Consider the following 60,000-nt stretch of genomic DNA (forward strand, 5'->3'; position numbering starts at 1 on the left):
CAGTTGAGGCTAGAATACTGAATACATCGGTTATTGAACCATAATTAAATCAACAAAATTACTCAACAACTAGCTCAACAAAGTACAATATGAATAGGTTCTTACGGGAGCTAATAACAGCTCCAACTTCGTCCCATTTCGGACACAGATATTTCAACAAAAATTATGGAATAACGCAGCGGAGGCTGGCGCGGGGGTGGGGGCAGCTCTTGTGATGCGTCTCATGTTCAGCGTAGATTGAGGAACTTGGGGCGCTAATTCTTCTCCAAGCAAGATTCTGGCCAGGTTCAAAGGTGTGCAATTCTGGAAGAGAGCGTATCTGAATAGCATTCCTATATCAAAGACCTCTCACTTATCATTAATTGACTGCAAGGGATGAATCCTAGATCAAGAATATTATGTTAAGACCATGGAGGATAATTTATGCAATTTCATTAGGAAAAAATAATTGTATTTCATATATTTGACTTCATAAATGGGATATTGTTTTAATAGTTTTCCTTAGTCCCAGTGACTGTTTAGAGAAAGCTTGACATGAAACAATAGCCTCAGGACAGAAAAGACTGGGAGTAATTGTCACCTTCAGACTTACCTTGGAATAGATAATGCAGTGATCAATTGCATCAGAAGCCCTGGATCTGTTGAAATGGCAATTTCCCTGGCTGTTCAACAAGAGGGGGAGAGAACAAAGGGCTGAGGCCTTAGATTTCCATGCTTTCTATAGGGATACTATCAAGACTGTCAGCTGAGGTCAAATGGCGTGGGCGCTCCTTCAAAACTCCTCCCCAAGCCTCCTTGGCTGGGCGCAGGTAGCTACAGAAAATGACAAAAACTTAGCCAGTACAAAATGTAAATTGGGCTTAAAGGTACAATCCCAACTAGAATTGGTCATAACAAAACCTACCATATCAGATAATGCTTCTAAACTAAACTTCCTAACCACTTCAGACCAGTTGGTGCTTTAGAAAATCAACACTCTTGCTTGTTTCCCTCCTATAATACCTCCTTTGCATTTACAAAGCTCTGTTTTCTTTTTATATTTCTATTAAATCAAGGAGAAGAGAGATGAATAGAATATATACTATATATATATATATATATATACATATATATATATATATATATATATATATATATATATATATATATATATATATATATATATATATATATATATATATATATATTTATCAAGATCAGAGGCAGGAACACGAAGCAGATGACACAACCATTTATTCAAACGTTTCATGATTATAATCACATCATCAGAAGTCTACGACAATAAAATACAATATATTAATATAAATTAATTAAAGAGTTATATACAAGACTTTACTTTAAAACGTAGAAAGCAAGCTAGGAAAATTTATAAAATAGAACACAAAAAGAATCAAATTATCAGAACAGACAACATATATATATATATATATATATATATATATATATATATATATCTATATATATATATATATACACTTTTACACACACACACATATATATATATATATATATATATATATATATATATATATATATATATATATATATATATATATATACACACACACTATGGCATTCGTGTGGGAGCTTGGCCTGATGAGTTTATTACTTGATTTACGTAATTTATAAGACCATGCGTACCAGAGACACATAACCTGTCAATGAAGCTACGAATTAACCTCGAAGACAGCTGTTTAAATAATCAAGGTCCTTGATCAGAGAGAAAAATTAAGCATCAACACGAAGAATATGCAGTTGCTTAAGGAATTTACTTTAATATTTGCCCCCAACTTCGGACTGAGTCACTTCCCACTTTTAATATGGTATTGAACAAAACACAAACTTTACCTTGGACGACTAGTTGTTGCGCATACAACGGACGATCGGAAGTTCTGGGAGTGATTCACCACTTCACTAGTAATATAGACTATAGACAAAGAGACAAAGGGTTGTCCGAGCAGGAAGAGCTGACGTGCTCTACCCTCGATAGTTAAAATCTCTCTGCTTGTCCTCGTTGGGGGCGCGATGCAAGCGCTGTGCCCATGCCCTCAGGTCGGAAATCTTGTCAAAACATCCGTCCAGACAGAACAGGAAAATAAGCATGAGGCCCGCACAGCAAAAGGTTGCTTGGAAATTTTCCTATGGGGTCATCCTAATGCTACTGAGTTCTTGCTGAATTGAGCGTTAAAAGTTTGAACTGTCTGTGCGACCCATAACTTTTGGACAGGCTTTTCCTGTCTTGAGTCAGTCTAATTAATATTACTACAAATAAATGCATTAGAGAGACGAACAGCAGAAATATTTATAAGAAGTATATATAATATATATATATATATATATATATATATATATATATATATACAATATATATATATATATTGTAAAATTAGGCACTTAAAATACGCTATAGAACTTCTCCTTTCCTGCTTTGGGTTGGTTTGAACCAGTGAAGTCCGGGATATAGGGGCTCAGAAAATATAATTGTTGTTGGGGACAGCCAGTAATCTACTTTCCGTTTTCTTTAGTACAGAAAGATGCAAATACCATTTTCTATGAAATAGCAGCGTGCCTAGGTCAGAGACATCGCCCCCTCCTACCCCTGTCCAGAAACAATACAAAGGTCAGGGCAGAAGTGGCTGCTCTCACATGCGTTCGCTAGTTTTAGCCGAGAAGTCACATCTCGGCTTGATCTTACTTCCCTCTGTCCTCCTTTTCTTACCTTTCGCCCATACGTGGAGCCATCGCTGCCCTTGTGCCGTGTTCCATTCCGTGGCCTTAGAAGGCTGCAAGGGATTGCAAGTCTCCAAACGCAAGCTGATACTCAACGGCGGGCTTTCCATCATCCAGGCGCCCCTTTTCCGCCCAATCCTATGACTTGAGCAGTACGCTTGGTGAGGAGGCCCTTTGTGGCCAACCCACGTGTACCCCTCTGGCAAGACAAGGGCTGGAAGCCGACAGTGGCCCTACGCCCCTACAAATGTAGTAATGTGCCCAAAGAAGCGAGTTGCTAGTCAAGTTACTTAGCCCTTTTGCATTTATTAATTTCTGGGCCTATAACTTTGTGGTTTCCCTGATATTGTGGTTTCAAGCCAGGCCCACGTGTTCACAGCTCCTTTCCTCTGAGCCACAAGTAACGCCTCGAGTCCTTTGGTGCCTTCAATTGCACCCGAATGAATCAATCCCAAATTCAAGCGTTTAGATGTGTAGCAGGGGTCCTAATATCGTTTCAGGAAGACGCCTGCTGGGAGTATCCTTGGGTCATATTCTGGCATTCCCAAGGTCCCCCTTCGGGAGGACTTCTCGGCAGTAATTTACCGTGTTTTTCAGTTAATTTTCCTTTGACCCTTGTGTGCTATCAAATATAACTATTTTTATATCCGTGTTCACGCACTTCCTAATGAAGGCCCTCCGCTCGTATGCTTCTTTTTTTGTTTGTGTTTTATATGTCCTGGGTATCTTGCAAAGCCATTTTCGGAAGTAAAGTAATTGTGAGTCATAAGATCCACCTGCACCAGAAACATATAAAAATGGCATTTGACCAGTGATTCTCGTGTGATTGCATCCCCCTCTTCCCCTTTGTTGTTTGTATTTTGGTTTGTAAAATCAGCAATTAGCTCCAGCTAAGCTGGAGTGCAGAGACAGATTACGAACCTTTGAAAAGCCAGCACTTAACAAGGCCAAAGGGAAATTCTCGTAAGTAAACTGTATTTAGCGTGGGCCTTTGAAAACACTGACTAGTCCTAGGAATTTTTTTATAGTGGGGCGTATGTCGAGAGAAATGAAGAGAATCGCCGAAACTTAGCTTTGGAAGCCTTTGCGCAGCTTGCATGCCATTCCAAGTAGGTTATATAGGTGATAAATCATTGAGAATAGTGCGCATATTCCTCCTGTAGAAAGCGGTGATTTCGAACTGAATCATTAGATAAGCGCGAGACCTCAAACGGAAACCACGTGTTCTGGAAGTCAGACTAACATCGCTGACGCATTTTACCCTCTCTCTCTCGTTTTAGAAATAGGAGCCGAAAGCGTATTATACGCCAAGGGCGAAGGTCAACTTAACCCCGTTGTCTCTCAGTTCGGAAGTCCCGGGTGTTCATTCGTTCATTCATTTAGCGCGACTGACTGCCGACAAATCCATTCATGGCCAGTTAGGAAAACGTTTGTTTGTTTGGTTGCTTCGTTCTACCAAATTATTTGCATTATTGAAGTCTGACATTATATTCTGTATTATTTCTGTTTTTTTGTGTTGTTTATTGCTGTTACTGCGGCTCGTGTATTTGCCTATCTGTTGTGATTGTTAGGATGGCCCCCACTAGTGCCGCCAGAATAACACTTCTCCCCTTAAGTCAATCAAAACTAGCGCCCTCGCTGATCAGACGTCGTCTGTCGCGAGAAATTCCGGCCGCCTGCATTCTATTCTTGTCCCCAATAAGCCCGTGTCGTCGGTCATTGGTGAGACCAATTCATTTTCATTCAGTCCCCAAATGAGCCCGTTCGTCAGTAATTCAGGAGACCTAAATATATATCAATCTAGTCCCAAAGTAAGCCCGTTTGTCGTTACCTTGGGAGACCAATCATTGCTAATTTATTGTCCCCAATCAATAAAGCAAATCATTAAATCGGAGACCAATCATTGCTAATTTATAAATCCCCAATCAGCCGCCGCTGGTAAATCGGGAAACAATCATTTACTAAATTCATCATCCCCAATCAGCCCGCTTCGTCGGTAAATCGGGAGACCAATCATTGCTAATCCTCATCCCCAATCAGCCCGCTTCGTCGGTAAATCGGGAGACCAATCATTGCTAACTCATCGTCCCCAATCAGCCCGCTTCGTCGGTAAATCGGGAGACCAATCATTGCTAATTTATCGTCCCCAATCAGCCCGTTTTGTCAGTAAATCAGGAGACCAATCATTTACTAAATTCATCATCCCCAATCAGAGCGCTTCGTCGGTAAATCCAGGAGACCAATCATTGCTAACTCATACGTCCCCAATCAGCCGCCGTGATAAATCAGGAAGACCAATCATTTGCTAATTTATCGTCCCAATCAGCCCCCGTCCCAGTAAAATCCGGAGACCAATCATTGCTAAATTCATCGTCTAATCAGCCCGCTTCGTCAGTAAATCAGAACCAATCATTGCTATCCTCGTCCCCAATCAGCCCACTTCGTCAGTAAATCAGAGACCAATCATTGCTAATCTATCGTCCCAAATCAGCCCATTTGTCGGTAAATCAGGAGACCAATCATTGCTAAATTCATCATCAATCAGCCCGCTTCGTCAGTAAATCGGGGAAGACCAATCATTGCTAACTCATTGTACAATCAGCCCGTTTAAGTCGATGGAAATCGGAGACCATTCGTAAATCCTTTGGAAAAGGGTCCACGTTCCCACAGTTCTGGAAATTAATTCTGTGTGTTACTAACATCTCCCGCCTGCAAAATGTCGACACGGTCTCAGCCAGGCGAGTTTCAAGTTCTTCATGTCCTCCAGGAGGAACTCGGCGGCCTTTCCGGGAGAGAACTAAGGGCGGGTACAGGAGGATGGACGCCATACAGGCAGAAAGACAGGCTCAGGAGAGACAAGTAGAAGCAGAGAGACAGGAGCGGGAGGCAGAGAGACAGAGCAGGAGGCAGAGAGACTGGCTCAGGAGGCAGGAAGAAGCAGAGACAGGAACGGGAGGCAGGTGGCCAGGAGCTTGAAGCAGCAGAGACTGGCTCCAGGAGAGGCGAGTAGAGACAGAGACAGGAGGCAGGAGGCAGAAAGACAGGTCCAGGAGGCAGTGAAGCAGAGACAGGAGGCCAGGAGGCAGAAAGACAGGTAGGAGGGCCAGGGGCGCGCTTGAAAGAGAGATGGCCCAGGAGAAACGAGAAGAAGCCGAGGGAAGAAAGGGACAAGCAGCGTGCCCATGAACTCATGATGCTGCAACAGAGTGGCCATACGCCTCCACCTACCCCCAGGGAATGAGTGCCTTCCCAGCCAGGCTATCGCCTGCATGCCAAAATGACGGAGGCCAGGCCGAGGTGTGGCTCGACAGCGCGAACAGTGTTAAGGCCTGCCCCTGAGTGCCGCCGAACTCTCCTGGTGTGGGCAGAGTTCCTTGGAGAGGAAGGCCTGATTGCCTGGGGCCCTCCACCGCGGAGGCAGGGGAAAACTGGGAAGTCGTGCGCCAGACTATTGCCAAGGCGTACGAGATAACCCCTGAACGCTGGAGGAGGCACTGGCGCAGGCTAGTGAAGGAGGCCAATCAAACCTGGGCAGACTGGGCCTACCAGTCCGAGCGTGCCCGTGCCAAATGGTTCGAGTCCGTGGGGGTTACGACCCTCAGCGTTTGCCATCGAACAAATAAAAATGAAGCACTTCCTCCTCCTACACCGGCCCTCGCCACGCACATCGCCGAGAAGGCCCCCACCTTGGCTGATTGCTATACGACTAGCAGATCTGGGACACCATCACCCCAGGAGAGCTCCTGAAGAGGAAAATTCATCCCCCTCCTGGATTTAGAGCCCCTCAGCCCAGAAGTGAGCCATCTCCGAAGCCGCTGGTGTCTGCGGATATTGCAGGAAGCCAGGGCATGCCCGAGCCAATGCGGAATGCCCCAGCCTCACTCCCGGCTGCAGCGGGGCCATCCCCCTCCCAGCCGCGCCCGCGGCTTCGGCCAAACCCGGGGTAGGAGCTGGTCCCCGCCTGGTACCGTCCCCCACCTCCGGGATTGCGAGACCCCGTCAGGACACTTCTCCGCCTCTTACAAAGAGATGCCTAGAAATGTTACCAGGCCCAGGAGCGGTGAGCACGTTGGCCTGCCGGGCGACCCGCCGGGTAGTTGGAGTTGGAATCCGTCAGAGTAGCACCTCTGGATGGGTCCAGCCCCCCACGCAGCGAAATATTATTGATGCCAGGTCGGAGGTGAGTCTGATAGTCGCGCCCAGATCCCCACAGGGCCGTCATCCAAGAAGGGGAGAGGATGACGATTCTCTGGATAAATAGAATGAGAAGGACCTCCCCACCATCCCTTATAAGTCACTCTGACGACTCACGCCGGGAGAGAGAGCACCCCTCTTCGGGGTCATGGAGACCCTCACGACAGGGGAAGCCCCTCGTATGGGTCAGGACTGGTGAGTTGAGGAACCAGTACCCGTGGGTGCCTGGAGCCTCCCCAGCTGCTGCTCCTGCGTAAGGCCTCTGAAGGGGTTGCGGACCCCTGCTCCCTCGGACCTGAGCTTGGATCATCCTGGCTACAGGAACTCCCAACAACTCCAGGAGACAGGACAAGGCCCCAGCGCCAGCTACCGCCCTCCTCATCCGCGGAGGCGCTGCCTCCCCGCACCTTCCTAAGCGGGAACGGTTGATAGAGCCCCAGAAGAGGACGTCACCCTCCAGCACCTCTGTCAGAGGCCGTCACCACAGAGAACGACATGAGGAACTCGTCGAGAGCGCACCTACTGGAAGAAGATATACTGCCAAATCACCCAGGCATCCTCGCGGCCCGGCAGAGTGTCAGAATAAACGCATGGTGGTCTGCTATCGCCAGGAGGTGCCGGTCTCGCCGCCCAGCGGCATAGCGGGCGCCGGGCAGCGAGAACCACCGCTCATGGACAAGTTCTGCTGGCAGCGCCATGGAAGGATGAAAGGAATTCGTAGCCTCCTGCTCGACCTGTCAAGTAGCGGGGAATCAAGCGAGTGGTCCTAAAGCCCCCTCCGGAACATCCCCTTCGGCCGGGCGTCCTTTTCGGGACGTCGTAGTGGTGTTCTCCTCAGGTCGAATCAGGAGCAAGTCCGGGAATATGCGTGCCTCAGTCATTGACACTTCACCCGATATCCAGGGCAATCCCGGTGCAGGCGAGAGCTCAAGAATGCCGTCAAAGCCCTGGTGCAGTTCTTCTGCCGTTGGAGTTCCCCATACAATACAATGTCGGACCAGGCGACATTTCACTTCAAAGGAGTTCGGGACAGCATGGCCAGCCACGGGGTCAAACATTTCACCTCACGGCATATCTCATCCCGAGAACAGGTATCATCCGAAAGTTCACCAGTCCTAAGCGACGACCCTCAGGAAACTGGAGCACGAAGGAGGAGAGGACTTGGGAGGAAAAACCCTCCCTATGCACTGTTAAGCACGCTCGCCATGTCCTCTTGAAACCACGAGCTGCTTGGCTGAGCTCCTATATGCCCTCCCCCAGAGCCCCCTTCGACATCCTCGGCGCCTGGGCGGAGAGCGACCAGGCAAATTGATGAGACTTGCCCCAGATTCAAACAAACCTCCGGCGGCTTGGGCGTGGCCCGGCTTACTCTGAACCACTCAGGAGGCGGGTCAGAAGTTGAGTTCGACGTCACAGCCACGTTCCATTCTTTCGAACCAGGGGATCAAGTCTGGTCCTCCGGATGGAGTGCCACAGACCTTGGAGACACATTTCACGATTTGATCTTGAAGCTTACGAGTACCCTTAATTACCTCGTCGCCTGCGGAAGAGGAGGGCCAAATGGCTCATATAAATTTATTAAACCATTACCCTCCAGAGAAGCCACCCCAGGGAACCTCCAGCCGTTGGGGCGTGGTGGAGTACGCGCCCTGGCTCGGACCCCACCTTAAATTCCGGTACTGCCTTCCTGGACCTCATCACCCCAGGCCTGGAGCTCCCCCACGGGAGGACGTTCGAAACCTGTTCACGCCACCACCCTCAGGTTGTGGGATTCCTTAAGTGCCGCGGACGTCCTGCACCACTCGATCAACATCAGAGGCGCAAACCTGTTGCCCAGGGATATTACGGGGTCAACCCGGAGAAGGCTCGTAGGATCGAGGACCAAGTCAAGCTCCAACTCGACCTTGGACTCCTTGAACCGAGCTACAGCCCTTGGGCCTCCCCGGTGGTTCTAGTCCCTAAGGAGGGTGGGGGAGATCGACTGTGTGGATTTCAAGAAAGCTCAATGAGGCCCACGGAACCCGAGCCCATTCCCAGATCGAGACTTGCCTGGACAGTCTCGTGGCGCGCCTATCTGAGTAAGATAGACCTGGAGAGAAATTGTTATGCAAGTTCCTGTCGGAGGTCTAGATCATAGGACAGCATTTATCACACAAGTGGACACTACCAGTGCCGGGTCATGCCCTTGGCCTAAAGAATGCTAGCTGTTTTTGAGGCTAATGAATAAAATCTTCGCGGGTATCCCAATTGTGGTATACCTTGGCGACGCTGTCACGTACGCCCACACTTGGGAGGGAACCACCTAGCCATACTGGACAAGATATTAACGGCGGCGTTAGGTAAGGCTAATCTGGTAATCAACCTCAAGAAGTGCCAGTTTGGGGTTGGGGAGATCACGTACTTGGGTCACCAAGTAGGGAACGAGTGCTTGGCACCAAAGGCAGCTAATATTCAGGCCATCCAAGACATGGCCTGCCCATACCAGAAGGATTACTGGCGCTTTATTGGCATGGTACAATATTTTGGCGGTTCATTCCGAACCGCCCGGCGCGCTGCCTATTACCAGCCTTTTTCGTGAAGGCTGCCCTTCCGGTGCACGGATGGAGTGCAGAAGGGCGTATGACCACCTCGAGCCCGTTTGGTTGCTCCCGGTCCTCCACACCCCGACTACGACGGCGTTCTGTCTCGTGACGTTGATGCCAGTGACGTAAGGTGGGCAGTAATGTTCAAAGAAAGAGCAGCAGGCACCCATTTCGCCTATGCCCGAAAATTAAAACCCGCTGAAACCCGCTGCAGTACCGCCCAGAAAGGAGTTGCGGTGCGATTCTGCTTCATACGAGAAACACTTTGGAATCGTACCATGCGATCCTTAGATTCCGCTCACCATGTATACTGACCATAACCCCTTGAGATTACCTGACATCCTTCCGAAATCAGAACAAAAGGCTATGCGAACTGGTGCCTCGATCTTCAAGATTATAGCGGAGGTGACATCAAAGTACCGACAACAAAATTGCAGATATTCTGTCCCGACAGTATAGCGAATAAAGCCTCAAAGGAGCCATGTGGCATAAGACTACCTTCATCTTTGAACGTCTTGGCACCTTTCATCCAGGAGAGGATGTCAAGGCCTTCGCTATCTTCTTCCTTTCATCAGGAATTTCTTTCCCTCATCCTTCTCTATAGACCTTTCCTTCACTTTCCCTTACTTACCACATAGCGGCAGTTAATATATGGGATATCCTTCCTTTTGAAATGCATAAATCATTTTATTTTGAAGCAGTAAGAGAGACAGAGTGGGAAGTGGAACGCCCGCCCGCCCGTCCTTTGGCACAGGCAGGCGTGTCAACTCTTCCTGAAGGGTCGCACCCTTTGAGTTCTTTTCCCCACCCCTTGGGCTGAGGATTAGCTCATTGTGCGTCGTCTGTTGGCGAGGACGTTAGATAAGAAAGTAAATCATAAATACACTCACTCTGTTATCGCTATTTTCATTATATTATTTTACTTTTGCATTTTAATCTTTTCTCATTTTTTTAGATCTCGGTCACCAGACTCCTGCCTTACGAATTTTAGCGTTGCTTTTAATCACGCGGTGTGTACGCGCGCGGTAATCCCATTCATCGTCAGTGATCTGTTATAGCTTACCAAGTTGTGGCTGACATCTTGGCGTCGTTTAAGTTGCGAATTAAAACCATGAATAATCTCTTTTGCCTCACAGCTGTCAAGTTCTTGTCCCTTCAGATTAGCGTTCGTAGGAAATATTAGTTAGGCTCGTCGAGCTTATGAAAGACAGTGGGAAGTCGATTGAAAGAAGAATTGAATTCTATTATTACAATTTTGGTAAAGGGGATATTATTTAAAACCTATAATGTATTGTCACAAATGCCGCCTCTTCAAGGCACAACTAATAAAATGCATGTAATCTAGCATTAAGGAATCAGTGGGTTTACATTTGTTTCCCTTTAAACTCTGCCTTGTATGTTTTATTTTGTTGTTGTTTTTTGTAATTTTGAAGTATTCTTTGTTTATTTGTTCCCTTACAGGCGCCTTATTACCCAGTAAAGTAAATCGAAAAAGAATGGGTAGAATCGTATTTGTGAAATATTTGAGCAATAATTAATTTACCAAACAAGTTCACCCTTTAGGTGTATATTCTAAATTACTTTGCTCCTAGAGTAAACTTTCAGTTTGTTATTGATCAGTGTGGCATCAGAGTTTTGCAAATAAAGTAAAGTAACAGTTGTAGCAAAGCAGAAGATAGAATAAAGTCGAACGTTTTCTTCGCTCATTTTTGCTGTTGTCAATATTCGCACCCGTTTATAGGTGTGAATATTATCTTACCAGGAGCACAAAAAGATTAGGCGCCAAAAATACGCTATGAAACTGTTCTCCTTTCCTGCTTTAGTTAGTTTGAACAGTGAAAGTCCGGGGTATAGGGCTCAGAAAATATAATTGTTGGGGACCAGTAATCTGCTGCACGTTTCTTTGGTACAGAAAGATGCAAAATACCATTTCTATAAAATGGCAGCGTGCCTGGGTCGGGACTCGCCCTCTTCCCTGTCCGGCAATAAAAGGTCAGGGCGAAGACGGCCCTTTCTCTGCGGGGTCGCTGGATTGGCGAAGTCACATCTGAGCGGTCTTTCACCTCCTTTCCGCTCGCCACCACGTGGAGCCATCGCCGCCCTTTGTGCCGTGTTCCATTTCCATGGCCTTAAAGGCTGCAAGGATTGCAAGTCTCCAACGAGCTGATACTCAACGGCCTTTCCATCATCCACAGGGCGCCCCTTTTCACGCCCCAATCTGCGACTTGAAGCAGTACCTTGGTGAAGAGAGGCCCTTTGTATAACCGCGTGTACCTGGCGAAATTCAAGCTGGAAACCGACGACAGCCCTACGCTACAAATGTGGTAATTTACCCAAAACAGGTTGCTAGTCGATTACTTGGCCTTTTACGACTATTAATTTCCTGGGCCTGCTTTGTGTTCCCTGATGTTCACCCAGTTCAAGTAGGCCACGTGTTCTAGCTCCTTTCCTCCTAGTCTAGTAACCTCGAAGTCCCTTTGGCGTCTTCAGTGCACCCCAGTAATTCAATCCCCAAATTCCAGCATTAGATGTAACAGAGTCCTAATATCATTTCAGGAAAGACGCCTGTAGCAGAATTATCCTTGATCGTGTTCCTGGCATTCCCAAGCTCCCACCTTCAGGAGGACTATGCAGCAGTAATTTACTGTGTTTTCAGTTAATTTCCCTTTGACCTTGTGTGCTATCAAATGTATTTTCATCCACGTGTTTGCCACTTCCCCTAGTGAAGAGCCCTCGCTCCGTGTACTTCTTTTTGTTTGTGTTTATGTCCTGGGTATCTTATAAGGCCATTTTCGAGTAAAGTAATAATTGTGAGTCATAAGATCCACCTGCACCAAAAACTATATAAATATATATATTATATATATACCATCTCTCTCATATATCTATATAAATATATCTCCTGTATATATATATATATGTATATATGTATATATATATATATATATATATATATATATATATATATATATATATATATATATATATATATATATATATATATATATATATATATATATATATATATATATATATATATATATATATATATATATATATGTATATATATGTGTATATATATATATATATATATATATATATATATATATATATCTCTCTATATATATATATACAATTATATATATATATATATAACATACCTATATATATATATGTGTATTCTTGGATGACTTTGAAGAACTATGTACTTTGGCCTGTGACACTTCCGCTGCAGGTGCATTTGTGTCAACGTTGCTGATTTATACCTTGGCGAGATATTTAACGTGCATTTGTGCTTGCCTGCGATCAGGATTTAAATTACTGAGACAGTGTGAGTGCGTATGTGTGTTGCACTCTAAAATGGTATATTATCAGAGGAACTGATGGCTCCGCTGCGAGACTTGGTTTTGGTGGCTGGGTGTGTTTTGCCCTGTGAGTGCTTAAAACACCACCGTGGCGATGCTTTATCTCGGTGTAGGAGTAGTACTATAACTCACTTGAACACCTACATTTCTAGACGTTTTGGGAAAATGCACGGTTGTGCGCCAGTAGAAATTCATGTGTCTCATTATGCATTTTCCTGTATAGTTCTCCATTGTGCAGTTTTCTGTTTTGAATGAATATCATTTAACACCATTTCAAGTTTTAATATTTTTCTTTCAACAAAATTCTGGCTTTGTCTTGTGCGGACAGATATTTTTGGAAGTGGTGTTTATTCTTTACATACTATGGCATTTTATTTTGGTCTGAATAATTATGATTTTTTACTTTGTTTGGTGACCAGAATTAGTCACTAGTAGCTAGTCTAAATTATTAATCCTGAATATTTGTTAATCTGGGAATTTTACAGGGGTAGAATTCCTCCATTTCATGATTGTAGCTTTTGCTGAATCCTTTCATTAAATTTAGAAATAGAGTCTAGTTTGTATATCAGTGTTTTAATTTCAGTAGGCCTTTGTTTAGAAATAGATTCAGTGAGGAGTTGGCGAGGAAGGTGGCCAGGATGCCAGTGCATCGCTACCTGACATCTTAGGAAAGTAAGATGATTAGTTCTGTTCTTTAAACATACAATAAAAGATGACCTATTTGACCTGTGGATAGGGTCATTTAACAGTAATTGGCAGAAGATTGTTAGACATGAGTAGATAAATAGATGAGTTTGATTATCCTTTTGAAAGAGACATATCACCTTAATACTGGTATTTGCATCTCAAATTAGGACTTTGATGGTTCAGTGAAATGCAGCTTAAGGCTGTTGTTGAATGGTTCACCTCGAATCAGTTTCTGAGCACGAGTCTCTGTGTGTTTGTGAGTGCGTCACCGAGGCTCAGATTTTCTATACTTATAGTGATGTTATGGGCTTTAGTTCGTAGTTAGAGATGTTTGAGTACATAATATGCCCCAGTGTGGGTAATTGTAGTATATTGACCATTTGTGTGTGAGTAAAACCGCAAAGACAGCACCAAATGTTTCTTTTTCTCTCCTCTCTCTCTCTTTCTGTTTGGTGAAAGATTCTCATTAGTAAGCAGAGTGTACATAGGTGGTATCATTTGTTTTTATTATTAATTTTAATGTCAGATTGGATTGCTTTTATTGCTGCAAGCTAATGTTCGGAGTGGTGTGAGTGTCGACGTCATCCCTGAGTACGATTTAGTGATGTCATTAGTTGGGCAGAGTGTCTGTGCTTAAGATTTTCAATTTTGTATATCATTTTTATATATAACGTCAGCAGTTCATGGCATTTGAGTTTAATAAAAAATTATTTGATTATTGTATTATCTCTTAGGGCCTCTGATAGTTGGGTAGTAATTTTATTCGGCATTTGTTGAGATTACATGGTGAAATGTAAACATTTCTTATGCAAGTATATGTATGATAATATTTTAGTTGCTGATGATTAGTAGAAGAACATTTTAGAGGAGTTCTTTGGGAGGTTTTAAGAGAGCTTAGGTTAGCAGGTTTAAGAAAATGAAGTTAGCTAAGTGTAGTTTTTTTGAAAGAGGCTTAGATAGTATAACTAGGTCATGTCATTTCTAAAGGTATTGGTGAATGATGATAAACTTAGATTAGTTGTAGATTTTGCTACTCCCAGAATAAGAAGCAGATTCAGTCATTCTTAGGCATGGCTGCATTTTCCTGTAGATTTGTGAAGGGTTTCTGTTGCATCTGTGAGTGTCTGAGGATAATGTGCAGTTTGTATGGGGAGATGGACAGCAGTAGCTTTTCAGAAGATTAAGAGGTGCCTTGGCAAATCTTTAGTGTTGAAGATTCCCTGATTTGGAACGTCCTTTCACGTTGGTAACAGACGCTGGTGATGGGTATAGGGGCATGCCTTATGCAGAAGTTCGATGGAAGACTCCGCCAATTGCATTTACAGTGAAATTTAAGACGCAGGGTAGTAATGAACGGTTATGGTCAGTAGTAGACAAAGGAGCCTTTTGTCATAGTGTCTAACAGTACATTTTAAAATCTTGCTGTTGGGCAATGTATTAGAGTTCTGATGGATTATAAGCCATTTGCTGGATCTTTTAATAGAAGCTGATCTTTCCCAAGAGAGCTAGTGGTAACTGACAATCAAGAGTTGATGCTAAGCAGAGTATATAGAGAGGAGTAGACATAATGTTGTAACAGATGCCCATGTAAATTTTGATGCAGATGGGTACTCATATATTATATATCCAGTTGCAGACTGGGATATTATTTAGAAGTAGAAATGAAGCAAGATGGGAAGCTGATATTTTGTGGCAGACCTGAGAGCATATCTTAGAGGAATTAGTTAGGAAGGTTATAGCTGTCTTTTGCAGGGCTTGAATTAGAATAATTTATTTAGTAGGAAGGTGGGTACAGACTGAGGAAGAGTAAGAGATGAGGTGATACAGCGCAAATAGATTTGTTTCTAGAGTTTAATACCTACAGTGGATATTGTTCATTATGGGTCTGGCAGTCACGATGTTGGGGATTGAAAACGTATCAGGATATATAGGGACAATTCTTTTGGAAGAATATAAATCAGTGGAGAAGACTTTGTAAAGAAGTGTTCAGTTTATGTGCGTGTAAGCTTGAGATCGTTTCTTGCAAGCTGGGTTCATTTCCTGATTCTTGGACCTTTCATGTCATATGGACCTTTTGGAGGCAATTCCTGTGAATCTAGTTATGGCCATAGGCACCTGTTGGTAGTTGTTGACAGATTAACCAGGTTCATAGAGATTTTCCGTTAAACGCAAACAGCAGAAGAGAGTGGCAGTTACGTTCTTTAATGGAGTATATTTGTTGTTATAGGGTTCCTGAGTTTCTGATTACAAATCATGATGAGGTGTGAACAAGCTGTTAGAGTGTCCTTGTGAATTAATGGGCATTCAGAGAGTCACTCCTTATCATTCCCTATAGACCCAGAAGCTAATGGGCTGTGTGAACAAGCAAATAGGAGCGTCATTGTTCTTCAGATGACCATTGGAAATGATGTAAATTGAGATCTGATATATTCCACAGAGTGCAGCGCATCAATATAGTAGTTAGCGATACCATTGGTCTCGTTGAAGCGCTGTTTGTTACAAGTGCGTAGTGCATTGATTTGTTGCCTAATATTCCATCAGAGGATAGAGCAAAACCGGCCTTTCATTTCAGCAAAAGAGATATGCATCTTACTAGAATCTTGAAATGAAGTAGACATAGTGGATGAACCAGCAAAGCTGGATGGGATTAAAAGTTGCTGTGGGAGATAGAATTGTTTGTGAAAATAAATGCTCGGAATCAGACAGACTAAGCTAGGTCATAAATTTGAGGTCCTTTTCGTGTTATATAGAAGTATGGAAGGAATAGATTTGTTGTTGTGAAGAGAGCACGGGTGTGTCTCGGTTGACACGTATCTAAAATTAAAGACAAGGTTAATGGGAATCTTATGGGTTAATTACTGTGTTGTACTGTGGGTATGATAATATATTTTTGCTTCCCTTCTCTCTCTCTTTCTTTGTTTTTAATGGATTTTAAATAGGCATGACTTGTAGTTTTTAACTGGGGAGGGGCGTTGGTCCGTAGAAGGTTATAAATCTTTAATTGTAAGTTCAGTTTTGCTCATGTGTTGCAGTACTTGAATTTGAAATTAGAAGTGCAAAATACTGTAGTGTTATAAAGATATATGAATTTCTTTTTGTTTGTTGTTTTTCTTTACCGTTTCAAGATCAGGTATCTCAGAGATTCTTTCTTTTGTTTTTGTATTTGAAGTCTCATGTTACATGACTTTGAGAGTCGGGCCATGAGCTTATTTCGTAGTGAGTTAGGCCTGTGTGTTATCACGTAAGAATATTATGATATGCGTTGTCGTCTGACCTGTGGTAAGTTTTGTTACTTAAGTTTTTTTTTTTGGGGTTAATTAGCATCGGACAGATCTGTCACAGTCTGTGTGCAGGTTGAGCAAATCAGTTGGGATAGGATAGGATTAGGAAGACTTTTAATAGCTTCCAAATTTAAGATTTTCAGTCCTCTTCTAGAAGGAGTGAGGCTTGTGCCAGAAGTGGCATTAATTGTAGTTGTTATGATCACTTAGGAGCAATTGCTGACATATCAGTTGCTGTTTTGCTGAACTTGAGCAGGTATCAACAGTATTTGCTAACCAGGGCAAACAGCTGATGACTTTACAAGATATTTTACCTCTCAGATGTTTAGGTGCCTTTAATGGATTCAGTATATCAGTAGGGTTCTCCAGGTAATTTTTGCTGGGAAGAATTTGTATGGGTAGTATCTTAAAATTAGTATACCTGATAGGGGCTTGATTGGAAATTCAGTTAGTAACCTGGAATCATTTCACAGTTTTATCAAACGACCTTTCATGAAGTGATTTTAAGTGGATTGAGTTATAGTATGGCCTAGGGATTAGACTAATTCCCTTTTGGTTGACCTCTTCGACACAGCCAACCACGCTATACCACTTCCTCACAGTAGTGCCTTATGAGTGACTATGAGCCTTAACTGATCTTAAGTTAAATGGGGCCGTCTACGGTACGCCTGCCATCATGAGAGGATCAGGAGTTTTGGAGAGATGACGGGCAGGATGTCCTATCAAATCTGTCGTTGTTGAGACATCTGCTGGCTGAGGATTCGTGGGCGCCACGTCCAGCATGGGCTTGTGCAGTCGCAAGCCGTTCAGCATAGTTGGATCTCCAGGAGTTCAAAATGTGAGGAAAAGCGTGGGCTTGTGCAGTTGCAAGCTGTCCAGAATATTTTAGACCATCAAGAATGCAAGATGTGAAGTGATGCATTCTACAATGAACTGTGTATTGGAATAACAATCATGCATACGAGACATATAATTTTTGTATCTAGTGTGTATTTGCTATGAATTTTGGAGTGGCCATTACTGAACTTTCGATTGGACGGAGTTGCTCTTTTACCTGGGCAGAAGCCCGAGTGGTTGGAGAATCTGAAACCTCTTAGAAGTCTTGGACGACTTTGAAGAGGCATATGCTGGCCTGGCAGAGGCACTTCTGCTGCAAATTGGTGCATTGATACTGGAAGTTTACCGTTAGATACAGCGAGATCTTGGCGCATGCATTTGTGCTTGCCTGACGATGATCAGGATTTAAATTAACATTTGAGACAGTGTGAGTGCGTATGTGTATTGCACTCCCAAATGGTATATTATCAGAGGAACAGTGACTCATGGCAGGACATCGCTTTTGGTGGTTGGGTGTGTTTTGCCCTGTAAGTGTTTCAAAACCACCACTATGACGATGCTTTATCTGTATGGCCATGAGGTAGTACCTTAACTCATGAACACATATCTTTTTCGGACATTTTGAAATACGGTTGTATACGGTGAATTCCTCTGCGTCTCATTGTTATTTTCCTGTTCAGTTCTTCATTGTACACATTTTCTGTTTTGAATAGAATGTCATTTAACATCATTTCAGGTTTTTAATATATATTTCTTTCAGCAGGAATTTTGAAACTGTGTGAGGACGAAGATATTTTAGAAGTGGTAATTTGTTCTTTTACATACTATATGACATTCATTGTGGTCTAGAATAATTATGGATTTTTACTTTGTTTGGTGACCAGGGTGTTAGTCACTAGTATTGGTTAGTCTAAATTATTAACCCTGGTATTTGTGAGATAAATTTCCTCCTAGTGATGATTTCCATTTGTAGGGGGTGGAATTCACTCCATTTCATGATCGTAGCTTTTGCTGAATCACTTTCATTAAATTTGCAAATAAAGTCTAGTTTTGTATATCAGTGTTTAATTCCAGTAGGTTCAGTGAGAGGTGTTGACGAGAAGGAATTTGTGACCCAGAGAGGGGATGGAGCCATACACGCTGGAAAGCATCTTAGGAAAGTAAGATGGTTGATTCTGTTCTTAAAACAGATACAGCAATAAAAGATGACCCTATTTGACCTGTGGATAGCGCCATTTAACATATCTACTCAATAAATACTCATAATTTTTAAGCTCCAATATTTACTAAACAGCAGCAGAGAGTCCACAATGGGTGAACAATGCAAATTAGTCAATAAGAGAAGATTCAAAGGACAAACAAACATTGACAAAACCACTTAATACTTAATGCATAAGCATTTGTGCACAGAGATTAAAACTATTTGTAATCCTTTGAAACTTAAATACCCAGGACCTTTGTAGATGTAGCATGGAAAGAGCCAGGAAAACATTTTATTTAACTATTTTATTTAAACTTGAATTTAGTAAGCATAATATTCTCAAATTACCATATATTAGAAAGAGTTTATACAAGTTACAAATTTTAGCTTTTCAACATAAATGTTATTTCAGTAATTTTAATGTTATATATATATATATATATATATATATATATATATATATATATATATATATATATATATATATACATTTATATACATATATTTATCTCTCTGTCTATCTCTCTCTCTCTCTATCTATCTCTCTCTATATATATCTCTATATATATATATATATATATATATATATATATATATATATATATATATATTTTTATAATGTTGCCTTATAATATGTATATCATCCTATGGTTTTGATATATTTACTCTTCTATTTCTCATTTGTTATGTGTAATAATAATAATTGTTGGAAAATATCATGCTTCTGTATAATATCATATCTAAATTAATGATTGAGTAACTTAACAGCATAATTTAGAATTAATAATACATTTTTAATAGTAACATAGTATGTGACCTGCATTTTGTCCCCTTGCAACAAGTGTTCTGTACTCGTGATTTCCTATGTCGTGTTTTGGTTCCAGTTATTGTCATAAGAGATATTGAGTTGTAAGCAGGGAATGGCAATCCAGGTCTTGTAAGGTTTTGTGTTCTGCAGAAAAAGACGAATGATTTCGCATTATTTCATGTACTGTTCGGAAACCAACTGGTTCTTCGTCTTTGTTTTGAAAGCTTGCCTTTTGGCTGGCCATTTGCCATCTGTTTGCAGTTGTGTTCAGATGTCATTAGGCTTTCCTTTGATTTTTGTTTCAGTCACATACACCTTTTTGAGGAAGTAAATGCGTATCTCTCTATCAATTACATCATGTTTGTAGGATTGCTTTACTCTGATCATGTATTGCATTCTGACGTCGTCTGATTGTTTCTTCCTGGAATCATAAAGTTGCTCATTCTGATTTCAGAATAGTAGTGTTGGTTCCTTTTGGTTCCGTGTCTCTCTGATTCTATACCCTCTCTCTCTCTCTCTCTCTCTCTCTCTCTCTCTCTCTCTCCGAAAGAGAGGGATTAATGTCTTAAAAGTTTAGTGTGGTCACTGGTATTAATCTTTAGTTTTGAGGTCTGAATATAGGAAAAGTTGTTTTGGTGCCATACAAAAAGAAGTATTTTTCATGATCAGCAGCTACAGAATTCTGAAAGTTTTCACAAGCGTAGCAAGGTAAAGTGAATTTTATATTATTATCATGGTATAATAAGTGAAATTTTGCCTTTCTAAATTATTATTAACTAAATCTTTGTGTATTTTGTGTGTTCTTGAGTTGCAATCTCACTTGATTTTCATTTTACATGATAGTGATTTAACATTTATTTACCTAGCATTTTAAATATTTCTTGATACAACATAACATTACAGACTTAATTCATTTTCATTTACAAGATTTTCCTGCAAATCTTGAGCTAATTCTTAATAGTTTCATTTGTGATTAACACTTTCTTAGTGTTAAAAAGTTTGTGATTTAATTTGTATAATAATTTAACTCAATTGATTAAATTTTGTGTTATTTAAGTAATAATGAATTATCAGATTATATAATTCTACTTATAAATTTTGAATTTAAAAATAATTCTTTTTATTTAAATTTCTAAAAAGCAGTGTTCATTTAATGACCACCAGTGAATAGGATTAATTGTGTGCAAGACAAAGTGATAAACATGTTTGTTCCTTTAGTTTTGCTGGAAGTATGAATTAAGGCCAGAAACAGTTTAAGATGTTTGTGGAGTGATGTCCTTTGTTCTAGTATATTTCTTGTTTAATTGATACCTCCACTTGTTTGAATAAACTTGTTTTATTTTCACTTGATTAGTGAGCTTTGAGGATCACTGTGCCTTTAGATACTCGTCGTAATTTTTATTGCTATGAGAGTTCAGGTATCTGGCTGAAGTAGAGGCTTATTTAATTTTGAGATTAATTGTGTATCTTGGAGTACTTGGAATGCATCATGACAATTCGTATATATATATATACACACACATATATGTATATATAAAATGAAGACAGGAGCAGACACTCAAACAACAGGCAAATTGGAGCAACAGAAAGCCGTTCTTTCTTCTTTATCCATTTATTATTATGCCGACGATTCGTATCTCTTGATACATCTACACACTGGAAAAGCGATGAACAAACAGTGATTGTGTATAAACACTAAAGGTATGCATTATATACTCAACACCATGTTAAAGGACAATTAAAAAGAAAAAAAGGACAGCATAAAACCTTGAAAGATATTTAAAAGTATTTAAAAGAAGACAGAACACCAAGAAGAAACCAGGACAATGCAGAAAAACAAAAAAATAAAAATACACCTACACACCGGTAGTGTAAAGCAAACTGACACAGGCAAACAATAAAGTGGGGAGAGGGGGGGCGGGAGTATAAACAAGAGTTACAGCAGGTAGTTAAGCGATGAACAGCTGGGTGGGATTGGTTGGTGATTAGGGCAGGGACGGTTAATCTCTAATGCTGCTCAATTTAACAAATCAGTCAGAACCATAGGGGGCAATAAAAAGACATAGGTACTAGAGACATTCCAGTGTCCTTCCCCTCTCTCCCTATTTTTACAGTCCCGAAAAACACATAAGGATACAAGTTCCCTTACACTTCCATAATATCAGCAGGGCTCTTTCATGTACAATTATCAAAATGGCTCACAGACTTATTGCTCACCCTTTCTAGGAACCTTCTCATCCTCACGTCAAACATGCAGAGGATTTCATACAAATTTAATAGCCAAACATCCTCAACAACATCAAATTGCTCAGCCTAGACGTCGAGTCATTGTTACCAAAGTCCCGATTGCCGACGTATTTGTCTTTCTTAGAGAAGGAGATTACACAACCCATATGAAGACCATTTCCTCTTGCATAGATAAAACTTTAAAACTTATCAACCTCTGTATAACTAACAGCAATATTTCTTTCAAATGTTGTTTTACAAACAAAAATTTGGCTGTAAGCATAGAAGTCCCTATCACCCCTTCTAGCAAACATTGCATGGAATATTTCAGAAACAGAACTTTGTCATCTATCAAACCCCATAATATGGTCTGGCTTAGATACGTAGATGATATCATGCTACTTTGGACAATAGCTGGGGACTTTATTGAATTTTTATCGGCTAGATTGCTGGTCCGACCACCAAAATTTAAAACCAGAATGGAAAAGGACGGAAAACTGCCGTTCTAGATGTACTGATCATAAGAAAACAAGAATGGTATGCATTTACAGTGTATCGAAAATATCGCTGTCTCTACATTGTTTCTTAAGCTACCACGACGTCTCCGGAAAAATCATGTTGAGGTGCAACCTTGCTATCAGAGGACTTAGGATGTGTTCAAATGAGTACCTGGATAAAGATTGCTTGATCCGCCAGCACTAACGCAACTGCTATATCCACCACACATTATCGGGGGCTATTAACCGGCGATCAAATATACTATAGGTCCACTCACAACAGACAAATAGATTTCAACAGCAAAATAAAGCTTCCGTACGATGAAAACATCCAAAGGCCTCCGAGCAACTCAGGCTAACAATCCTTTCATTTTCCATTATCAAATCCATCTCAGGAGTTCGCTCGTTAACGTATGTAATAACAAAGGGAAGAAGCCGGAGTTTACAAGATGCCATTAGTGGTGTCAGGACATCTACGTGGAGGCGAGACTCACTAAGTATTAGTATTAAACTTAGTTTTATTCAATTTGTTAAACCTAGTTTTGTAAGTTTCACTTGTCATGGACCTCCTCTTCAGTATAACAATTGTTTGCTTGTTATTAACGTTTGTGTTTACTTTTCAAGGAGGTTGTCTGTGTGTGGTCCCTCCCCTGTGGTTTAGGGGGTGACTTCTTAACTTCTGTTCGGAGAACAGAGTGTTGTTCTCTGGACTTTCTCCTATTGGGAATATTTTGCCTGGCTTCTTGAAGGAAGTTTATTACCGTGACTTGTGCCTTGGTGGTTGCAGCCTCTAGTGGTGAATTTCCCTTATCTTCAGAACTTGAGGATTTACATTGGATTACCGCTATCTTCAAATTAAAGACGACTCTGGATTATCTATCTGGAGGTCATTTCGGATTCACTGCATCACCTCTGGTTCAGTTATAAAGCCAGGGGGATCTCGTTATCCAGTGGCAAGGTTTTTATGCCTTTGAATTTTATCAATCACGACTGTGGATTTGTTGTGGCTATTTGTTTGGGCCTGAGTTGGTTAACCACCTGTTATTCTATTCCAGGCATGGAGGATACCCTTATTCTTCGAGTAGAATATTAATGATTTATTTATTAAAAGAAGCTAATAAGTGACAAGTTTGTTTATAGGATGTTTAGCATGTATTTTGTTGGGTTTTTCTTCCTTTGCGATTTCCTCCTCCTTTCTGGACCCCCTAATTTTAGGTTTTGAGTGTTTAGTAACTATCTTAATTAATTGTAGGTGTATTTTGGGTGATTATTGTTAAGAGTGAAAGTGATTCATTTATTATCTATATTCACGAGGGTGAGGTGTAATTTCTATGTTTTATTTTTGTATTAAATTTATGGTTTTTCGTGGTATTTGTTTACTCCCCCCGCCCTTTGAATTCATTCTTTCACTTTGTATATTGAGCTTTGGTGTGATTTCACCCTATTATGGTCTTCATATGGGTATTATATGGATACTTGAAGAGGAAATTTATGAGTGTATTTTGGTAACAGTTAAACAAGCCACTACAGTGTACATTGTAGAATTTGCTTAAAAATTTAAAATAAAGAACTTCATGGCCTCAAACGATGGTTGGAGGCTACTAAAGTTAAATCTATGGACGTACTTGAGGAGTTAGTAGTCCTAGAGGAATATTTTAGAGGAATTTCTGAACATGTACGAGCCTATTTAAGAGAGAGAGAGGTTAAGAAACTTGCCAAAGTTGCTACATTTAGAGTACTCAGTAATAATTCTAATTGTTATGAGAGTTCATGTGTCTGGCCAATTGAGGTATATTTCTGAAATCTGTAATTAGTTGTGTGATAACAGGCAACTAGTACACATCATCACTATATATATATATATATATATATATATATATATATATATATATATATATATATATATATATATATATATATATATATATATATTTCGTAGACAACCACATGAAAGGTGAAAATTAAAGACCAGGTACCAGGTGCTTTCGTGTATTGCGTACACTTCTTCGGGGTACAAAGTAAAATAAATATATAGAGACATAAACAAGGAAACTTCACAAAACAAAGATCAAAGCCACCAACAAGCAAAACATCATTACTGAATGTAATCACTAGTTTGAAGAAAACAAATTGTCACATACCAAACAAAAAAATACTTTAAAAATACTTAAGAACTGAAACTACAGTTAGAACAGGCTATTGCTAAAAGGTGACATTGTACTTCCCTACAATTTTATGAACAAGGTAACTATCTAATTTAAAAATACCCGATCTAATATAAGTTGATTGTTAAAATGCTTAATAAAGGCAGATTCAATTATATTTCTTTTAACAATGTGGTTACAAAAAATTATCTCAGATGAATTTCTCCAGTCTATACAATAGTTAAAATCATTCATATGGACGAATAAAGCACTTGTCAATTGGCCTGTTCGAACTGCGTAACGATGCTGTTTTAGACGGTAATCTAGTTCTTTACCAGTTTGACCTAGGTATTTATTACTACACCCAGCACAAGGAATCGCGTAAATACAGCCATTATTTTGTTTTGGGGAGTTACGAACAATGATATTCTGAAGTGTCCCTGAATTCTTGTAAATAACATTTATCTTGAAAATTTTTAGTAATTTTTGAATGAAACAAAGATTTACGCTATATGGAAGTGTCAAAATATATTCTCTCACAAAAGGCTCCCTATTGTTATTGGAATAAAAAATGTTTCTAGCTTTCTGTAAAGATTTGTCGATTAAAAACTTTGGGTATTCTAACATCATTCCTGCGTCATAAATTTTACAAAATTCCCAGTCTAAGAATTCCGGGCTGCATATCCTTAATGCTCTTAAAAACATGCTACAAAAAACTGAGAGTTTTACATTAACGTGGTGATCTGAATAATAGTGGACATAAGAACAGACGTTGGTAGGTTTCCTGTAAACATCAAGCACAAAGCTTCTATCCCTTCTATGAACCAAAACATCTAAAAACGGTAATGAACAATTATTTTCCTCTTCAACGGTGAATTTAATAGAAGGTACCAAATGATTTACCTTGTCCAAAAAACTGTTCAAATTTTCGCACATGGGCCAAACACAGAATATGTCATCAACGTATCGAAACCAAAGAACCCCCTTAGGCAAAATAGCAGGCAATATTTTTACTTCAAAAAACTCCATATAGAGGTTGCTAAGAACTGGGAAAGGGGATTTCCCATAGCCATCCCAAACTTTTGAAGGTAATAATTTCCGTTAAAAACAAACTTGCAATCTTTAACACATAATTTTATCAATTCTAAAATTTTGTCAGAAGCTAAAGGTAAATTGTGCCTTGTTAATTCATATAAACTGTCTAAATGGTTGGTTCGGATTCTCACGCCTATTGTCGGCAACATATCCCAATCGCATATAAAGAATAATACAGATTTTGTTGAAAAAATTAGTGATTCTCGCATAAATTACGACTTTAAATGGTCAGTTTTGATGTACCTTCTTTATTTACCAATGTCCCAGTTGACGATTTACTGGCCTTTTTAGCTGACGAATTAACAAGGCACAATTTACCTTTAGCTTCTAACAAAATTTTAGATTTGATAAAATTATGGACTTTCGGGTACAGCAGACTACTACGGGTTAGTTCCTCGCTGGGTGAACAGGTTCCGTTCTCGGCTACCACTTTGTTGGTCGCGAGTTCGAATCTCCGACCGGCCAGTGAAGAACAAGAGGAATTTGTTTCTGGTGATAGAAATTCATTCCTCGCTATAATGTGATTCGGATTCCACAATAAGCTGTAGGTCCCGTTGCTAGGTAACCAATTGGTTCTTAGTCACGTAAAAATAAATCTAATCCTTCGGGCCAGCCCTAGGAGAGCTGTTAATCAGCTCAGTGGTCTGGTTAAACTAAGATATACTTTTAATTATAGCACCACGGTTTATAAAACGTCTGCAAACCAGGTCTATTCCCTAATGGGTCCATATAGGTATAATATGTCTGTGATGGATGCTTTCGTCTGTCACACCCTCACACATTGCTCCACGTGGAGAGAAACTACAAAGCAGAGGAGATCGAAAGCTCCACATAAATTCTTATAAACAACAATTTTGCAAACCGTACGGTCGAACGACAAACCCGAGAGTCCATAAATAACAGGCACCGGGAAAGTACGACGGACATCAATAACGACCTAAGTGGGTCCATAAAAACTTACTACAGACATTATATGCACCAAAAATATTTAGAAGATAAAAAGACAATCAGGAAAATAATAAATGATAATGTCTCCCCTACTGTAGAAGGGGATAAGATGAACCTCATTATTCATTATAAAAATATGAAAACCGGCCATCTACTGTAGTTCTCAAGAACAACCCGGCGCCTCCAAAAACGTCTTTGAAGAGGAGTAGTGTCATGTACGAATTTAAGCGCCCGATGGAAGATGCCATCACTCATATGTCGGGATGACAACTTACCAGACTCTCCAAGTATCTCCCCTGCCACCTTCAAGAAAGTGCCAAATTTAACCATCATACGCAAAATCATAACAAAAGACTAGACAGAGCTAAGCTTATAAAGAAAACAGAAATTATAGACCAATAAAATTTTAGCCCATTAACCGACCCGCCAATTGTAAACCATCCCACCTGCTATATATATACCTGAGCATCATACATCCAAATAATAATAATAATAATAATAATAATAATAATAATAATAATAATAATAATAATAATAATAATAATAATGAATAAATGAAAACTACTGTAATCAATCATTTAGGAATATTAGGAATCTCCACCCAGTTCTGCGTACTTTTATAACCAGGGCTTGGCAATAATTATCAATAATTTTTCATCTTTCTTTTCTTTTTCTCGATAGGGTGTCATTATAACGAATTTCAATAGGCAAGGAAAAAAAGTAGTGTGCACAAACAACAACTAAAACCTATGTGATGGCAAGGTAAAAGTAGCTGCATGGAAAAAAAATATACAAAAATCGGTTTTAAAATCACACTCGTAACCAGCAGAGAGAAAACAAAATTTCCTGGGCAGCCCCTGTGCATTACTGAATGAAACTGTCAAACGAAAAATTTGACATACGTAAGTGCAGCTAAATAGGGCACAAAAGTATTTCGAAATTAATATTTTGATAATTAGCGCGAAAAATTAACAAGCGGAAAAATATTTGAAAGTATAGAGTTAATAGGAATTAGTTTTGCATTTATTTTTAAAATTTTCAGTGGAGGATGAATTTATACTCCGCTTCACTGCACTTCGTAAAGTACATTGATCTATCCTTTCGAGACAGAATGTTAAAAATACAACACCGAAAACTTTAACAAAACTTCCCTACGAAGTTTATTAATAGCACAAAAGCTGAATGATTGTCTTAATGCCTTACATTTTAGGATTGTTGAACAGATCTGTAAACGTGAAAACAAAAGACAACAATGTTCTTTCTAAAAAAACTGCAGTGCTGAAGGCAACGGCCTATATATACTTTGTTCATTTTGCTGAGATTGATTTTGAAGAACTGCAGTAACCAATGTTGCGGCTTTTTGTACTCGTGTTGCTTGCTGTTGCTGTGTGCAGCGTGAGTTGAGCAGTCAAGAACTGTGCCATGATGCAAGTAAAGCCTACGGTTCTTGTTCACCTTCCTCCACTGCAGGACTTCTTTTCAGACCTCATCACAAAGCGGTCATGTTCTCCCTTTATTTCACCATGTAACTTATTTTTATGGTTATGAATTTTTTGGTGTCAATCTTTATATTATTATTATTATTATTATTATTATTATTATTATTATTATTATTATTATTATTATTATTATTATTATTATTATTATTACATAGTTAACATTCACAGGTCTTATGGTTCATAAACTCGAAACCATAACTGGGAACAAAATTTTTCGTAGTGGAAATCAGTACATTTGATAGACAGCGTCATCAGATTCCTACAAAAATACAATCGATTCCAAAGTTTGGCGCAGTTTTTTTTTTTCTTTCTTTTGACGAATAATTTTTTCTCTCAGAAATTCACCTGAATGCACCTCTTGCTTCCCTGGTGTATTGATTAGTTCGGTCATGCGAGCACAAAGGAGACTTAGACAAGAAGGTGAAGAAGCCCAATGCAAAGGAGAAAGAGACCTGCGTAAAAAGCTGACTTTTCTCTTGTTATGATTAAGCGAGGTTTGCATTCTTTACAAAAACAGCAAAGTTACCTATGTTGATAAAAGGATAACACGCAAAGAAACGATAACGTAGAATAATGATACAATGCAGATGTTTTTAATATAAATCTTGATAATATAATAACCTGATTGAGCTCTCGTAGTATCTAAATATCTAAACATATAAGGCCATATATGTAAATATCTAAATGCAATAAGTTCCGGAACAATTTCTGTCTCATTCAATATTTGTAATATTTTTCATGTATACTTCTGTCAAGATACTAATGTGATACCTACTTTCGAAAAGATTGTTACGAGGTAGAAAGTTACTCCATAATGAAACTAAAAATTATTGGTTTCCTATATTAAAAGACTCAAGGTAGATGGACAAATATCCATACTTACACAGAAATGCCGCAAGAAATTTTTTCATAATTTTTCAAAGTTCTAAAACATAATGAATAGTAGCACGTTGCAGTGTGGTATGTATTTGATAGCGCTATAACTTCCTGCAAAATGCATATTATCTTTCATATGAAATAGCAGTGAGACGGTAGAGTGTCTGTTAAAAGATTTTTATAAAAATTTTATATAGTGGAAAAAACATTTTCACATATCGCGTAGTGCCATTACATAATACAAAATAAATAAAAAGCGAGAAGGCTACAGTGAAGTCAAATTCTGAAATCAAAGAGAAAAATATTAGTGATGAAACATCACCAGAATGCCATAGGCATAAGGGACGTCCCGTGTCCTGTAGAAACTGCTTTAGCTGCTTGGACCGGAAAACGGCTCGACATGTCAGAGTCATGATGTAAATCATAATCCAAAACTCGGAATAACTGAAAAACATGAAACTTAGTTCAAGAAGTTCCAAAACCTTTTCGACACCTGCCAAACCATTCAGAAATGTAGTATTTGTAATAGGCGTCACGATATATCTTGAAATAAAAGATGCAAATGCAAAAAAAAATATTTTCTTTGGAGAATGCAATCTAGGGTCGATGGCGAGCATATTTTGAGGAACTGGTGAATATGGAAGAGAAAGGAAAGGAAGAACTAAATGGTACAGAAGTGGCAGGCGTTAGCGCAAGTTTTAGAATGCCTGTGGAAAGGCAAATGAGAGGTTGAAGATTGGACAGAAGCCAGGAGGAGTTAATTGGATGAAAATGGAAATTTTGCCGCCGTGTTGAAAGTGTGTTTAAGTGGCTCACTAGGGTGAGCCACTGAAATGAATAATTATGCCTTGAATAAGGGTTATGAGGATAAAGGAGAATAAGAATTGATATGCCATTAATTACCGAGCATAATACAGAAGGTGTACGAAAAGATTCTGATTGAGAAAGCAAAACAAGTGGCAGCAGAATTTATACAGGAAGAACAGCGATTTTGGACAAGGAAGAGAGCATTTGGATAAAGGAGGTGCTATATAAGTCATGCATGACGTTTACACTTCAGGGATAAAGACGTGTGTGGTATCCATGAACCTAGGAAACGTTCATATTAGAATCAACAGAGGCAATGTGGAGAATGTTGGTGATTTGATTCGAGATAAGTTGTTGAGAGTAATATGAAGTTTTCGTGTTGAAAGTGAGTGTGTATGAGAACTTGTAGGCGGGAAAGTGACCGGTTTCATGTAAAAATCAGGGCTGAGTCAATGGTAAGCTATGAATCCACAACTATTTAATATCTTTATAGACAGAGTGATGTGAAAAGTCAGAGAAAAGGCAATGTATACAGATGCAGACGTTAGTGTAAAAAAATTGGTTATAAATTTTAATGGAGCATTTCCTAACCTTTTTTGCCAGGCCTTCTAGAAGTTCCTGCACCCTTATTAGAAAACCAGTATTCTGTTCTAAAATCAACGTCCTTGTAATAAAACCTCACCCCGAATACATTGTAAATAAAAAAAAATTCGTTTTTACTCTGATGTTACTCTATTCATCGTAAAAAAGAATAAAAATAAAAATTCATTTGTAACAGTAGTTAGGGCAGTTGCGTACTAAATATATACAGTATATATGAGCACACTGGGCACAACCGCAAAAAGCTAAAGTCACGATGGGCCACACAATAAAAAATTATTTTTTTTCAAAAATATGCAGTAAATTCGCTTGCTAGTTAAACTTCGAAAGTACATTTTTGAGTTCTAATATACCGTAAATATGCGGTTTCGTAAAAAAAAAAATTATGGGTTTATGGAACTTAAAAAGTAAAAAGAATTGAACCTTTTGTAAATGAAACGCGTAATTTAAAGTCAAGAAACTGACATATCCTAACATTGTACCAGATAATGCATTAAAAAGCAGCAACAAGACATTTTATTTTAATACAACAGACACTTATAACACACAAAACCTGCTATTACTGCCAAATAATAATAACTTCAAAGATATTCCCCATCTACTTACGAATTTTTCAGTTAATGTAGCATTTAAGAACAATAAAACAACGGAACATGTACTAGTAAAGAACTCGTTCGACAATATTAAATGATGTGAATACCGGAATCCATGTAAGTCTCGTGATAACTTTTATACAGGTCAAACTGGAAAACAATGAAAAAGAAAATGAAATAGCATAAAAGATGTGTAACAAATGCACATGTGAACAATGGAATATTTGTACCTGTTAGTGAAAACAATCATACAGTCAACCGGGCAGAAGAAATAATGCACCACAGAGTCTACTTTCATGAAAGAAAGTTTTGGAAAGAAAATGATTATTAGTATGGCATTTGTAAACTTGATCCATTAATCTCAAAACAAATATGTAATGCGTTTAATATTAAGGAAGGTACTTCAAACATGGAGAAAAATGGAAGCAGGACTTCCCAAGGACTTGAAAGATTTGACCTGTCACTAATGAGGGTAGGACTCCGCTTACAAACACCTGTAAAGTGCAAATACTTGTTTTCCAAATATTTTTATATTTCTATGTGCTATCCTGCTAGCACATATATCATGAATTTCTAACACTTCGTAACAGCCCTCTGAAGATGGCTTAGTTACCAATAAAGTTGACAATGGTCAGGACCTGGAACAGCTTTTCATTTTTTCCTGGTAGTGCTTGATATATATATATATATATATATATATATATATATATATATATATATATATATATATATATATATATATATATATATATATATATATATATATATATATATATATATATTATATATAGAAACAATCGTTTGCCAATTGTTCCCTTGGCGGGTTGTTGCCTCCTTACCTTTTTTGTTTCTCCTTTGTGTAAGGAGTTGACGTCTGTCATGGGGTGCTTGACAGCGTCAGTCGAGTTCTGGAAAGCAGAACGGCAGGTTCTCGACAATGTTCCGTCGAGAACACAGTAGCAGCTGTTTTCTGAGGGTCACCTTGTGGGTGATGGCAGCAACCGCAGTTTTCTGAGGATCACCTTGTTGTGGGTGATGGCAGCGACAGCAGTTTCTCGAGTACCACCTGGTTGGAGAGTGATGGCCACATCGGCAGATTTGAAGCGTCACTGGGCTGATGGACTTCAAGTACTTGAGGAGGAGGTTGTGACCGGACCATGTTTATAGTAACTATTACTGCTGGTGGAGCAAAAGGCTCTCGTAGAGTTATGGTTTATTGAGTAGGGCACAAGGCTCTTAATGTTTTGTTGAGCAAAAGGCTCTTGAGTTATTTTTGTAAATGGAGCAAAAGGCTGTCATGTAGTGAGTAGAGCAAAAGGCCCTGAGTTGTGGTTGTATATTATTGAGCGAATGGCTCGTGTAATTATGGTTAATGAGCAAGTATGGCTCTGAATGTGTTTATGTAATGATTAACATTTCATTTTTGTATTTGTGTGGTGCTGCTGCTGGACATTATTTATTTCAGGATTTATTAATATTTCGTTTTTATGTTTGTGTGATGCTGCTGCTAGATATTATTTATTGTGTGGTTTTTATTGAGACTTGTTGAATTTAAAGTAACGTATGTGGAACCATGTAAATTGATTGTTTGTACTGGTATTAGTCATTTGCTCTACATTTCTGTTTTCCAAAACCTTGACTCATTTGTAAATATGTATACAATATTAATATTAAGGTCACTTTTTGGTATTGCTCTGCTCCTTTCTCCTTTGTTTGTCACCTCTCGTCAGTCATTACGTCCAATTGCTTGTTTTTGTTAAGAACCTGTTGGTCTCGGAGAGGCGAGATCATAAGAATAAATATATATATATATATATATATATATATATATATATATATATATATATATATATATATATATATATATATATATATATATATATATATATATATATATACACACACACACACACACACACACAAAGCGAATTCCACAGGAGAATGGCAGGCAGAAGTTCGGTGCCAAGCGCTTTCACGTTTATTAACACAACATCTGGGCACAAATGAGACACGGACGAAAAGAAGGATACAAGGTAAACAAAGAGAGCAAGAATACCAGATGGCCAATTGTCAAAGGGTAATAAACAGAAAGATAATCCAGGATATTCCAGGATCAAGGAGTCACAAACTAAAACCATAGACCTAACTACAAGAGATACGGAAGTTTAGCCATACAAAATCCAAAAACATGTATAAAATTGAATATCAGATGGTTAATTGCCAAGGGGTAATAAACAAAAAGGTAATTCAGGAAAATCCGGGATTACGGGGTCACAAACTAAAGCCATATACTTATCCATAAGAGATACGGAATCTTACCCATTCAAATTGCAGAAACATGTATAAAACTGGGACTAAAGATCTTGCTTCACTCCAGTTAAGAGGATGATGTAAATCTCTCATATGTACGAATAATGCATTCGATATTCGGCCAGTTCTCACAGAATATTGGTGTTCTTTGATTCGTTGCGAAGGCGATTTTCCAGTTTGTCCATAATATATTTTATCATACTTTTTACAAAGAATTTCATAGATGCAGCCAGAAACATCTTTAGGAGAATTTTTTTATTACTAAACTCTCAACATTAAAATTACTGAAAACAATATTTATTTTAAAAAGCTTTAAAATTCTAGGGATTTGTAAAGACCTTTCATCATACGGTAATTTGAGATTATTATGCTTGCTGAATTAAAGTTCGTTATTAGTTAAATAACATTTTTTCCTGGCTCTTTTCCATGCTACATCTACAAAAGTCCTTGGGTATTTAAGTTCCAAAGCAATAGCATAAATAGTTTTGATCTCAGCATCCATGAACTGCGGGCTACAAACTCGTGAAGCCCTTTATTAAGAACATTCCAGAAAAGACAGAGAATTTAACATTTCGATGACGGTTGGAATAATAATGAAGAAAAGAGGCAATGTTAGTTGATTTGCGAAAGATTTAAAAGGTGAAATTTCTATCATGTCTATGGACAGTTACATCAAGAAAATTCAAATTATAATTTCTTTTTCCCTCTAAGGTAAATTGTATAGAAGGGACTAATTTATTCAGCTTAACCAGAAATTCCTGGAGATTTTCGTGAACAAGCCAGACACAGAAAATATCATCCACATACATAAACCATATAACTTTCCGGGGCAAAATTCTTGGTAAGAATTTTGTCTAAAAAAATTCCATGTAAATATTATACTTAGGTCTATGGATTTAGTTTGTGACTGATTGATCCCGGATTATCCTGGATTATCTTTCTGTTTATTACCCTTTGATAATTGACCATCTGGTACTCTTGTTCTTTTTGTATACCTTGCAACATTCTTTTCATCTGTCTCTTTATGAATAGACGATGTAAATTAATAAACGTGAATTAACGTATATATATATATATATATATATATATATATATATATATATATATATATATATATATATATATATATATATATATATATATATATATATATATATATATATATATATATATATATATATATATATATATATATATATATATATATATATATATATATATATATATATATATATATATATATATATATATATATATATATATATATATATATATATATATATATATATATATATATATATATATATATATATATATATATATATATATATATATATATATATATATATATATATATATATATATATATATATATATATATATATATATATATATTATATATATATACGTTTATTATATATTTAAATATCGTTGGCATATCAATAAATAAATAGACAAATAAAAGCAATTTGTTTATTGCATACTTGAAATACAAGTGGCATTGAATAACTCCAAAAGATATAAATACACACACACACATAAAACACACACACACACACACACACATATACATATATATATATATATATATATATATATATATATATATATATATATGTGTGTGTGTGTGTGTGTGTGTGTGTGTGTGTGTGTGTGTGTGTGTGTGTGTGTGTGTTTGCGTGTGTGTGTGTATTTGTATCTTTTTGGAGTTATTCAATGCCACTTTTATTTCAAGTATGCAATACAAGTTGCTTTTATTTGTCTATTTATTTATTGGATATGCCAAAGAACAGGGCGTGGCCTATCAATATGTGAAAATGAATTTATAGTAGAAAATTATATGGAAAGGGGAAAGCCACGACATTAAGCCAGAGCGTCACATAAACAGATTCTAAGGACATCACAGGTAAGTGAAGGTAGAGCACGATTTCATTGCAATTACATGTCAATATTTTGTTTTCTTTATGATATTTTGTGGTTTTTCTCCTGATGAATATGAAGTGTGGAGGCAGGGATAGCTATGGCTCTTTTCGTTCAACTTGAGAAAGTATGACTGAGATGTTAACACTCGTGCTTCTTAATTGCTGAAGTTCTTTTCTGTGATAAAACACTTAAAGGGATTAAACTTTAATTTTCTCCCTTCAGTTTTACTGCTATGTGAAATAAAACAAGTTCCTGAATGTCAAAAGTACCCACTCCACGCAATTCAGAAATGCATTTATTATGCACTCACATTGACATATATACCTCGTAATTCTATCTAGGCATATTCTATTGTAAAAGAAATGAAACTGTCTATGCATACTTACTTAGATTCCTGAAGTTATATTTTGTTCTGAAAGGTACTTGAATTTATCTAAGTGTAAAACTGATTACTTTTTGTTAAGCTTTACATGATATGAAAATATATCTTGTGCTGGTTGATAAATGGAATGTCAATATTATGCACGGACTTATTTCATAACTGAGTAACTGCAACATTTATATCTATAACTTTCATTTTATTATTTTTTATTACCATGAATTCTCATGTTATTTGTCCATATTATGGGACTCCTTCAGATATATTGGCGGCAATCTTGAAAAATGTCAAGTATCTTGGCAACTACTTGTATTTTATAGTTCATAGTATAATAATCTAGATGAAATGCACGACAGTGGAATAAACAGTTGCAATTACTTCTGCACTAGTTCTCGTGAGAATAAGAACGCGAGTAAAGCGAAGTATAATTAACACTATAAGTTTTAACATAGCAATAAAAAGACCACCAGAGACTAAAAAAGGGGATTATAAACATTTAAGCATGTATCAGAATTTTGTCTATTTCCTGGCAATGTGGTACTGAGATACACCAATGATTGAAGGCAAAGAAGAATTAGTTACTTTTTCCATTTATACTCTTTCGTCCTCTACTTGGCACTGTAATATGCACCCTCTGTTTGGTAAGATGAATTAAAACCTTCATGCTGCCAAAGGACTAAGCATAGTCTTGGACAACTGCTTTTTTTTTTTCTTCTTTGAGCACATGCAGTCTTTGTTTAACTCTGTGTTCCCACATCCACTTAATATGTCTAATGCGTTCCCAGTCTTGAAGCAAATCACAGTTTTCCTAGTCAAGTAAACATAAAAGCCCATATACAAAGAAACGTCTTGTAACGATAAAGGTCTTATTAACCGATGGAGAACGAAATTAAATGAAAAGTATGCTATTTTTTAGGAATGTTATGTTTTTAATATCGATCTCACGAATTGGCTGGATAGAAAGATAAGTCTCCCAACAACTACATGTGTGATCTGACTGACTTAAGTTCTTATTTTTGCAATTACACTTTCATTAGTAGTCAAGAGCAGACTGTCATTATTTTTTCTGTATGGCTGGTAAGCATACGGTTGGCAATTAAACTTTGTTAGCAGCTAATTTAACAGTAATAATAACAAGCATTTTTAGAGTGTTTCTAAGGCAACATTTATCCCTTACAGACCCCCAATTAACTCCACTCTAAGAACCCCCCAATGAATGCAATGTTAGGCAAACGTGAATCTCTCTGGCAGTTTTCTCCTTACAAGATAGTTTGTGAAATATGGATACAGACTAATAGAGAGATTGATGATCTTCCTTCACAGACCTCCATGCATGATAATCCACCTACACTCCCAACTGGACTAAAATCACTTCAGTCATGTAAGATGAGATATGATGACAAGGTAAACGTGGCAAACATACAAACAGATAGACAAGCATATGAATAAACAGACAATTGTCCTGCCTTCTAACAATTCCTTCAGAGATAATCTACCGTGAACCAATGTCGACGAAACGTGTCTTCATCCAAGTTGGAACAGTTGCAATGAGATGCACATACTGTAGGATAATAGATGGAGAGGAGAGATGAATGGACAATCTCACTTCATGTATATTATGCATTGGTTTACTTTTGTACCAAGTTTGACTAAAATTACTTCAACAAGCCGTTACAATGATATTATAAGTTTCTTAAACAGACTGGTGGGCATACATACGGACAGATACACAAACAATCTCCCTTCATGTGTGAAGTGTGATTTAAATCCCTTCAAATGTAAAAGAGGAGTTGCAATGAAAAGATAAGTGAGGCAACTACATTGATAGATGACAAATGGGCGGGAGGACATTGGATCTCTCTACATATACATGACTAAATGTATTTCAGCCTTGTAAAAGGAGTTGTGATAACATGGTAAGATGACATGGTAAGTGTATTAAACATGCTGATGGAAAGACAGATTGTCAGAGAGACAGAGATTTTCCTTTCATGCAAATTTATACCAAGCTTCACATAAATCTCTTTAGTAGTGTACGGAGAGTTGCAATGACGTTTCATGTATACCTAGGGTGACCATTTATTTGAGATATGAAAGGGGGACACCCGTATAAATTAACAAGTACGTATATGCTATGCATAAGCATAACCCTAATACATGCATTATTAATATATATATATATATATATATATATATATATATATATATATATATATATATATATATATATATATATATATATATATATATATATATATATATATATATATATATATATATATATATATATATATATATGTTTAGAGAGAGAGAGAGAGAGAGAGAGAGAGAGAGAGAGAGAGAGAGAGAGAGAGAGAGAGAGAGAGAGAATTGCAGCTGCTTGATCTTTTTTATCATGACAAATAAGATTTATTCTTCAAAAAAATTATGTATTTAGATATATTTACAAACATTTGAATAAATGAGAGATTATGATCCAGTCAGCATTTAGCCTATTCAGAGCAAGAGTTACTTTCAATAGTAAAATATATGCTTTGATAGCATAAAAGAGAAACTATAGACATGATTCTATGAACAGTAAAACAAAACAAAATGATTTTTACATTAACCCTTACTTACTCTTAAGTGTATTTCTGGCTCGTTTTTATTTTCCTAAGGAGTGAGTGTTGGGTTTTAAGATAATCATAAAAGTCAGAGCAACTCGAGTCGAAATTGCATTTCACTATTAGTGCAGACCTCAATGTGGTTACCTGCTGGAAGTGACTTTTCTCTGATGTCCAAGAGTTTTTCATTAGAGAGAATAAATACTCTCTCTGCAAGGGCATTGGACCCAGGGAGACACCGGCAAAACTCAACAAGCTTTGAAATGTTTGAAAAAGGAATATTTTTATTACGAAAGAGAGAGAAAATCTCTATCCATTTCTTATCCACTTCCGAATCACTGTCCTTCTATTCTTGCATCTTTTCATTTGTCAAAAACTCCTAAACATACGTAACCTCATCAAAAAGTTCACTGTCATCCTTTCCCTTCTAAATCTCGAAGCATCTTATTTATTATGATTGGGGTGAATAGCTCATTTTTCTTTCTGACAGCTTCATTTGTAAATCTCTTAAAATACAAGAAACTTCCATCATAGAAACTTTTTGGGACTCTACCTTCAATGTGCAATCATGTAATACTGTAATTTGTGTACAAAAAAGAGCCACATTTCAGCAAATGGATCGTCAAAGAACTGTTCAAGAAGGATGGGACACTTGTCCTGTAACAAAAAATATGTCTTCAAAGGTTTGAATAACTTCAGAATCCTCTCAATAGCTGGTCTTAAAGCAAGTCACCTTTTCTTACTATATCCTAAAAAAAATTTGATAGTGTACATCAACATTTTCACAAATTTCTTTCAGCTGGTCTACTCTTACAGTATAAATGTAGGAAAATTAAAATATCTTCACTGTTATTACTTCTACATCTACAGGTTGACAGTCCGATGCAGCTTTCATACAGTCTATATTTTACTGCATCCGGTAAAAAACGTTATATTTGCCTCCCCTTGATGCTCCACCAAAATTGCGATTTCTGTTGTGAGCACACAAAGCCAACAGTTTAGAGGACAATTCATCAGAACTGAGAGTTTCTTTTATATAGTATGAAAATATTCACTCGTTTCTCCACCTACAGTTTTAATATTTCCAGTCACAATATAAAGTCACACAATTTACCTCAGACAAATCCTCTTTTAAGGATTCTCGGGTGTCAGGCAGGAAAACATTGTTCAAAATTGCCTGCGTCTTGGTATGAGCGCTTGCAAACGAATTGTCAAAACACTTTTTAATAAGCTTGGAAGTGCAATCCATAGAACGGAATGAAAGGTTGTGTTGCATTGCATGATAAGCCCAAGTTCCTTCTGCTGCTGCCAAATTCTTTTCTTTTTCTCCAAATCCTTCCTTCTGCAGGAATGTGGCCATTGACTTGCTTGAAGAAGCGGAGGCATCAGCACGTTTATGCCTGCTAGTCTTTAAATGACGTTCGGTGTCATATTTTCCACCATTTGTTACCGAAAAGTACATGCACTTTATACACTGGGCATCACTTTCACATTTTGCTTTATTTATGAAAGGTTATTCACTTTCTGATTCTTTATTGAAAGTACACTGCCTTTTGGATGCCATGATGTCTTCCTCTTTTGAGTGCTGCTTGATTGCTAATTGACTACCAACTGGTAGTAGCTGGACTTATACATGGACGAGTGCAAGAGAGGTTACCAGTCAAATCATACGTGTATAAATGGTGCTTTTGTTTTCATTTTCTTTTATTTGTTTAAAGAAAATGGAGCACAATTCATACAGTCTGCGACCTAGCTATGCTGCAGCAAGAGCCTTAGAGTTTCGAGAAAAAATAAGTTAGCTCTTATCTTTGAACAATTAGCACTTTATTATGATTTGCATATGCAATGGGAGACACATGACGGGCAGATTCCGTAAAGGGGGATATTACTACGTCCCCCGAAGGTAGTGATTTTTGGGGGGACAGAGATTCGAAATGGGGGGCTGTCCCCCGCAAAGGGGGACGTCTGGTCACCCTATGTATACCTATGCATGATAGCATATCTTTATAGCAATTTTTTACTAATATCCCTTGAACTGCGTAGGAGCTGAGGTCGTAAGTGAAACAGGCACTGAGGCAGAAAGCTAATGGGCAATTTCCCTCTTATGCCATTTTGGACTAAAATGACTAAAATAGGTTTAGTCACGTGGCAGTAACATTGTAAATAAATTAGATGTGACAGATACGTTGACCCCGTAGGAGGATAGCGCCGTCATTGCACCCCATGCGGTGCACTGTAGGCAGTACTTAAGGTTCTTTGCAGCGCACCTTCGGCCCCTAGCTGCAACTCCTTTCGTTCCTTTTACTGTACCTCCTTTCATATTCTCTTTCCTCCATCTTACTTTCCACCCTCCCCTAACAATTGATTCATAGCGCAACAGCGAGGTTTTCCTATTGTTACACCTTTCAAATCTTTTACTGCCAATTTCCGTTTGAGCGCTGAACGACCTCATAGGCCCCAGTGCTTGGCTTTTGGACTAAATTCTATATTCAATTCAATTCAAGACACATTGACAAACAGGCACACACTCAAGCAATAAGAGAAACAATCTCCCTTCATATAATTCCATTCGTGATAGTTTACCTTTGTACTAGTTTTGGTTAAAATCCCTTCAGCTCTCTAAGAGGAGTAATGGTGAGTAGATAAGTGTGTTTGCAGACAGACAATAGGACAAGCCAACAGGAATCTCTTATCTTGCCAAGTTGAATAATACCAGTTCAGCTGTGTGGGAAGAACAGTGATGGTTGATGGGTGTGACACAGACACTAACAGACAGACAAAAAAATCAGCTTCATGCAATTTTATCAATAATATTAACCTTTGTACCAGTTTTGACTAAAATATTTTCAACCGTACAGAGAGGATTACACTGAGAAGGTAAGTGTGATATACATGCTGATGGAAAGGCAAATGACAAACAGACAATTTACCTTCATGCCCATCTACCGTGACGGTGTGCCTCTACCAAGTATGACCATGTAGGAGGAGCAGGGATGACAAGAGGGTTAACAAACATGTTAACTAAAAGACGGGCAATCAGACACTCAGTCTCACTCCTTGCAATCATATCGCTTGCAGATTACTAATTTTTGCTCAAATTTCTTCAACTATCTGGGAGGAGTAGCTATGAGAAGGTATATTATGATACTGATGAATAGAAAGATGTACAAAGACTGGCAAACCTTTTTGTCAAGGTTAGATGACATTGATTGGGCTGTGAATGAGGAACATGCACATCAATTAGACTGGAAATCTCCCTACATACAATTCTTACCATGATAGTCTCTGTACCAAGTTTGACTAAATTTCATTTAACCCTCCAGGATAAGCGCTGATTAGAATATCAGGTGTCAGAAATGCTGATGGATAAATAAATGCATAAACAAACAAATAATCTGCCTTCATACACATCTATGCATGACTGGCGAACTATGTGCCATTTGACTGAAATCAGATCATCTGCACTGAAGAATTAGTGATGACAAGCTAAGTGTGACATCTCCACTTACATCTAAGAAGACAATCAGAAAGATGCTATCCCTTAGTGTATGTCTACCCATGATAGTATATGAGGAGTTGTGATCAGAAGTTAAGTGCATCAGATATGCTCATAGACAGGCAAATGGAAAGACAAACATGATGCTCTACTTTGGCACCAAGTTTGACTGAGATTGGTTCATCCAAGTTGAAGAAGCAGTGACGTTGAATAATTCTAACAGGGACATTAAGAAACAGGTAGACACCAGGCAAACGATCTCTCGTCATGCAAATTTATCCATGATAGTCAGCCTTTGTACCCATTTTGACTAAAATCGTCAAGGAGGAGTTAAGATGTCAAGGCTTGTGTGATAGACTCACTGACAGATAGACAAACTGATGGACTGTTAAAATGAGAGAAGAAATGGGCAGGAAGGCAGAATTAAAGACAAATAGAGGGAAAACCTATGATCCATCCAACTTTCCTGACAGATATGTCATGAAATTAACATTATTTACAGTCAGGCCACCTTCAGAATGACACAGTAGATGGGAGATAAAGATCGGGGGTCCTACATTATACTGTATGCAAAGCAGTCTACACAAATAACTGTTTAAACATTACTTAGGAAACTGACAGAATGAAAGAAATATATATTCGACTTGATGAAGGATAGGAGTTGCATGACAATGGGTCATCAAGGGGCTAGGGCGTGTATAATGTCGCCTGTGAAAAGAGAATCGAAAAATACCACTACTAGAAATATGGAAAGAGATGGGCCTAGTGGGTGGAGAGAGAGAGAGAGAGAGAGAGAGAGAGAATTTTATTAGATAAACAGATATTCGATGTTAGAAACAAGAGTAAAAACCTTAAAAGCACTATAAGACAGGCAATACACGCGATGGCATTGCGTTCATAAGAACAAAGAAAAATACGTTTCGAAAAGTGAAAAAATCTACCACCAGCCCCATCCCTGTTTTAGGGTTCCCATATCTCTCTCTCATCGGTAGTTCGATTAAACGGACATCATTCATTATTAACTCATCTAAAAGAAGACACGAGATGGAATCAAGAGTCTCTTCAGTACATTTGTTTATTTAAAAATGAAAATGATAATGTACAGTACAATTTGCTCCAGTGAATTTCATGGACTTTCTTAATGCATACTTAAGAGTAGTTTCCATTTGCCCAATGTATACGATATTTTTCCATTTTATCGCGAAAAGGAATATTTCCATGCATGCATACTATCAGGTTTGAACGCAAACGTGTGCTACCAACAATTCAAATTACAACTTACTTCAAATTATCATAATAAAAAAACAGGTCTCTTCGAGAATCCCACGGAATTTTTTTATCAGTAGCGTTTTCCGGCAATAAAACATTACTAGTCTTTGTGGATTACTGTTAGCCACATTCCATTTATTTTATTGTTGTTTGCCGCCTTTCAGAATATGTTCTATGACTTCGGGAGCTCGTATGAAGGATTCTACCATATCAGAATGACAAGAGAGCAATTTCTTCTTCTCAGTTTATTCCCGTTTCTATACGGGGGTCGCCGTTTTGGATGAGCTGAGCCACTTCCATCTACCTGTGGTGGGTTTCTGCTTTGTCAAGTCCCTTCTCTCTCAAGCCCTCCCCACACAGTCTCTCCATCTCTTCCTTGGTCATCCTGGTCCTTCTCTACCCTGAACTTCCATCTCCATAGCATGCTTTCCAATATGGTCTTCCTCCCTTTTCAGTAGGCATCCGTACAATTTGTCTCCCCTCCTGCACTTTGATATTTTAACCACCTTTTTTGAACCTCTAATATACTCAGTCCTAATCCTATCCTCCTTCGCTAAACCAGATCTCCAACATAACATACTCATCACTGCTGCATCCATTTTCTTCTCCTACTTGTCATACTTGCTATTTCTGTATCAAATAGCATAGCTGATCTTACCACTCCCTTTTGGAACTTTCCCTTTGGTCTTAAAGCCATTCTTTTGTCACAAAGGACTCCAGAAGCAGTCCTTTAATCGTTCCAGCCTGTTTATATCCGATGTTTTACTTCCTCATCCATTCTTCCACCAGCCTCTACAATAGACCCCAAATATTTGAACTTGTTTACTCTCTTTATTCCTTCTCCATGCACCTTGTATTCTCCCTGTCATCCCTGTCAATGGTGATACATATACAGTATAGTCTGTTTTTTACCTACTTATGCCCATTCCTCTATAGTCCAGTGCTCCTCTACACCTCTCCAACTTTCCCTCCAGAACCTCCTCCTCTCTGCACACAACGCAATGTCATCTGCATATAATATGCCACATGACACTCTCTCTTACCTCCCCAATCATGGTATCCATCATGATGTTGACAATAAATGGGATAATGGCTGAGCGCTGGTTTAATTCAACCCTGTTCCCCACTCTGGTATACAAATTCTGATACATCTGAATTATCTGTACATCACAAACAAAAGTGATGAAATCACAAAAGGGTTAGTAAAGCCCAGCCACAAGAGACAGATTTGGAGGTCAGGGGATACAAAGGAAGGGGTAGGACGTAGAGCTTCACTCCACAACCTGATAAATTATGATGAAAGTGAAAAGTAGAAGGCTAACCATACCTGAAGAGATACACACTGACACTTTATCAAGGAATACAGTTTGAAGACATATAGCAAATATATCCACTTAGAAACCCACGATTATATAACCGCAACTCTTTGTGGGTAACATTTTTTTCTTCTTTGTCGTCGAGAATAATACGGTGAACTCATCCCGATTGTTGTTGCTGCTGTTAAGGAGACTTGGGTAATGTTCAACAAAAACCTGGGACGGGTCAGTGTTGGGTGGTACTGGAATCAGGCATTCTTGCTTAATTTTCACATCATCAGTGTTGGTTCATCCAAAATCAAGCCTTTTCAATATGCCTATTATAATGGCACTCACTTTCTATACTAATTAAGAAAAGACTCCTACTTCTATGTATCACTTTCACCATAATTTATCAAGTGGCGGAGTAAAGCCCTATACCCTACCCCTTCCTTTGTGTCCCCTGACCTCCACATCTGTCTCTTGCGGCTGGGCTTTACTACCCCTTTTGTGATTTCATCACTTTTGTTTGTGATTTCAGTTCTTTTTTTCAATGGCAACGCCCAAGATCTAGAAAAATGTGGTAACAAAGGAATGGGGTTGCTTAGCTTTTAGATATAGTTTTCTTAGACATATGATAATGGTCAGCTCAGTTCGTTTACTGCATAATTATATATATATATATATATATATATATATATATATATATATATATATATATATATATATATATATATATATATATATATATATATATATATATATATATATATGAATGTCTTTTCCTGTAATACTACAGTGTAATATGAAAATAAGAAGGCCCATAAAACACTATTTAAACGTTGAAACCATATATTTCGGGCACTTGTTTCTGTGCCCCTGTTCACTGGTAGAATATGGACAGGTGGAAAGTTACAATGGTATATATACAAAAACATGAAGGTGTGGCCTTGGGCCTCCGATGTTAAGGAGGTGGCGTTTCTTAAGAAGGAGGAGATTGACCAAATTCCCTAGTGGTTTTTGGCCTCATTAGCTCCCGTTTGGCGATGGATCTGGCGGTCGCGTTTCTTGGGTCATCCTCTTCAAAAGGGGTCCGAGATTAAGGTGTCAATGGCGTCCGATTTCCAATGTCCTCCTGACAGGTTCATATTGTTGGTTTGATTGATGATAGTATATATATATACCAGGTGTTTCAAAATTAAAGCACCCCCCTCCATAGAACAATTGGAGAGTTATGAAGTTTTCTGTTATAGCCTATCTCCAAGTACATTATTTTAAGTTTCTATTAAGCTATTTTTCATTTTACATTTCTTGTATCTTCAGACTGAGTGACGGAGTTATATACAGCTATGGCTAACGACTCAGGGGAAATCAGATGGATTAACCAAATCTGGGCTATAACCTTCAGAGAGGCCAGGGATGCTGGCGCATCCTTCATTTCACGTTCCTGGATAGCTAAATACATTAAAAGAAATGAATCCTTTGTTAAAGGAAACTGAAACAAAAATCCACAAGACTGTCATCACAAAAGAGTGAGAATCTTGGAAGGCCTGAAGTCTTTTCTCAGGAGTCAAAAGACATTATAGTTGAAGCAGTGGGTAGACCAAGAAAGTCTTTACGTAAATTGACGCTTCAACTAGAAAAAAAAGGGAAAGAAGAGAAGTTATAGTGCTGTAGATCGTGAGTTGAAAAAATCTGGTATCAAGCTACTTCATGTTATCAGCAAGCCCAACATCACTCAGCAACAGAGAGAAGACCGTGCATGGTTTCGTGGTTCATTTCTTAAAGATTGGGATGGAGCTGACTTTCTCCATGTTGCCGCATCAGATGAATTCTTCATTTACACAGTCAGGAAGCCAAATCATAAAAATGACATCATTTGGGCTGCAATTTGGATGATATCAGCGATGACGTGCTCTATCGCCAAGTTGTGAAATTTCCTGAATGTTTGGGAATTTTTCTCTGTTTCACAGCCAAATGGTAAATGTGGATCATCAAAGAAAAAAGACAGTCATGGAATGGCAAATACTTCAGAGAAACGTGCTTACTGGTGGAGTATTTCCTTTCCTCAAAGATCCTGAAAATGCGTTGTCTGTTGAAGAATTCACATTTTTGCATGATAAGGCACCATGTTTCAAGGCTCTTCAGACACAGGAGCTGCTTCGAAACAGTGGTATCGATTTCTTCTCGTCAAGTGAATTTCCAGGTAGCTCCTCTGATCTTAATGTGTGTGAAAACATTGGTAGTATCTTAAAGAATCATGTTGAAGCGTGCACAGTGAACTATGATGGTATACCAAGCCTCGACGACCTGCGAAGAGAGGTGACTGAAGTACTTAGGGAAATGGAGTTTGAGTCTCAGCTTTTTTGCTATTTGCTGAAATCATGCCCCTGAAGAATGCCCTGAACATTGCTCTACAAATTTCATTTATAACCAATTCGAAGTTACCTCAGGAATTAAACTAAAGGAGGATTGTAATAGATGAGCGATAGTCACCTGTTGGACAAAATCCACAGTCGGTAGCTATCTCTGAATTCAGAGGAGTGCTCTAACAACTAGGCTGCACACACATGCAGGCAATGCAACACACATACACACACACGTGTGTCACATACACACACACACACGTGTGTGTGTGTGTGTGTGTGTGTGTGTGTGTGTGTGTAGTGTGTGATATGTTTGTCTTGGCGTGTGCATGTGTGTGCAGCCTAGTTGTTAGAGCACTCGTCTCTGAATTCAGAGATAGCTACCGACTGGGGATTTTGTCCAGCAGGTGACTATCGCTTATCTATTACAATCCTCCTTTAGTTTAATTCCTGAGGTAAGGCGAATTGGTTATAAATGAAATTTGTAGAGCAATGTTTGTGTATATGAAATGTCACACTGATGTGATGTATGTATATATATATATATATATATATATATATATATATATATATATATATATATATATATATATATATATATATATATATATATATATATATATATACATACACTTATCACATCAGTATGGTATTTTATATACAAGTCGCCATTATACTACAAATTTCGTTTAATAACCAATTGCTTCACCTCGGGATTTATACTAAAGGGGGATTATAATAGCTGAGCGATAGTCACCTGATGGACGCGATCCACCGACGTTAGCTATCTCTGAATACAGTCACTAGGCTGTCAAGAGAAGCATAAGTTGATGATGACTTCACCGTATAAATCACCGTCGAGTGCAGGTATCAACCGCCACAGCAGTTGGTGATTAGTAATGACCAGGCATCCAGAATACACAAAAATCCCGACTTTGGCCTTTCATAACTCTGAAAGTATTTAACTGACCAGGGTTAAACTCTGGCTTTAGAGGTTTCCCGCTAAGGTATCTAATGGTGGCAAATTTCATCGAATTCCGTGGGTGAGGGTCCTAAAATACCTGTGGAGCAATAACGGTAAAAGGTACAGCAGTGATACTGATTGAGAAAACACTCCTACTTCTATGTTTCACTTTCATCATAATTGATCAGGTTGTAGAGTAAAGCCCTACGTCCTGCCCCTTCATTTGTATCCCCTGACCTCTTTATCTGTCTCCTGTGGCTGGGCTTTACTACTCCTTTTGTGATTTCATCACTCTTTTGCCTGTGATGACAAACAGTGTTAGGAGAAGCTGGCTGACTTAGTGTCAGTTATCTAATTATTTATCTATCTTTATAATGCTAAAGCTCTGAAACGTTTGTTTGCTTGCACACTGAAGCACACGATCAAGTGTTAATTTAGCTGTGTCCTTCCCCTCACCTTCCCCCTCCCCTCCCCCTTCCCCTTCCCCTTCCCACCCATCTCATCATTTCCTTCCCTCCCCTTCCCTTCCCTTCCCACCCATCTCACCGTTTCCCTGCCCTCACCCTTCCTCCTCCCCTCCCCTCCCTCTGCCTAGCCTCTCCCTTCCCTCTTCCATCCCCATCCCCCTTTCCCCTCCTCATTCCCCCTCCTCCCATCCCATCCCATCCCCTCCCTCTTCCCTTCCCCTCATTCTTCCCTCTTCCATCCCCTCCCCTTCCCCATCCCCCCTCACTTTTCCCTCCCCTCACCCATCCTCCTCCCCTCACTCCCCTCCACCCCCCCTCCCATTCCTCTTCCATCCCTATCCCACTTACCATCCTCTCATTCCCCCTCCCCTCCCTCCCATCCCCCCTTTTCCCTTCCCCACCCTTCCCTCTTCCATCCTCCCCTTCCCCATCCCATCCCCTCACCCCCCTCCCCATCCTCCTCCCCTTCACTCCCCCTCCACCTCCCTTCTCCCCTTCCTCTTCCATCCCTATCCCACTTACCATCCTCTCATTCCCCCTCCCCTCCCCTCCCATCACATCCCCTTTTCCCTTCCCCTCACCCTTCCCTCTTCCATCCCCTCCCCTTCCCCATCCCATCCCCTCACTTTTCCCTCCCCTCACCCATCCTCCTCCCCTCACTCTCCCCTCCACCTCCCCTCTCCCATTCCTCTTCCATCCCTATCCCACTTACCCTCCCCCCATTCCCCTCCCATCCCCTCCTCCCATCACATCCCCTCTTCCTTCCCCTCACCCTTCCCTCTTCCATCCCCCCTTCCCCATCCCATCCCCTCACTTTTCCCCCCTCACCCATCCTCCTCCCCTCACTCCCCTCTTCACCTCCCCTCTCCCATCCCTCTTCCATCCACATTCCTCTTTCCCCTCTCCCCACCCGCTACCTCCTTTCCTCCACCTACTCCTCTCCTTGCCCTCCCCTCACTTCTTCCTCCCCTTCACTCTTCCTTCCTCTCCTCCCCTCCTCTCCCCACCCCATGCCCTCCTCCTCCCCTTCCATGCCCTCCCCTCCTCCCCTCCCATTCCTCTCACATTCCCCCTTACCTTCCCCTCCCATTCCCCTTACCCCTCACCTCCCGTTCCCCCTTACCCCTCCCCTCCCATCCCCACTTTCCTTTCCCACTTCCCCTCCCATTCCCCCTTACCAGCTCCCATTCCCACTTACTCCTCTCTTCCCTCATACCCTCCCATTCCCCTTCTCATCCCCTTCATTCTTCCCTGCTCTCCACTTCCCCTTCCCTCATCCCCTTCCCTCCTCCTCCTCCATAGACTTCTGCTGACTGTTATTAGTAGGGTTAATTTGGCTGTGGGCGTGGGTATGGGTATGGTATGGATGTATGGGCATGGTATGGATATAGGAATAGGTATGGGTATGGGAATGGTATGGTATGGATATGGATATGGGTATGGTATGGATATGGGTATGGGCATGGGTATCGGTAAAGTACAGATATGGGTAAGGGTATGGTATGGGTATGGGTATGGTATGGATATGGGTAAGGGTAAGGGTATTGGTATGGTACAAGTATGGGTATGGTACAAGTATGGATATGGGTATGGTACAGGTATGGGTATGGGTATAGGAATGCATGCATATGGGTATGGGTATGGGTATGGGTATGGTTTAGATATGGATATGGGTATAGTATGGTATCGAATGGATATGGGTATAGGATATAAAGTTTACTACTCAGGGGAAGATACAAGGAGAAATGGGATAGGAATTATTCTCCATCCAGATTTGCTGGAGAACATCACAGAGGTCCAGAGTATCAATGACAGGCTCATGGGCTTAAAGTTTGTGAAAGATAAGAGAGTATGGCATATCATCTCGGCATACGGCCCTCAACAAGGGTGTAGTGAAGAGGAGAAGGAGGAATTCAGTGGAAAATTAGAAAAATATATCGAAAGAGTTCAAAGAAGAGAACTATTGGTGTCATCTTGGGGCAAGAATGCCCATGTAGATGAGAGTTCTGATGGCATTGAAGGAATACATGGAGGAAGAGGTTTTGGAAGAAGAAACCAGAAAGGTGAAGGATTGTTAGAATTAACAGAAGCTAAGAATTTGGTAGTCTTGAATACTCAGTTTGAGAAAAGAAGTCACATAGTAACATACAAAAGTGGACAAAATGAGACATGAATTGATTATGTTTTGGTTAGGAAGGAAGACAAGAAAATCATTATGGATTGCAAGGTTATTCCAAATGAATCTGTTGTTTTTAAACTGTTGTGGCGTTTTTAGGCTCTCAATTCTTAAAAAAAATTTCCCAGCCAGGAATAGGAGGAGTAAAACTTGGAAGCTGAAGGGGGAGAAGCAAGATGATTCAGAAGTAAAGTGGAAAGAGCCAGAGATTAAAATATTTTAGTGGATGTCAGATATCTCCTGAGGAGATGTGGGTAATATGAAAAAGAGACTGTGGTGTCAACAGCAGCAGAGGTGTGTGGGAGGACAAGTTAAGCAGCAACATGAAAAAGAAACATGTTGGTGGAATCAAGAGTTCAAGCACTGTGAAGGAAAAGAATAGCCAGATTAAGAAGATAACAACTACTAAACAACAGAGGGGTATAGATAAACAATATAAAGCAAAGAGACTGTGGTAGCAATTGCAAACTCAAGCCAGGAGAGAAATGGTATGAGAGATGGGGAACACTGAAGGGATAAAAGATAATCCTGAACTGCAGAAGCCTGAAGAAAAGACAGGCAGGATGTTGGAGAGGTAGGAATTATTGTTAGATGAAAATGGAAATATCTTGATTGAGGAAGAGAAGTCAGAGAAGATGGAAAGACTTTTTCTCAACTATCAAACAATGAGAATGAGTGTGAAGAATTGGAAAATGTTCCTCCAGTAGAAGGACCAATAGCAAACATCAGAGTGAGTGAAGTCGAGAATTCTATAAAGAAAGGAAAAGTAAATAAGGCTGCGAGAAAGTCAGAGGTAACGATAGAAATTATTAAAGCATTGTGAAATCTAGGCAAAGAGTGGGTGCACACACTATTGGAAGAGATCTGGGATGTAGAGGAAATGCCAAAGACTGGAGCAATAGTTGGATAATTAAAATGTATAAACAAAAAGGAAACGTGTAAAACTGTGGGAACTACAGAGGAATAAAGCTTTTGGAGCATGCATTCAAGATACTAGAAAGAATAGTAGAAGGAAAGTTGAGAGAGCTGATAGGTTTATGAAAGGAGAGAGCACAGTGGATGCTATTTTTATAGTAAAACAAGTCTAAGAGAAGTATCTAGAAGGAGACAGGAAAGTTTACTTGTGTTTTGTGGATCTTGAAAAGGAGTATGACAGGGTACCAAGAAGAGTAGTCTATTGGTGTTTGAGAAAGAGAGGAGTACCAGAGAAGTTGGTAAGGTTGGTGAAGATGATGTCTGAGGGTGCAAGAACTACTGTACAAACAAAATATGGGGAGACTAAGACATTCCCTGTGGAAATGGGTCTCCATCAGGGATCAGCTCTGAGTCCATTCTTGTTCCTCGTCATTATAGACACACTGACATCAGAATTAAGGAACAACGATAAAGTGTGGGATCTGTTGTTTGCTAAGGATTTAGTCATTATAGCAGACACAGAAGAACTGCAAGAAAGGTTTTAGCATGGAAAGGAGCCCTAGGAAGGAAAGGATTTAAATGAACATTGGAAAGGCGGAGCTAATGACTAGTAGTAGAGAAGGACATGAAGAAGTAAACATTCAAGTGGAAGGTGGTACAATGCTAAAGCAGAACAATGAGTTTAACTATTTGGGATCAATAATAACAGAAGAGGGAGGTACTGAGAAAGCAGTGAGACAGAGAGTGAAAGAAGCATGACGAAAATGGAGAAAAGTAACTGGAGTTGTTTTAGACAAGAAAAAGCCATTAAAGCTCAAAATGAAGATTTATAAGACAGTTATCAGGCCCGCACTATTATATGGGGCAGAAACCTGGGCACTTAAGAGGAAAGAGGAGGGACTGTTGGAAAGAACCAAGACATGAAAGAGGTTGTTGGAAAGAACAAGATGAGGATAGATGGATTGTTGGAATATTACTACTGAAAGAATGTTATAAGAAGAATGTATATATATAATGTAAAGGAGAAGGCTAGGGAAGCTCATTTGAGATACTATGGCCATGTAATAAGAAGAGAGGAGGTGGAACCAATCAAGAGAGCTAAGAACATGTCAGTGATGGGGAGGAGGAGTGTGGGACATCAACAGATCAGATGGAAGGATGTGGTGAGGAGGGATGCGGTTGAGGTGGGACTGGGGAAATATGCTGGGAATAGAAATAGATGGAGAAAGTTCACTCGAGTGGCTGACCCTGCTATACAGTGGGACTAATAAGGTCGAAAGAAGAAGATAGGTATTGGTATGGATATGGGTATAGTTATGGGTATGGGTATGGGTATTGTACAGATATGGGTATGAGTATAGGAATGGGTATGGGTATGGGTATGGGGATGGGAATGGGTATGGGTATCAGTGTAGGTATGGGTATATGTTTGAGTATGGATATGGTGCAAATAAATTATGGGTATAAACACATTGGGAATGGATATAACTAAGGGTATAGAAAGATATGGGTATGGGTTGGGTATGTTTCATGACATTTTTGGGTATGGTATGGATATGGGTATGGGTATTCATGTATCATGGGTATGGACATGTTATGGAATGAGTATGGATATCTATTATGATATGTGTATGGTATTTGGATATACTTCTTTCCATGGGTATGGGTATCAGTAAACAGATATTAATGGAATAGTAATCAGTATGGGTATGGGTAGGGTATGGATATGGGTAAGGGTATGTGTATGGGTATCATTATGGGTATGGATATGGTACAGGTATGGGTCTGGGTACAGGTACAGTTCTGGGTATGGGTATGGTACAGGTATGGGTCTGAGTATAGGTATGGGTATGGGTATGGTATGGATATGGTTTCTTATGTAATGGGTATCATTATGGGTATGGGTAAACTATGGGTATTTCTGTGTTGTATGGAGTTTGGGTATGGTGCAGGTGTGTGTCTGTGTGTGTGTGTGTGTATGGGTAGGGTATGGAATAGATATGGGTATGGGTATGGTATGGATATGGGTATGGTATGGTATGGGTATTTTTTTTTTATGGCCTCTGTAAATGGGCATGTCTTGAGTCGGGTGATACAACCGTTATGGTCCGTGAGTATGGGTATGGACCTCGATGTATTATGCAGCTCTAATATGGGTAATTATGGATCTTTTGTTTGCGGTGGCCGAATAAAAAAAGTGACCCAACGGGTTGTCATCAATTATAACACTAAAATCTGAAACTTTTGTTGGTTTGTTTCTTTGCTAATTTGAATGTTTGTTTGCACACTGGAAGGTAAAATGATTGGTGCTGACCATGAATTTTGATGACCGTTAAAACGTTAATTTGCCATGGATCGAATGAATATGGTTATGGTATGGATTGCACTATTGGTTGGGTATAGTATGGTATGGATTCTGGCGGGTTGGTCAGATATTGGTATTTTATGGATATCAAATAGGTATGGGTATGGTAAATGGGTATAGGTATGAGGTGTATATGATCGGGTATGGGTATGGTATGGACAAGATTTCATCATTGATATGGGCATGGGTATGGTATGGGTATGGTTATAGGTATGGGCATGGGTATTATGGATATGGGTAAAGATATCAGGACTCGTCTATGGGTATGAGTGATTGGTATGGGTATGGTACAAAATAGGTATGGGTTCCGTGCATATGTTGGGTATAGGTATGGTACATATATTATGGGTTTTTAGTTACTGGCTTGGTTGATGTAAAGGCATTATTATGGACCCTTTGTTTTAATGTAGTAAATAAAAAAGTGACCCAAAGGGTCATGAATGATCTGACACGTTGAGTTTACCAATGAGGATTTGGTTTTTGCAATCGTTGATTTGTGCTAAATAAAATGCCTCAGCAGTTAGAATGTTTTCACATCACACCCTCACTGTACATGCACAATACTTTTTCCATCCTAACACACAACACACACACATACATGTTTATTATTTCTCCATAAAACAGATTTAGGATAATTTTCAAGTTTATCACTTATTCCTTTATAAAACGTATAGGTATACTGCAAAATGATTCGTAAATGTTAAGAAATTATAAGTGATTCATATATTGTGGCGTTGCGTGCGTGCAGAAATTCTGTTCCCATGACATAATTTTGGTCTAAGTGACTATCTAAAGCCTGCAGCTGGTTCCTTTGTTAACCCATTTTTCTCGAATCTATGCCTAAAGTGAAAAAGATGAAAAACCACAGGCAAAAGTGATAAAGTTGCACAACTTGGTGAAGGTGTGTGCCGTTGGTTGATGGGTAAACCAGGATAAAAGAAAACGAATCATAACGTGCTTTACGAGATGGGTAAATGTATGGATGGGAGTGAAAAGTAGCTTATTAAATTTTCTCCCAAAAAGATTACCATTATAATACACATATTGATTTAATCTTAGTGGACCGAACCACCGCTGATGATTTGAAAATTAATGAAAACTTATGGACAGTACTGAGCTGGAAAGGGTTTTTATCTTTGTCAGAACATAGTGCTAAGCAACAATCGGCATTGATTAGCTGTATTATTTTCGACAACAACGAAGAAAAAGAAAAAGAAAAATGACCCACAAAGAACGTTGCGTTTACTTTATCCATTGCACATCTAAAATTTAAATGCTTCAAATAATCTAGTTGAAGAAATTTAATCCGTGATTCTCTTCAGGTTTTTATAGCAAGCTGTGTTAGACTAAATTCATTTCTGATTGAGAAAAGACTTCTGCATGCTACTTTTGCTTTCTTCATAATTTCTCAGGTTCGGCCAAACGTAAAGCCTAGGAACATCCCAATTTCTTTGTCTTTCATAATCAAATCTGCTCCTGTAACTGGGCGTATGGCCGTCCACGTCATCTCGTCACTTTTTGCCTTTTTCTATTTAGCAGCTAGAAAATATCTGATGGCGCAAAGATTTTTATCACATCTTGTTGACCTGAGAAACAGTAAATTCAAATAATGATTCTTGTTTTAAAATCGTTAAAATGGTTGAGCCATGGGACGACGAACTTATTATCAACAAAAAGTTGATTTGCGGTGCATATATGATCGTCTGATTTGTTGGGTAGGTCATCAACGCGGAGAGATGAGAACGTTTGTGTTAAAAAGTATATGAAACAAAGATGTGAAACCTAAAACACTCATACCGTAATATATATATATATATATATATATATATATATCTGGCGGTATCGGTATCGGCTATGTTTTGATTATAGTCTTCTATTGATAAAAACGATATATTGACGCTTTCTTTGTGTACGGTTCCCTGAGTTAATGCCGTAATGCTTAGCTTTGGCCAATTACTTCGATTGATTCCAGTGGGCAATTTCATGAAATGTATGGCTTCCGCTTTACCCTAATTGAGCGTACGTGCTCGTCTCAAATGCTGCGTCTTGTGTTTATCGTTTCAACTTAATTAGCCGTAACATAGGCTAAAATATTTATTTCATGCTGGCCTTCGTTCCGTTATTAAAGAGTTTCAGTTTCTTGTCCAAAGTTATCCTAATTTACAGTTAACTTTTGTCCCTCTCAAGCCACCTTTCATTAACGTTCATTTTGAATATTCAGTCCTGTTAAAGAAAAGCTTATATTATATATACTAATCTCTCTCTCTCTATCTCTCTCTCTCTCTCTATCTCTATATCTCTCTCTCTCTCTCTTCTCTTTATATGTATATATATCCTATTATATTATATATATATATATAAAATTTTTTTTCTTTGCTGCTACTAAAGGTATTGATTATTATTTTATGAAACATCCATGAAAAATTAAATTATTGTAGGTTTTTCTGACACGAGGAAAAATCAAGGGAGTAAATCTATATAATCTTTATTCGGAAAGGAAAGTGTCATGTGTTCTTTCTGGCTGTATTCGAATCCAATATGAAATGTCTTGGATGAGGACAAAAGTAAAATTTATACCAGGTAACATAATAACGTTATGCAATAGTAATAGTAGCCCGTTTGTTTTCTTTTGCCGTTGTTTGTCTTTCCTCATAAAATTTAGTTTTATTATTCTTCCATCTACCTCCATCTCTTTATAAGATAAAAATTTAAACTTCCATAGAATTGTTTGCAGTCATAAATATCCATATTTTTTCCAGGAACTGGCTAATAAAATCAACTATCCCTTAAAAACTATTTTTAAAAAATTTGAGCTTACAACCATATTTACCCCTTAGTTTTTTTCTTCTAAACAATATTGTCTATTTGTTTCCATTTTTAAATCTCATTTCAACTAGGATAATGTCTTTTCAATGCATCTTCGCATGGCGGTATTATGTACAGATAAACTTTTCTAAAAAAAAGATACTATTTTACAGTCTTGATTTGGTTATTTGGTTTATAAGTTAAATGTTTAAAGAAAATAGAAAAATATAACAAAAGCCCTTTTGCATTCTACATAATATTAAAAGAATTTTGAAAGGCATCTCACCCCTACTAAATTTAGCGTTAATGTAGGATTTAAAACAACAGTAAAATAAATAAACCCTCAAAGAACTATTCTGCTATTAATCACATGTATTGTTTTTTTTTAATGAAGACATTTTTCCTTGATAACTAATGTTTAGAAGACCAGTGATTATTAAACATGGTTCATATGACAAGATCTTGAAAACGGTCATGCAATCAAATATTTCTTTTCTAAAAGGATGATTATTCAAGTAATATGCGGATACAGGGTCATAGATATTGATCATGGTCGTTACTGCGTTGTGAAGCGTAAGTAGATCGATCGTTAAAGATGTTCTTGGACATGTTTTCGCCGTGGTTGCCAACCTATAGTTAAAAAGGGATAATATTTTTGCCTATCTTCAGTTTATTAACACTTATGGCACACATTAATAGAAAATAAAATCGCTATATTTACTGATAAGTAATATATCTCTAACCACTTTTCTGTGAATTTGATTTGAATGTTTTCTCCAACTATGTAATATATTCATTTATACTGTCACCCTATGATATATAATGTAAATTTCATATAGTATATATAGTCCTCGTGATATATATATATATATATATATATATATATATATATATATATATATATATATATATATATATATATATTATTATATATAAACGTTAAATATGTGGTTTGACATCAATTCGCAGCTACTTATAGATCTCAATGAAGGGGAATTATAAGAGAAGGCTACTCTAAATACAAATCTTGTTCTCCAACCTTGGACTGTGCCATAGCCATTGTGTCATGGCCTTTCGTGGTCTTGGGTTTGAGCTCCATTGCCTGAAGATACAATGAGACATTTGTCCTCTAGTTTTTCACGTTCCTGTTTTTTTTCCTTGTAATGTGTAGGACAGGCTGATGAGAAAGCAAAAGTTACTTGGTGGATTAACAGGAAAGTGCCTTTGTCTTTACCTTATCTTTTCCTTTAGAGCCTTTTATTTCTAAATCCATCCTGGCTGTCCTCCTCCAGTTGTTGTGGCAAACCTGGTGGATTTCTTTTGCCTTTATAAGATGTGCTGGCCCTCCTTGTCGACCAGTTGTTCCGGCGTTTTTTCAATGACCTAAGGTGACATTTATTTATACTTAAAAAAATTTTTGTAAATAATGTAAATATTTTTGTTGTTGATGGTATCGTTGTTTATTATTCTGTTGATTTATACAATGTTACTGCTGTTATGAGTCTATTAGTTTTGATACAGATTTTATGTTGTTAATTTTAATTCTTTAGGAGACATTGAGCTGAACCTGGGCCTGTTACTCATTACAACAAGAAAAATTACAAAGTTCTTTACTCAAATATTTGGGACTTAAGGTCAAATTTGTTTGATCTCCAGATTGTCCACATAACTATTTGATTTTTATCTGAGACTTTGTAAAAAAACAAGTCAAGGTCAGATTTTCTTGATCTCCAGAGTTTTTAATACTAAGTTTTTATCTGGTTTGTAATGGCCTGAGATTTTATTGATTGTCATAGTAAATCCCACATGTAGAATTATGGCTTATACACTAAGTACGTTCGACCTTGTTATCATCAGAAAATTTTCAGTTTCTTTTAAGTTCTAAAGTGTTTACGTATTTACTGTTTTACCACAATCCAAATATTGACATTCTATATATGACTGTCTTTTGGGAAGGATTAGTATGGCTTAGTCACAGGATTCAAAAGCTTCATTCGTTATTTGTGGAGACTGGAATGCAAAGCACAGTCAGTGGCTAAATTCAAATTCCACAGATCAACATGGCCGGTCTTCCCTCCGATTTTGTCCAACTAATTGAGGAACCCACGCACATATCTGGTAATAGATTAGACCTCATATTCACATTAGTTCCAGCTGTTGTGAAGTCCAAGGCCTGTGAACATAGAGGCACTTCTGATCATTGCGCCATTGAGATGGACCTATCTGTCAATCAATATATTCCTAATTCCTCCATTGGAAAAACGGTCTGGCTGAAATCCAGAGCCAATTGGGATCGCATTATTGAATCTTGTCAGGTACTTAATATTTCAGTTGCTTTAACAGATCCTGATCCCAAGAAGTAGCTAAATGAAGTGCTGATGGCTATTTTAATAAGATATGTCCCTAGAAAGGTCATCAAATTTAGGACAAATGATCAGCCATGGTTTGATGATACATGTAGACGAGTCTACCATGATAAACAGACCAAATTCAACGAATGGAGACAAAATTGTTCAAATGAAAATTACACCATTTCTGTTGAGTCTCGCTGTGCTGTGAATAGAACTTACAATAATTCCTTGAAGAGGAAACTTGAAGGAATTACTCAGCCGCATCTGTGGTGGTGAACCAAACTGGCATCATCTATCTTTGGGTCAGACTCGTCTTCCATTCATCCACTACTAATAGATAATGGTAGATTGGTTACAGGCCCTAGGGAAAAGGCTGAACTGCTTCATTGAGCATTTGAAGCAAAGTAATCAGCTGAGGATGTCCCTCTCCCTGATACTTGTCTTCCTGAACCTTTTCTTACAAAATTTGCATTTTGCTCCAGGGATGTTAAAAAAAATTCTGGGTCATCTTGATAGCTGGGGTGAAGATCCTGATGGTTTCTTCCCTTTATTTTTTTTAAGCTTCTAGTGTGCTGTCTCCCAAGATTACTAGACTCTATAGATTTTTATGTCGTTGTAGTAACTTTGTGTATGAGCGCAGGCTTAGTAACACAGTGCTTGTTCCAAAGAGCAGCATATCTGCAGACTGCAGTAACTACAGGCCAAACTCTAATCTCCCTGTGCTCTCCAAATTGCTAAAAAACTTTTTGAAGTCACTATATAGTGTGTGGAATCTAAAGGATTGTTAGCTGATAGTCAGTATGCATACAGGAAGCACTTAGGTACCCTGCGATGCTCTTTTAGACTTGACATGCCATTTGCAAGAGAACTTTGATAAGGGTTTTGAGTGCAGAGTAATTCAAATAGATTTAAGAGCTGCTTTCGATTTAGTAAATCGAAAGGCACTAAGTTATATATAAGTTTCAGAATCTTGGTGTGGGTGGATATGTTTTAGGATTACTTCAAGGTTTCCTTACAGATAAGCAGCAGCAAGTTACTGTGGACGGGATCTTTACTAAACCAAGACCTATTGTGTCTGGAGTTCCACAGGGTAGTGTTTTTGGTCCATTGTTATTTTTAGTGTATACAAGTGATACTGATGTTGTCCTAGAAAACAAGATTGTTCAGTATGCCAGTGAGGCAACTTGTGGGTGTAGTAAAGTCTCCACTTATGAGAAATGAAGCTACCCTCAGCCTCAATTAGGACATGTACCGATCAGAGAATGTTGTATCCGGTGGGGTATGAGGCTCAACTAAAGTAAAACGAAAACACCATTGATTAGCAGATCGCGTAAAGATTTCCAACC

General features: G+C 38.5%; 1 protein-coding gene across 1 annotated transcript; it reads left to right on the forward strand.

Annotated features, from left to right (window-relative positions):
- Positions 1-49,648: 49,648 nt before the first annotated feature.
- Positions 49,649-50,215, forward strand: LOC136844853 (craniofacial development protein 2-like). The gene has a single exon (XM_067114089.1). It carries the CDS (start codon positions 49,649-49,651, stop codon positions 50,213-50,215), a length of 567 nt encoding a protein of 188 aa, XP_066970190.1.
- The last annotated feature ends 9,785 nt before the right edge of the window (positions 50,216-60,000 follow it).

This window comes from Macrobrachium rosenbergii, chromosome 13, assembly GCF_040412425.1.
Source record: "Macrobrachium rosenbergii isolate ZJJX-2024 chromosome 13, ASM4041242v1, whole genome shotgun sequence".
NCBI lineage: Eukaryota > Metazoa > Arthropoda > Malacostraca > Decapoda > Palaemonidae > Macrobrachium > Macrobrachium rosenbergii.

Bases quoted from the DNA above. Each gene is read 5' to 3' on its own strand.
- LOC136844853 (XM_067114089.1), top strand. From the start codon at position 49,649: ATGGGTATAGGAATGCATGCATATGGGTATGGGTATGGGTATGGGTAT.